Source organism: Eutrema salsugineum, unplaced genomic scaffold (genome assembly GCF_000478725.1).
Source record: "Eutrema salsugineum unplaced genomic scaffold, Eutsalg1_0 scaffold_14, whole genome shotgun sequence".
Lineage (NCBI taxonomy): Eukaryota > Viridiplantae > Streptophyta > Magnoliopsida > Brassicales > Brassicaceae > Eutrema > Eutrema salsugineum.
In genome coordinates, this window is record NW_006256877.1 from 8,682,327 (window position 1) to 8,754,415 (window position 72,089).

Genomic DNA, 72,089 nt, shown 5'->3' on the forward strand with positions numbered 1-72,089 from the left:
TGATACTGCGGCTTGCCTCTTGGTGAATCTCACACGCAAGAACACAAACAAAGTCTCTCAAGCACAAGCTAAGAGGAAAACGGCGTTATTTTATTAATATCGGGAAAAAGGTTAAAGTACAAGGGCTGCATGTGGGACTTTATAAACAGTCCGTCAGCTTTGAACCTTCTAGGGTTCGACTCAAAGAAATAAAACGACAATAAGGACTCAAAACAACAGGACTCAAAACAACAGGACTTGTAAAAAGAAATAAAGCAAAATGGCAAAGCGTCTCATTTGGACACAAAAATGTTAAGTTCACTTAAAAATTAAAAGGAAAAGAAACTAAACGTGTGCAACCTTTTCTGGACTTGTTCCGTGCACCTCTGATGATCTCTAGTATGATAGACAGCACTAGGATACTCCCATGTTACCTGCATGATAACACCGGATTTTGACCATTTTTATGGATCATTTTAATATCTTTTACAGGTGTTTTTACTCCATTTTCAAAGGTTTTCAAAGGATTTCTATGTTTCCGGATTTTAAAAGACTTTTCAGGTAATTTGGGATAAAGAGGCACAAAATGGAACAAAAAGACTCTTTTGGATAAATGCAGACCGTCAGAACTCTCATGGAGAGACGAAGACCTTCTCACCGTCTGATCACCCTCAAAATTGGACAACTTATAGAAGAATCAACCAGCTTTCAAATGCACTTGGTTTGGAGACATTCCAAAGGTTGGATCTCAAGATATTTCATTAGCCCCGGAGCCATTCGAAGTCGGTCAACAACTCACCCGACCGCGACCAACAAGCTATTTGCCGCGGTCAGAAGCTTCCCGACCGGGGCCAACAAGCCCATTGCCACGGTCACAACACTCCCGACCGCGGCAATCAATATCCGAGTTAAAGTCCACTTATCTGAAGCCCAAAGTCATTCTCAGCCTCAATTCCGGAACCCTAGAGACCATGGAGTATTGGAGACTATAAATACATGTCATTTAGGTCGTTTTTAAGGAGAACCCTTCATACTTTACAGAAACCCTTTTCCTTTAGCCGTTTTTATGAGATTTTTGTAGAAGATTGTTCAAGTCCGAGTTCTTCAATAGAGAAGCTTTCTTTATCTCTTTTCTTTACTGTTTTTCATTACTTTTATTAAAACCAATGATGATGTCGAACTCAGCCATGTCTGAGTAGATCCCGAGTTGGGCTTAGGGTTCCCGAAAGGGGCTCTCATAATCGATTAAGACATCTAGGTTTATAGATCTGGGATTTCGACCTGTTCTCTGTTTATTCTTGTTCTTATTGCATGTATGCTTGATTGATCACCTAGTATCTGATCTAGATAGTTAGTGTTGCGAAAGTTTTCATTAAGTATCAGCCCTAGAATGAAACAGGCGATTTTTCCGTAGGAGTGGAAACCTACCTGCGGCGAGATCGTGAGTATTGACGAGTCTTGTGCAGCTCTTGCGTTCTCTCCCTTCCAGGGCCAGAGTGGAAACCTACTGGTCAGGGTTGCGAGAAACAGTTGGTTATGATCACGACAGTGACGTAGTCATACCGCCGTACTCTAGCTCTAGAACCCATATATCGTTATCTGTCAATCCCAATCTATCTACCTTAGTGTTAAAACCGATTATGATCCCTTAGAGTTCCCAAAAGCTCAGCTTTTTTAGCCATAGTTTACAATTCCATCGATTTTTACTTGCTTTCTTAGACCTGCATTTCAATTTCCTTAGTTCATTATTTACTTGCTTTATTTACCTTTCATGCGATATCTTACTTGCCTTATTAGTCTTTCATTCGATATTTGCCTATTCTATTTGCATTCCTTTCGATTTTCTTACCTGCTTTTTAGGATAGATTTATTTGCTTTCTTTTGTTTTAGTTTAATTCGCAGGAAAAACAACCAACCTTTAAAACCGATTTAGTCTAGACACAAAGTTAAAAAGCGTAGAAGAATACCAGGCACACAAATCTCTGTGGATTCGATCCCTAAATACTACAACTGATTAGCTGTGCACTTGCGGCTTTCATTTGTTTTGTTAAGGGTAAAACTTGTTCCCTCATGTAGTTGACACGAACACATCACTGCACAGATCGTATAAATGGAAAATACCTGGATACAGCCGGTTGTGGGCTTGCTTGTTACGTCGTTGATTAGCTCGTTAGCCTTGAGGTTTTCTTTGTTAGTCTTGATGTTTTCTTCGTCTAGGGTCCTGCCAACGTCGTGTCCTGCGAGTTCTTTAAGTATCTTCACGCGTCCCACTTCATGTTCCTCTTCTTGTCTCATTTGCTCGCTATCGGCACCGAGTTTTGAAACGGTTGTATCTTGAGGGTCCAATGTGGTCTCGTAGAGATTCTTGGTGTTCCGTGCTCCATTTCCTGTCAAACAAACATGCATACCTGGTTCTAGTTGAGGCGGGTTCTCTTTGAGGCTCAAACGCGCGAAACCCTCCATTATGTCTAAATCGGGTCCTTTGGGGCTCTCTCGCGAGTGTTGCTCTTGAGTCACGGTTTTGAATGCATCTCCAAGTTCCATGGTACTTAGTAATGATTCCACTGCCAAGTGGAACTCTTCTCTAAGCCTCCTTGCTTTGGAACGGGTCATTGGTGCTTCTTTGAGCACGGGAACGATCTTTGGGTCTAATGATGGTTCGATGGCCTCATCACGCCTGGAGAAGGTTATCCAGAGCCTGAACGATGCTGACCGAGCTTGTAAGCCTTACCTTGTGGTGAATCAGCTCACCGGAGTTCTCGGATTTATCAAGAACCTGAAGAAGAAAGGGCTCAACGAGATACCGGCTGACATGGTGGCGGATTTTGAATCGAAGTATGCGGCAGCACTGCAGGAGTACAAGTTTATTGACGCATGCGTCCTTACCGAGGATGACAAGCGCTTGTCGCCCCTTACCGAGTCAGATGTCGGTGATCCTGTTGAGGCTCAAAACCAGGCGGGAATCAAGGAGTTCGGGTCGAACGAGGATATGATCAATGGTGATCAAGCAGCTGCTTCGAAGACCGCTTGATTCTTTTTATCTCTTGCTTTTACTTCATCGAACTTAATTTCCCTGGATGGGTTTAATGTATTTGGTTTATTACTTTTGCCCTCGGTGGGCTTTTGCTTAACTGTTTTCCCCTTGGTGGGTTTTATTTTATCGTGAGTTTTCATTCGCACAAAATATGCTAAGTGTTAGGACGGACTTAGATAATTTAACATGGATGCTTTAGCTCGGTCCAAACTTAATCGTATTTATCTTTATAGCGAGTTATATTAACTCGTCTTACGCTTGTGAGTGTTGAGAACTTTGGCTTACGGTGCGAATCTAAGGAGTTCCGCTTTTTGGTGCGAGCGTTAGGAGCTCGGCCTGGGGGACCCAATTGAGTTTTATCATACTGGAAGAGTGATTAATCGAACCCTTGTAAACGCATGATATGAACTTAAGATCTTCTAAGTCGAACCGAAGTGTGCAAGATGGACTCGGCTTATTGTTCTTGGTGACTTAGAAATTTTATTGGAGGACTGGCCCCGACTTAATGATGTGGAGTTTACCACAGTCCCTGTGTGGGTGTTAGCGAGATGGATCTCGGCTTTTTCAGTTTGTATTCATGTGGAATGCTATCGAACAACTGGCCAGGAAATCGATGTGATAAATTTTGAGTTCGGTATTTCGTAAGTACAAACTTAGACGTCTCAAGATTTAACTTAATAAGATTTTATTGATGTTATAGCTGGACTCGGTGACGAGCTGCCTACGTACCCTGAAAAGGGATCAAGCCATTCGTAGTTCTAAGTACAGAGACTGATCTCTCCGAACGTAGTAGTTCGGAGGCTTTTTATTTTATTTTTTTGTTTTTTTGGTCGGGATCATCGACCTAGTAATAGTAACGCTTTGGAATCAGTGTTCTGTCAATCATCATTAGTTGGTGAGGTCCTTCTGATAACACCGTATTTTGACCACTTTTATGGATCGTTTTGAAATACTTTTTCTATGTTTTTTATTGCTTTCAAGTACTTTTATTATGTTTTTTTAGTATTTGTAGTTCCAAGACTCTTTTCAGGAAACTTAGGGAAAAGCTTAACAAAATGGATAGAAAACCAGATTTTCAGCTCAGAGTCAAACCGTCAGAAGTTTACCCCCGATTGAAGGCCTTCTCACCGTGTTATCCAGCTAATTTGGAGATCTCAAATATGGAACTATCAGCTTTCCAGCACACTTTACAGCTTGGCAATCTAACGGTTCAATCAAAAGATACGCGAAGAGCAAGATGTCCCGTAAATCAGCCGGCAAGCATTTCCACCCGCAGCCAACAGCCATTTCACCACGGTCAGAGGCTTCCCGACCACGACCAAGCACCCATTCCCCGCGGTCACGCACTTCCCGACCGCGGCCAGCCAACTCCGAGTTAGAAGGCCCATTTCTGAAGCACAAATCATTTTCTCAGTCTCAATTCTGGAACCGTAGACACCAGAGAGCATTGGAGATTATAAATACTTATCATTTAGGTCGTTTTTAGGAGAGAAAAAATATTTTAGAAGAAATTTTACTTTAAGCTTTTGTTTTTAGGTTTAGAGAGAGAGAGAGATCTATCTCTTGAACCCTTGTTCTTTCTTTTTCAATTTCGATTATCGCTCTACTTTTTAATACAATATTTTTGATTTTGTTCATCATGTTTGAGTAGTTTTATTGTTGGGTCAAGGGGATTTTTGATGGGGATATATATGTTCGATGAGGATTCAATGAGCTATTGAAGCCGAATCTTAGAACTTTTTCTTCTGAATTTACTTTTACTGCATGAGACTAGCATCATGAACTACAATCTGATCCAGATGCTTGGTGACACGAAAGTGTTCATCCGGTGTAACATCTAGTTTGGGAGAGCAAAACAAACATAGGAGTGGAAACCTAACTATGGGCGATTTGTGAATGCTGACGAATCTTAAACATAATGCATCTCTTCTCTTCCAGGGCCAGAGTGGAAACCTATTGGTCAGGGTTGAGGGAGATAGTTATCTATGACCACGACAGTGGCGTATTCATACGTCCATGACTCTAGTTCAAAAAGTTTAAGGTAAGATCTTATCAAATTTACTCTCTAGCAATGTTTTGAATCGTTCATACCCCAGAGAAAACTTCCCTAAAACCCAGCGTCTCTTTTCTATAGATTTACATCGATTTTATTTCAAACTTTAGTTCATCAATTTCTTCTCTTAATCGATTTTTATTTAAGCAATTAGGTTTAGCCGTTTTCTCGTTTTTAGTCGATTTCATTAAGTTTAGTTATTATGTCATTTTAATTTCCATATTTTCTCGTTAAGATTAGTTTTTACGTTTTAAAAACACCACCAAAACTCTTACAAAAATCGTCTGGTTCTAGACTTCCTTACTTTATATTTCTTTCGAAGACTTTTGCAGGAAAGATCCTCCTTCCCTGTGGATTCGATCCATAAGTACTACAATCGATCAGCTGTGCACTTGCGCCTATTGATTTCAGTTAGGGTAAAACTTGACACCCTCACGCAGATACACATCAAGTTTTTGGCGCCGTTGCTGGGGAAGGCACGTGTTTTCTTTTCCGCAAAACCCTAAGAAAGGATGGTAAATCGACTCTAGAACCCTTTGTCTGCATATTTCCATTTTTCTTTTCTTTTGTTTTCAGTCCCGAAGCAATGGACCCTATAAATCGAAATCCCTACTATGAGGGAGGTTTTTACAACACTCCTCAAGCCACCAGACACAGAGAAGAGCAATACATACGCGATCTCTATGACGAAGTTCAAACCTCAAACTACCAAACGTTCCTGAACGAGCCCTACGTGCCTCCAATGGTAAACCCTAGACAACCTATGCATCGCCTATCTCATCAGATTCTCCAACAAGAGGAGAACGTCCAGCTCAGTATTCGATTGAGTCAGCTTGAAGCGGTAATCATGCAGTTTATCGCAGTTTAAGCCATGTCAAGAGCCGCCCTTCATTAGAGAATTGACAACATGTCGACTCACTTTAACAAAAAGCTCGAAGATCTTTCTGCTCAAGTTAAAACCATCGAGACTCAAGGAAACAAAGACGCCGAGACTATCAAGGAGAGGATAGAAGCGGTCGAAGGACGAGTCGGAGAGAACGAATTCAGCATTCGCAAAGTTAGTGGAAACATCCGCACCTTAGAGATCAAATTCGATGAAGCAGAAGAAACTATCAATGACCATAACAACCAAACGTACTCCTACGTGGGAGAGATTTGGGATGGAGTACACAAGGTTTGAGAAAAGGCAGAAGAGATTGACTCAACCGTGGACAAAGTGGTCTATGCCCTTGATAAAGTCGAAGAGAAGGTTGAAAAGCTTATGAAAGGACGTGAAACGCATGGTTCGACGCTTCCCATCAAAGATCTTGACCTAAAAGAAGAGGAAATAGAGTTGAAAGATACAAAAATCAGTTTAGATGGAAAAAGGAGAAAATGAAACGACTGAACCATCTCGGAGTCTCTCACCCACGGTCACAACTCCCGCGACCGCGACCAACAACCCTCCAGTCGCGGTCGTGAGTCTCCTACCCGCGGCAAATAGCCCTCCTCCCGCGGTCGTGAGTCTCCTACCCGCAGGAAATAGCCCTCCTCCCCCGGTCGTGCATCCTCCACCTGCGGCAAACCATCAGTCAGATTCGCATCAGCCTTTTTCGATTCTCACAGCTCAGTGTTCATTAGTTGCACCTGCTGGAATGGTCAGGACTCCTTTTCTTGAGCAAACAATGTACGCCATCAGCTCCAAAATATCTCAGGAAGGAAATGAGGTACTTCCCTGCAACATAGTTTTAGCTTATGAAGATGAATATGAAGGATAATATCTCGAGGACGAAGACTATTGTCTGTTCATAGAAGGGGGCAATCCAGAAAAATTGGTGGAATTAGGAGCACCAATCTCCAGGGAAAGACTCATTGAATTCAACAAGTTTGTGAAAACGATCCCTCTTTATACAGGTTTTGATGATATATGGCATATTGGTTGCTTGCAAGTTTTCTTTAGGTACAGCAACGAGACAAAGGAGGATATCCGAACCTACTTTGGGAGAGCCAGACGCCTGTCCTTTCCTAGGACATCACCTGATGCTGCAATTTATTCAATTCACCTTCAAAGACCTGAAGAATGCAGCTACTACACCAACAAAATCAGCAAAGAAAAGCTCGATGAGTTCAATGATGTAGTTCGAAATTTACCTGAAGGAATAACCTTTGCCAGAGCTTGCAAGGACTTCATGATAGGCCACTACTTATGTGAGAGCAAGGAATCAATTACTGAAATAGAAGACTTGTTCAATCATGCCAAAAGAGGTAAACCTATTCGAACACTTCACAAAATCGAAGGTGCAGGTCAGTTTCTCATCTCTTGTTCTATTAGAGGTGAAATGTTGAAAGATATACTTTGTGATTCTGGAGCTTGTCTTAACATGATGTCCAAGGCAATTGCTTTGAGACTTGGTATTAAAAACCTGCGCAGGACTAGAGCAAGGATTAGTCTAGCTGATGATTCCAATGCAACACCTCAAAGAATAGGTCATGACATTCCTTTGAGAATAGGAAATTGCATTGTGCCTGTCGACTTCTACATTGTCGAAACAAGAGACGCAGCACACCCAGTGATTCTTGGATGGTCTTTTCTAGCAACTTCCGGAGCTATAATGGACTGGCCAAACCGGAGGATTTCATCTAATATCGACAAAGACGTCTTCATAGAAGCTGTCCCATACAACAGCAAGGCAGGAAAACGTTCTGCAACAGAAGAGTTTGAAGAAAAAATTTGGAGTGACGAAGAACCTGCTAGGCAAAGCAAGGAGATGTCGAAAAAGACTTGTCTCAGAACAAGATCTTACTCATTGGACTAAGCAACGTCATACACCATAGTCGAGCTAAACGACTTAAAACAAAAACGTTTAATGGGAGACAACCCATTTAGGTATTGTTTTCTTTAGGACTTTTCTTTCTTTTTCTATTGATCTTTTTCTTTTTCTTAGTTTCAGGTGTTTCTTATGTAAAAAAAGTCAAAAAAATCAAAAAACCGAAAAAACCAAAAAGAAGGATGGTCCCTGACTGCTCGGCCCAGCAAGAACCAAGGAGAAGCAGGAAACAGGCCGCATTTAAGCCCCCATGGTCGCAGGCTTTCGGATTGCGGGAAACACCACTTTGACCGCGGTCGCGTCTTTCTGACAGCGGCCGGGCACCAGTTTACTGCAGTCGCGTGACCTCTGACCGCGGTAAATGGTCGTTCAGATGATACCCGACCCCAAACCACCCACATCACCTCATTCCACCTCACCAAGCCCCACTCCACCTCATTCATCACTTCCCACCACCTTCCATCACCACCTATCACCTTCCCAAACCTCTTCAAATGGATCCGGTCCATCTCCACCAGCATCCCGGATCCAGGTAAGTTCTCTTTGGCCTTACCAAATTCGATTATCTATGCATTTTTCTCATCCAATCTCGACTTGTTTCACAGTGAGGACAGTGTGATTTAAGTCTGGGGGAGGATTTCATCCCTTTCTAACCACTTTTCTTTCATGTGTCTTGCATTATCTACCTTTTTTTCATTTTCCTTAAAGTTTTTCAAAATGGTTTTTCAAAATCGGTTTTCAAAAACAAAATATTTTTTAAAAGGAATGGTGAACATGAATCAATGATAGTTGCCTGTATGTTTTTAGACTGTTCCTAGTGACATGCCCATTCATGATTTAAGACTAGATTAGGCGGTAGCTAAGCACATTTGAAACAAAGTACTCCAGAGGAGTTTGAATGATTTCGATTTAGATGAAGGAATACACTAGCTCTGTTTTATTTGGACTTAACTTGGACTTAATTCACTCATTAAAGCATTAGACCAGGGAAACGAATCATACATTCATGACTCCTTTACCTTTTTTACCACTCTTTATTGATCCTGAATGGCTAGTTCATCTTTAGCTAGTTCCCTACCTTAATAAAGCCTCTTTCAAACCACATGCACTCTTGTTTTCTATTGTCTTATATGCAGATATGTGTAAAAAAGTTGGAGATAAAGAGGAACGATGCAGTTTTCAGTCACCAAAGACAGAGACCTGCGATTTTGCTGGAAAACTTCCTAGAAAGATTCAACACATGAGGAAGCTCAGTTTACCTTAGAAAAATCTCAAATTTTGGTACAATCTCATCCTCTAGTCTCTAACTATTCAAAAGGCATTTCCCCTTTTCAAATAAAAAAAAAATCCGAAAATAGAAAAGAAAAGGAAATAAAAGCCTTACAGAGTCTAGAGAGGTCGAATTTTAAGTCCCAAGGCAAGCTAGAGTTCGATTTAATGGAGTTTTAGATATCATTTTTCTGATTCTCGGAAAGAATCTAAGTCTGGGGGGATAGCTGTTCACAACAAAGGAGGAAGGATTATGCAACAACATTGGACAAGAAGAAGTGACTGAAAATTGTGGTCATCAACAGGTCTGTATCTCTCTTGCGGTTTTGCATAATATCTTGCATCCTCCTGATTCATCAGGTAACCCGAAACACTTTAACTCCACCACTTAAACAGCCCTTTAATGCCAAACGCCGTCTACTCTGGATGATATCTTTGATAAGAATTCACTTTTGCACTTAATGAATGTAGAGAGCTAGTTGACTGGAATCAGATTGTTTAAGTTTTGCATGACGGAAAAAGTGGACTAGTATATTTTGTGTCTTGGTGAGAATTTTCTAGACTAATTTGTGGATTGATGCACGATCTTTGGTCCTAGTTTAGGAGTTTATGTCTCTGAGATTTGTGCATTTCCTATTTTTGTTTTCAGTAAACCAGCTTAGACTTTTGCTTTGTTTGGGGACAAACAAAGGTTTTTAAGTCTGGGGGAGTTGATAACACCGTATTTTGACCACTTTTAGGGATCGTTTTGAAATAATTTTTCTATGTTTTTTATTGCTTTCAAGTACTTTTATTATGTTTTTTTAGTATTTGTAGTTCCAAGACTCTTTTCAGGAAACTTAGGGAAAAGCTTAACAAAATAGATAGAAAACCAGATTTTCAGCACAGAGTCAAACCGTCAGAAGTATACCCCGATTGAAGGCCTTCTCACCATAATATCCATCTCAAATTTGGAGATCTCAAAGAAGGAACTATCAGCTTTCCAACACACTTTACAGCTTGGCAATACAACGGTTCAATCAAAAGATACGCGAAGAGCAAGATGTACCGTAAACCAGCCGGCAAGCATTTCCACCCGTAGCCAACAACCATTTCACCACGGTCAGAGGCTTCCCGACCACGGCCAAGCACCCATTCCCCGCGGTCACGCACTTCCCGACCGCGGCCAGCCAACTCCGAGTTAGAAAGCCCATTTCTGAAGCACAAATCATTTTCTCAGTCTCAATTCTGGAACCGTAGACACCAGAGAGCATTGGAGATTATAAATACTTATCATTTAGGTCGTTTTTAGGAGAGAGAAAATATTTTAGAAGAAATTTTACTTTAAGTTTTTGTTTTTAGGTTTAGAGAGAGAGAGAGATCTATCTCTTGAACCCTTGTTCTTTCTTTTTCAATTTCGATTATTGCTCTACTTTTTAATACAATATTTTTGATTTCGTTCATCATGATTGAGTAGTATTATTGTTGGGTCAAGGGGATTTTTGATGGGGATATATATGTTCGATGAGGATTCAATGAGCTATTGAAGCCGAATCTTAGAACTTTTTCTTCTGAATTTACTTTTACTGCATGAGACTAGCATCATGAACTACAATCTGATCCAGATGCTTGGTGACACGAAAGTGTTCATCCGGTGTAACATCTAGTTTGGGAGAGCAAAACAAACATAGGAGTGGAAACCTACCTATGGGCGATTTGTGAATGCTGACGAATCTTAAACATAATGCATCTCTTCTCTTCCAGGGCCAGAGTGGAAACCTATTGGTCAGGGTTGAGGGAGATAGTTATCTATGATCACGACAGTGGCGTATTCATACGTCCGTGACTCTAGTTCAAAAAGTTTAAGGTAAGATCTTATCAAATTTACTCTCTAGCAATGTTTTGAATCGTTCATACCCCAGAGAAAACTTCCCTAAAACCCAGCGCCTCTTTTCTATAGATTTACATCGATTTTATTTCAAGCTTTATTTCATCATTTTCATTCTCTTAATCGATTTTCATTTAAGCATTTAGGTTTAGCCGTTTTTCTCGTTTTTAGTCGATTTCATTAAGTTTAGTTATTAGGTCATTTTAATTCCCGTATTTTCTCATTAAGATTAGTTTTTACATTTTAAAAACACCGCCAAAACCCTTAAAAAAATTGCCTGGTTCCAAACTTCCTTACTTTATATTTCTTTCGAAGGCTTTTGCAGGAAAGATCCTCCTTCCCTGTGGATTTGATCCCTAAGTACTACAATCGATCAACTGTGCACTTGCGCCTATTGATTTCATTTAGGGTAAAACTTGACACCCTCACGCAGATACACATCACCTTCCCAGTTTGCACCAAGTTTTCCTGCATTCTTTTCTTCGGTGTTTTGGTAGACTTTGCGAAGGACGAGGTCGGCATCTTCGAAGTGATGACAAATAACCTTTTTATTGTAGTAGCGAGCTGCAAGTTTCTGGTAATTCTCTATCCGAAGTAAAACCTGTTCGCGTTGCTCTTCGACTAAGTCGATTGTGTGTAACATGATGTCTTTGTTGACGTCTGGTTGTTGAGTGAGCATAGTTCAGTGAATACTAGGAACGTTCAGTTCGGCGGGGCACATGGCTTCTGTTCCATACGCAAGAAAGAAAGGTGATTGCCTAATAGATCGTGGAGGTGTGGTTCGATGGGACCAGAGAACGCCGTCGAGTTTGTTTGCCCATGTTCCCTTTGCCGTGTCGAGCCGCTTTTTGAGGCCGTCAATGATTGTCTTGTTGGTTGCTTCACCTTGCCTGTTTCCTTGTGGGTACTTCGGAGAGGAAAAGCTCAGACGAATCTTCCACTTGGCGCAGAAATCAGTGAAAATGATGGAAGTGAATTGAGTTTTGTTGTCTGTGACGATCTCATACGGTACTCTGTGTCGGCAGATAATGAACTTCCAAACGAACTTCTTGACATCAATGCCATGGATTTCAGGGTATGCCTCAGCTTTGAACCATTTGGTGAAGTAATCGGTAACGACGAGCACATATTGCTTCTGGCTGGTTGATCGACGAAAATGTCCGGCAATATGCCAAGGAGAGAGATCCAGAGGGATTCCCCCCATTGCCTTCGTGTTCCTTTTGCATAACTTCCATGATGTTGTTTCCGTGGATGCAGGTTAAGAGCGCGCCGATGCATCTCCATCTAAGTAAAGTTTCTTTGATGACGACGTATTGAGCTGCTTGAGTTTTGAGTCTCCGAGCTGCTCATTTGTCAACAATAAACGTGCCATCGTCGATGTAACCTACAATTTCCAAGGTCTAGTCTTCGGGCTGGTGTTCACCTTTGGCCTTGATGTCGATTGGGACGTGTTTTCCTTCGAACTCATCATTGGGATTGGACTCGGTGTCGCTAGGTGTGTCGGGTTCAACATTGAGGTCGGCGACAGGCTCTGTCGTCTTTTTCTTCCTTGTTAGGGGTGGTGCTAAGTTTGTGTGTGCTTAGTAATCACGGCGTCGCATGATGATGTTACAGACGGCGCCGGGTCGATGCTAGGTCAGTCGATTGCCTCGACCGGGATCGTTCGTCAAAGATCAGGATCCGAATTATACGCCAGAGTAGCTAAGGCATCGGCTGAGGCGTTCTCATCGCGTGGTATCTTCGTGAGCTCGAAGGTTGGGAAATCTGAAGTAAGGTCTTTGAGGATCTTCAGATACGCATCCATGCGATCGTTCTTTGCTTCATATTCTCCGTGAAACTGGTTTGCCACAAGCTGAGAGTCGCAGTATGCATAAATATGTTGAGCGCTGATTCTTTTGGCGAGTCGTAATCCAGCGATAAGTGCTTCAGACTCGGCTTCCTTGTTTGACGCCAGGAATCCAAGGCAGAAAGATTGCTCGAGGATCTCGTCATCGGGAGATTTAAGGCGAATACTAACGCTAGATCCTTTGTTAGAAGAGGAGCCGTCGGCATGAAGGATCCATGGTTGCACAACTGGGTTGGTGTCAACGAGCTCTAGAGGCAGTTTGATCAGGAAATCTGCCAATACTTGGGATTTGGTCGCGGTCCGGTTCCTGTACTCAATGTCATATTCACTGAGCTCGATTGCCCACTTAGCAAGCCAACCTGACTGACTTGGGCTATGGAGGAAAGTGTGAAGTGGGTGATCGGTTAGAACGATGATGGCATGTGATTGGAAGTAAGGTCGTAGTTTCCGTGCTGAGATGACAACGGCGAATGCGAACTTCTCTAGATTTGGATATCGATATTCCGAACCATCGAGGGACTTGCTTATGTAGAAGATTGGTTTCTGCTCGCCTCTGTCCTCTCAAATGAATACGCTGCTGACTACATACTCTGAGATCGCGATGTAAAGATAAAGTGTTTCGCCGGTTTCTGGTCTGGAAAGAACTGGGGGAGTAGACAGCTACCTCTTGAGTTCGGTGAAAGCTTCTTCACATTTGTCGTTCCATTCTAAGTGCTGGTTTCCTCGGAAGAGTTCATGGAACGGTAAGCATTTGTCCATGGATCAGGATCTGAACTGGTTGAGTGCCGATATTCGTCGTGTTAACCGCTGGACCTCTCGTTTGGTCGTATGAGAAGGGAGTTTGAGGATTGCTGCTATCTGTTTTGGATTAGCTTCAATACCTTGTTGAGTGACGATGTACTCGAGGAATTCGCCCGACGTTACGACGAAGGTGCACTTGGTGGGGCTTAACTTCATGCCGTACTAATCAAGTATATCGAAGCAGGTGCGGAGATGGCCGACGTGGTCAGCTGCAACGAGTGATTTGACAAGCATATCGTCTATGTAGACTTCCATAGTTTGACCGAGTTGACTTGCGAGCATCCGGTTGACGAGGCGTTGGTATGTCACACCAGCATTCTTCAAGCCGAATGGCATGACTTTGTAGCAATAAATGCTGTGGTCGGTGATGAATGATGTCTTCTCCCGATCTTGAGGATGCATAAGGATCTGGTTGTATCCGAATAACTCATTCATGAAGGAAAGGAGTTTGTTCCCGGCAGTTGCTTCAACGAGTCAATCAATGTGTGGTAACGGAAAACTGTCTTTGGGACAGGCTTTCTTGAGGTCGGTGAAGTCAACACTGATTCTCTACTTGCCGTTTTCTTCTTAACGATCATCGGGTTTACCAGCCAATCGGGATAATTGACTTCGGTAATTGACCTTGCCTTGAGTAAATGCTCAACCTCATCGTTGACGGCCTGTGCCTTCTCTGGTCCGAGCTTTCGGCGTTTCTACTTAATAGGTTTGTAAGTTGGATCAATGTTGAGCTCGTGACAGGCGATCTGTGGATCGATTCCGGGCATATCTTCGACCGACCATGCGAAGGTGGAGGAGTGCTGCTTTAAGAAGTGAACGAGGCTTTCCTGGATCTTTGGGTCAAGCTTAGTGCCGATACCGACCTTGCGTGCTGGTTGTAGCTCGTCGATGCAGACTTGAGTGATGACTTCATGTTTAGGTTTTGACTTCTGAATGATGAGGTCGGTTGTTGTACCATGTGAGCTGATGATGCAAGCTTGATTGGCGGATCAATGTCCAGATCATGATAAGATGCATGAGATGGTTACTATTGAGGAACCCAATGTAGATGCATACTGATAATACTATTGAGGAACCCAATGTAGATGCTAAACGATTTTATGATTTGTTAGATGCTGCTAATCAGTCACTCTGTGAAAGATGTAGAGAAGGTCATTCTAAATTATCGTTAACAACTAGGATGATGTCAATTAAAACTGATCATAATAGTTGAGGTTTGTATGAATGATTGGGCTGATCTTATGAAAGAGTATCTCCCGTAAGATCATTTGGCCACCGAAACATACTATAAAATACAGAAGTTGGTTTTTAGTCTTGGTCTGCCTTCTGAGATGATAGATATATGTGTTGATAAATGTATGATTTTCTGGAAAGATGATGATAAGCTGTAAGTATATCGATTTTTCCAAAAACCAAGATACATGCTGCACACTTCTGGTTGTAAAAGGATACCGTACCAGCAGATGTGGTATCTTCCTATAACTGATAGGTTGAAACGACTCTACCAAATTGAAAGGACAGATGCGTCGATGAGATAGCATGCAGAACATATACAAGTAGATGGAGAAGTTACTCATCTGTCAAATGCAAAAGTGTAAAAACACTTTACTATGGTACACCCAGACTTTGCTAATTACAAACAAAATGTCTATCTTGGCCTTTGCACTGGCGGATTTAGTCTATTCAATATGTCTGGTAGGCAATGTTCTTTATGGCCAGTAATCCTGACGCTGTATAACCTTCCCTAAGATTTGTGCATGCAAAGATAATTTATTTTCCTAAATAATTTAGTTACAGGTCTCAACGATCCAAAGCGCTTCTCGATGTGTTTTTGCAGCCATTCATATATGAGTTGAAACAGTTGTGGTTTACAGGTGTTTGAACATATGATTGTTCGAAGGAAAAAAATTTTACAATGTAGGTGATGCTTATGTGGACAAGCGATTTTCCCGCATACGATATGCTATCAGGATGGACTACACATGGGAGGTTATCTTGTCCTTATTGTCTCAATCGAACTGATGCGTTTCAGCATAAAATGGTAGGAAAAACATGCTGCTTTGATTGTTACCGCAAGTTTTTACCGAAAACCCATCCATATCGGAGGAACAAGAGATTATGTAAAAAGAATAAAATTGTTCGTGTCCCTCCACCAATTTATCTAACAGGAGAAGATCTTGAAGTTTAAATCGATCATTGGGGGGCACAGGAAATAGTAACTCATGGGGGAAACTGACACATTCCAGCGAATATGCATGATAGATAATGAGTTAATCATAATTGGCACACTCCATCGCATATGTCCAATAAATATATTTAAATCACGACGTAAATTCATCATTAATTAACGACGTTCCTAAGTCGAAATATTTCCAACGATTCTACAATGACTGAAAATTAACAACGAATTTTTGACGATTATGTTTAATGACGACATGATGTCATCTGATTTACGACGATTTTACGACGAAATGGTTGGCCACTATAAACAATCTTTTATTGTCAGTCTGATGTAATTTTACATTAATTCACCATCGATTTTACGAGAAGATTATTATCGTCGTAAACTCGTTGTACAATTTATCACGCTTTTACATCAAATCGTTTACGTTGATTTTTTCATCGTCCCAAAGCGTACGATGATTATACGACAATCCTTCATATACAACAATTTATTTTTGATGATTTGGAATTCGTAGCCAATTCGTCCCTAATCGTTATTTACAATGAATTTACAATGATTTTTGGGCATCGTAAACTCATTTTTTTCTTGAAGTGATTGTTATCCTCATCTCCCCCTTTAACGACCTTTGACCTGGGCTGCACACCCCGTGATACGATTATGGACCCAGAGGATGATCCAGACAAAGGAATCGAGGTTCCGGACGAACACTTGGCTGTACCGGATGGACCCATGACACGATCTAGGGCTAAGAGGCTGACAGGGACGGTTCAGGCTGTGCTTAACGGGATTAAGATCGGACCAGGCGACCCAGCATCACCCTAAATTGTGACCATGCTCATGAACGCCGGCTGTAACTAATCTTATCTGGGTGATGGCTTAATACTCTTTTTCCTTACACTCGGGTTTGTCCCAATGGGTTTACCGGGTGGGGTTTTAACGAGGTTAAGTTCATTACCCATTTATCGATCCAGGTTCGTTTGCGGTCTGGTTCATGGGTCGGCAGCTCAAGAGTCATTTTCAGCTTGGCAGTCCAAGAGTCAGTCAAGGCCAGCCGAAGAGTCAGTCTTTAGTTTATTTATTTCAGTCAAAAAATTCCTTAAATTTTCTGTTATTTTCGAGTATGTCTCTTTGACTACTCCGCCTGCTATATAAAGGCTTGTACCCCCTTACATTTTCGGCATTCACTTATCAAATAAATCTGAGATTTTTTCCTTTGTTCTCTTTGAACTTTTTCGATTCTTTAGGTGGTTAGCCTCTTGAATCATTTTCGGTTTATCAAGTTCAATCCATAGAACTTGACACAGCCTTCGACTGCAAAGTTTAAGTTTTCGGTAGTAGTAATCATGGCTTAGGGATTTTCGAGAATTCATTTCTCACACCCTAAAATCCTTTTACCGGCGTTCTTTTTCTTTGTTTCACCCCCTTGTTTCAAGTTGTTCTCCTCGAGTTTGGGCCTAAGGATTTTTGGGAATTATTCTCACGACTTAGCATCTGTTCTGAGAACCAGTTGGAGTCAAGGATCTATCCATCCAATACTGACCAAGTGTGTGTCGTTCTTTGGGAGTTCGTATCACACCGGATGGGCCCACTGCCTCTATTTCCTGCTTCTTATCGACTTGGGCTTTGACTGCCACCGAGGCCCAACAGTCTTACTCAGCTCGTTCCTCCTCACGATTAAGGACAGAAAACGACTGTTAGAATCTGAACCAATTCTTCACAAATTCGACTTTGGTTCAATTCTCTTAACTTGCCTAATAACCTTGGCAAATTTTGTGAATTCTGATCCTGGGACGTGCATCCTTTTTTAACCTTGAGACACACCTGATCAGTCAATCAATTTCATACCAAAACTGACATGTTGAAGCTAACCTGACGCAACAGCCTTCAGTCCATCTTGTCCATCCCTGAATCACCTTGAGACGAGGAACCTGATGAAGCTCTCAGGGTTCAATTACCTTCAGAGATATCAAGCAACCGCCGAATTTCTCTCCAGGTAACACCTTTGTTAACATATCTGCCAGATTAACTGATATGTGAAATTTGAAAACCTTTACCTCTCCATCCGCAATTACCTCAAGAATGTAGTTATTCTTGACTTGTATATGCTTAGTCCTTTCATGGAACATGTTGTTCTTGTCTAAGTAGATCGCATTCTGCGAATCATAATACAGCTCCACCACATCTTGCTTAAATCCCATCACCTCACAAATACCTTTTAACCATACTGTTTCCCGAGCTGATTCTGACAATGAGATGTACTCCACCTCTGTTATAGATAGGGCCACCACCGTTTGTAGACAAGAACGCCAACGTATCGTGTTTCCATCCACCATGAATAGAAAACCTGTAATTGACCTTCTTCGGTCTAAGTCTGATGCAAAATCCTAGTCGCTGTGACCTTTGATTCTGAAGTATGTTGTCTTTGTGAATGTAGGTTTGTCCTCAATGCACCCTTCAAGTACCTCATGATCCACTGAACTGGTAACTATTGATCCTTTCCAGGTTTCCCCAGATATCTGTTTACCAAGCAAACTGCATAGGCGAGATCCAGTCTTGACCCCACCATTGCATACATTAGGCTTCTGACTGCACTGGCATACAATATGTTACTCATAACTCCAGCTTGAGTTTTCTTTTGTTCTTCACTTAGAGCTTGAAGCTTGAACTGAGAGCTCATTGGTTTCTGCACTTTCCTGCAATCCCACGTTCCAAATGTTCCTGTCAGAGGATTAGTATACTCTTCTCTCTGTTCCTGTAGATATTCATTCTGAGAATCTTGTGTGCCGAAACTAGGTCTTTCATCTTAAATTCTTTGTTGAGTAGCTTCTTTAGAGTATTTACTTCAGCCTTACTCTTTAGAGTAATCAACATGTCATCCACGTACAAAAGTAGGTAGACCATATCATCTAAGCTTGACTCCTTTAAGTACACACACGGATCATACTCACCTTTTGTAATCCGATGATTCCACTCTCTTGGAGACTGTTGAAACCCATATAGTGACTTTTTCAACAGAAATACTTTGTGCTCTTTTCTATTATTTAAAAAACCTTCTGGCTGTTCCATGTAGATGGGTCTCGTGCAATACTTCATGTAAGAATTTCATTTTGACATCTAGCTGTTCTAGCTCCATGTCATGATCACCACTAGCTACAATAGAATCTGAATGTACAAATGCTTGACAACCAATGCAAACACCTCATTATAGTCAATTCCCTCCACCTGATCAAACCCTTTAGTTACCATCCTAACTTTGTATCTTGGCTTCTCCACTTCTGGAATACCTGGTTTCAACTTAAAAACCAATTTGCAGGACATTACCTTTTGCTTCTCTGGTATGTCTGTTAGGTCTCATGTGTGATTCTTGTTTAAAGAAATCATCTCCTCGTTCATTGCAGAACTCCAGAAATCCAACTCTTTACTCCCTTGTGCTTCTGTGTATGTGTTAGGCTCATCTTGCTCAATAGCTTCTGCACTTTCTAGAGCGTATGCAACCACATCAGAATCTCCGTACCTAGATTGTTTTATGACTTCCCTTCTTTGTCGGTCTCTAGCTAGGAGATAATCACTTAGATTTCTCAGTTGATCAGTAGATTCCTCTTCATGTTCTGACGAACTCGTTTCATCGTCCTGTTCTGATGTTTCAGATTCCCAAGAAGCTTCACCTTGATCTGAAGTCTCCCCTAAAGAAGACTGTCCTACTACTAGGTCTTCACTGAAGGTAACTTTCTTAGTTGGCTTTCGTACCTCTATGTGTTGCCATTCACAGAGATTCTGTTCCCTGAATTCTTGACCTTGAACAGTAACTCCTCATGAAACACAACATCCTTATTGATAATTATCTTTCGCTGATCCAATAATCAAATATGTCTTTTGTAGCTTTTAGACTGATCTAGTCTGCGACTTTATGGACATAAGCCAAGCAACCGAACCTTCTCAGATGCTTGTATTCAGGTTTTCCACCTGTTCACAGGGCTTCTTATATCTCAAAATAAATTGATGACAATGGTGAACTGTTGATGATGTATATTGTTGTCGATGCTGCCTTTGCCCAGACTCACCACCCAAACCAGTCTCATATAGCATGCTTCTGACCTTATCCATTATTGTTTTGTTCATCCTTTTAGAAATGCAATTTTATTAATGTGTATATGGACATGTCTTGTGTCTCTTAATACCTGACTCTGTATAAAGACTATCAAATTGAATATTACAGAATTCTAACTCATTATCTTTCCTCAAACATTTCAGGTTCTTCTGTGTCTGGTTTTCAACAAGAGTCTTCTGCTCAACAAACTTTTGGAATGCCTTATCTTTGGTCTTCAGGAAATAGATCCACAGTTTCTTAGAATAGTCGTCAATAAATGTTAGAAAATATTTATTCCCTGAGAGAGTTGGTGTTATATTGGGTGAACCCCATAAGTCTAGTAAACATATTCCAATATCTCATTTTTTGTGTGCTTTGCCTTTTGAGAACTTTGCTTATGAGACTTATCCATAGTGCTATATTCACAGATCCCGAGATGCTTGATATCTTCCTTCTTGAGGTAATACCTTTCTTGGCCCATATCTATATAGACGATTGACTCATATGAGCCAACCTAGAAAGCCACCTTTTAGCTACATCTTCTGATGTCATAACCATATTTGCTTGCGGCTGTCTAATTAACACTGCAGATAATACAGACTGTGATCATACTTACCTGATAACACTTTCTTTCCTATTTGTAGAAATCTACCATGAAGTCCTTGCCACTGCACTTGCATCCCGACTGATCCAGCTGTCCATAGGAAAGGAGATTTCTTCCTATGTCAGGCATGTATCAGACACTACTCAAGGTAACAACCGACACATATGGATTATTAAATGTGATGCTGCCTTTTTCTTTAACATACAGTAGGTTTCATTCCCCATCAAAACTCTAGCCCCTTTGAATTCTTCGAAATCAGACAGTAACTACTTTCTCGGTGTTATGTGAACTGTACACCCCGATTCTAGCACCCATTCTTCCGCAGATGCACTTAAGCTTGCTGTTAATGTTTTTGGCTCTGGTAGTTTAACTGCCACATTAGCTGAGCTTGACGGTTTGCTTGTTGATCACATTTGTTTTTCCTTTGGGGACAATCCTTTTTCTAGTGTGATTCTCATCTCTGCAAATCCAACAAGCCTTGGCACCAAACTAAGGTATTGATTTGGACCTGTTTTTATTCTTCCTTTTGTTCTCTCCCTTTTTGTTTCTTTTGTTGTCATTTCTCTTCTCTGTTTTACCTCTCGATTCTTTTTTTTTTGAATGAATGTAAAATTGTATTCACCAAAAAACGTTTTTACAACTTGTGTTACATTATTGATTTAAAAACTTGAGCATAAAACCTCTAGCCTCTCATCGCAAACCATAGTTGTAAGCAGTCCTCATACTTGGCATCCATCAAAGCTCTAATGGCAGCAAGCATGTTTCGAACCTGCTTGTCGATCAGATGGATCAGGTTCGCTTCTGAAATTGGCTGCTCCCCATGCCTTTGATTGTTTCTCTCTCTCCAAATGCCGTAGATTGTGATTTGAAACACATATCTAGTCAGGAATGCTCGATGATGAGATCCACCAAAAGTGCTCATAAGATTGAGAAGAGTTCCCCAGTCTGTGGTGAAGTCAGTTCCGAGTAACCCTCTACCAAGCGCGGACCATACTGTCGTCCCATAGTGACACAAGAAGAACAGATGGGAGTGCGTTTCGAGAGTGCAGTGACAGAGCACACAATGAGGAGATAAACCTGCATTCCAGCCTTGCATACGATCCCCTGTGCTCAAATGATCGTGGATCGCTAACCAGGTGAAAAAAGAGAGTTTGGGAGTGGAGTGTTTAAACCAAACTCCATTGCACCAAGCCACAGTTGCCTGAGGCAATCGTATGTTCAGCTATGTCTGCTTTATACTAAACGTCGCCTTATAATTGTCCTCTCCATGCTTCCCCAAAAACGCATCTTCTCGAGATGAACTTCTTCTTCGAGCTTCATCTAGAGAGTCCTCGATAATATTAAGAAGCTCCGTCCTGTGACGTTGTCTCCTCCTTCTCTAACTCCAGGCATATTCGACTGTTGCAGACAAAGGAATTCCCAAATCAATAACTCCTCGGTAGCCCAGGATATCGTGTAGGAAACCCAAATTTGACCATCGGTCATACTAGAACAGAGTTGTTTTCCCATTTCCGATCTCTGATTTGAGAAACTCTTTTGCTTTATCCCTATATTTCAACAGCTTCTTCCACATCCAGGAACCCAAACTCAAAGAGCTCTTAACAGACCAGAAGTTATCTTTCTTTAAGACATTTTATCGAAGCCATTTTACCCACAAAGAGTTCTTCGAGGAAATAATTCTCCAGATTAGTTTCAGGCAACATACCACATTGTACTCCTTCAATGGGCGCAGACCCAGACCTCCCTCCTCCTTTCGCCTACAAACAATCTCCCAAGCCACCTTAGTTTTGCGCGGATTCAATACAGGGCCTGACCAGAGGAAAGCAGAGCAGAGCTTCTCAATTTCCGTGATGCAGGCGTTTGGAGACGATAAGCAGAGAGCCAGAAGTTAGCAATACTCATTAACACTGAACGAATAAGCTGTAAACGACCGGCAAAGGATAAAGCTCGAGCAGTCCAAGTTCCTATACGTGCTCTGATTTTCTCGATCAACGGAGCATAATCGTTTGAACTCAGCTGTTTCGGAAGAAGGGGAAGTCCAAAATACCGAACTGGGAGTTGACCTGTTTCATACGGAAAGCTCGCTATAATATTCTGACGCACACTATCAGTAACTCCTGCAAGATACATCGTAGACTTCTCCATACTGATTTTAAGCCCCGACATTTTCCCAAACTCATCAAAAACATCAGTAATTCCCTGCACTGATCAAACAGTACCATCGGTGAGCACCATAAGATCATCTGCGAAGCTTAAATGTGTAAGTCCCAGGTTTTTACAACGAGGAAGGTATCCAAATCGGTTTTTGCGAGGCTCTTGATCAAGGAGCTTCGAGAGAACATCCATACAAATCACAAACAGGTAAGGCGATAAGGCGCACCCTTGCCGTAGACCGCGAGAACTCCTGAAAAACCCAGCAAGCTCCCCATTTACTTGCACAGAAAATGTGGCAGTTTTGACACAAAGCGAAATCCACTGAATAAACTTTGAAGGGAAATTCAGATCTTGCAGAGTATTCAGCAAGAAAGTCCATTGAACTGAATCAAAAGCTTTGGATATAACTATCTTTATGGCACATCTACTAGAGATATCACTCTTGTGATAGTCCTTGACCAGTTCAGTGGCTAACAACACATTCTCAATCAGTAGACGATCTGCAACAAAAGCAGACTGATTTGCGGATATGAACTTAGGGAGCACCAATTTTAGTCGATTTGCAATGATCTTCGAGATAACCTTGTAGATCAAGTTGCAACATGATATTGGTCTATAATCTTTCATCACTGAAGCCCCAGTTTTCTTCGGGATCAGAGCAAGAATAGTCGTGTTGATACCTTTTGGAAAAAAGACTGAATCGCAACAGTGAAATCCGTACCAATTATATGCCAGACCGCTTTGTAGAATTCTGCCGTATATCCATCAGGTCCCGGAGAATTGTCGTTTGGCATTGCAAAGAGAACTTTACGAATTTCATCAGCCGATACAGTATGTGTGAGGATATCTGCATCAACCTCAGAAACTCGAAAAGGTAACAGCGTTTGAAGCCTCTCCACCGAGATGCCTTCATAATCTTACGGATTATGTTGCAAAAATTCTCGAAAAAACCTCTCTGCTTCAGCCTTTATGTCATCTCTGTGCACTGCAACACTTCCATCAGGACATTGGATCTCCTTTATTGTGTTAAGAGCTTTTCGACAGCCGCTCCCCTGTGAAACATTTTGTTGTTTCTGTCTCCGACCTTTAACCAGTGAATCTTCGATTGTTGCTTAAGAAATTTCTCTTCCAAATTCGAGACCAGATCCCACCGCTGATAAGCCTCATTCTCAGATTCCATGGCCTGAACCGATGGGTTTCTGAGATTGTAGTCCTGTTTTTCACAAAGGATTTTGTGTGCCTCCTTTGCCATTTTCGACAGGTTCCCCAGTTTATCCTTTGCCAGTTTACTAATTTCAGGTTTCAGAGCCTTCAACTTCTTTGTAAATCGGTACAGAGCAGACTTCGAAAGGAAAATCGGCTCTGTGTTCGTCCAGAATCTGTTCACCATCGGCTCAAATTCCTTCATCTCTGCAACCACATTAACAAACTTAAACGGTTTTTTAGGCCGAGCTTGTTCTACCCCCAAGTAATCTTACATTGAAGATGATCAGAGCAACCTCCAGCAGTGAATACACAGTAGGAATCTGGAAAATTTTGCTGCCACGAATCATTGATTAGTACCCGATCAAGTTTCTTCAGAATGAGACCCTCTTCTCGTTTGTTACACCAAGTAAATAGAGGACCGTGATAGGCCATATCCACTAACGAACAGTACTGAGTCATGTCCTGAAAATCTCTCATTCCTGCAGTAATTACAGCATTTGCGGAGGAGTGATCTGAAAGCTCTAAAGTTTCATTGAAATCACCGTATATGATCCACGGTTTAGTTCTTATAATTGGGGAGTTTTGATGATCTTTAAGATCCCTCCAAAATTCCTTCCTTTCCTCACTGAAGTTTGATGCATAGAAAAATGAACAGAAAAACTCATCATCCCTGTCTTCCAGCTTTACAGAGCAAGTAATCAATTGGCTACTCTTGAAAAACGGAGTAAGCCGCACAGTGTCTTTCCAAACCACCCAGATTTGACCCTTTCTGTTGAACTCGTAGTTTGTTAGGACCGACCAGTTCCGAAATATTGTATTGCAAATAGATTGAACCTTCACCTCCTTCACCATTGTTTCCAAAACACAACCAAAAACAAAATTCCCACCACTGACCCAGTTTCTTACGACGGAATGTTTTGAAGATTTGTTTAGACCACGGACATTCCAGAAGAAACTCGACATACTTATTGTTTTTTGGTTGTTCTCCTTTTACCTAACACAGGCAGGGATTGCTCCTTTGTGTGTAAGGGTAAAGAGTTTGCGGCTGGCTTATTGGTGTTTTTTGCTGATCTGAGAGACACACAAATACTCTGCTCCTGTGTCTCCTTAACCACTTCATTTTCTTCTCGGAGAAGTTCCCCTTCTTCAACTTCATTTCCATCTTCAGTGTCATTTACGACTCCAAGTATATCAAAACGTGATGGGGAAATCACGCCTTTCATAGGCACTGTTTTTTCTCCTGATCGACTAGCTTTCCCCGGTGAGACTTGGGTCCATATCCCATCATCCTCTGTCTTATCCGACTTATCAGACTCTACTCCTCGTTCAGTTTCGTTTGGAACCATGTCTTCTGCATTTTGATTATTTTCTGGCAGTTTAGGTACGGCAGGAGGATTTACGGGATTGTCCTTCTGCAGGGAAGTTTGAGAGACAGCTTTAACTACTTCCTGACTGATACTGTTTTCAGCTAAGTTGGTGATCTGGTTCTCCTGCAACTCTGTTACTACCCCCCTTCCAACATCTTTCGATGAAACAGCTCTGATACGATCATGGACCCGGAGGACGACCCAGACAAAGGAATCGAGGTTCCGGAAGCACATTTGGCCGTCCCGGATGGACCCATGATGCGATCCAGAGCTAAGAAGCTGGCAGGGACGGTTCAGGCTGTACTTAACGGGATCAAGATCGGACCAGGCGACCTAGTATCACCCAAGATTGTGACCGTGCTCATGAACGCCGGCTGTAACTAATCTGGTCCGGGTGATGGCTTAATACTCTTTTTCCTTACACCCGGGTTTGTCCCAATGGGTTTACCGGGTGGGGTTTTAATGAGGTTAAGTCCATTGCCCATCTCTCGACCCAGGTTTGTTTGCGGTCTGGTTCATGGGTCGGCAGCGCAAGAGTCATTTTCGGCTTGGCAATGCAAGAGTCAGTCAAAGGCCAGCCGAAGAGTCAGTCCATAGCTTATTTATTTCAGTCAAAGACTTTATTAATTTTTCTGTCATTTTCGAGTTTGTCTCTTGGACTACTCCGCCTGCTATATAAAGGCTTGTACCCCTTCTCATTTTGGCCATTCACTTATCAAATAAATCTGAGATTTTCTCCTTTGTTCTTTTTGAACTTTTCGATTCCTTAGGTGGTTAGCCTCTTGAAACATTTCGGTTTATCAAGTTCAATCCATAGAACTTGACGCAGCCTTTCCCTGCAAAGTTTAAGTTTCTGTTTGTAGTAATCGGGGCTTGGGGATTTTCGGGAACTCATTTCCCACGCCCTAACATCCTTTTACCGGTGATATATTCATAAATTGCATCATTTAATGTACATATTCTAGTCCAAATCATGTCTCATTTGCATGGATTTTAGGTCTTTAGGCACTGTTTTAGGACTTAGGAGATTGCATTAGGTCCAAGAGAGTTTTGCATGTTTTGGAGTGTTAAACAGGTGCTTTTGGAGTTTATTTGGAGTGGAGGATGTGATTCAGATGAAGAAATGGAGTTGAAATTATCAAAAATGGTGAAAAGGAGCAATTTTGGGTTTCTAGGCAAAATGATGTACTGATGGCCGAAGATTCTCGGCCAAAATCCTTTCCGCGGATAGCTCTCTCGGCAAAAAATAATTACCGCGGTCAAGTCTCTCGGCCAAAAATCCCGGGTGCAGATACATTTCCGAAATCGCGTCACCGGAAGATCTCTCCGGCCGATTCAGCTTACAGGGTCTTCAGCAAAGTTGGAGATACTTGAGTCACAAACCCAGGACAGGTTTAATCAGGGCATTTGGAGCACTGAGCTGAAAGATACGGTCACCGGAAGACAGACCTCTCACGCATCCATTCCGGAGCAATCCGATACTCCTGAATGTCTAGAAGCCTCTTTCTGACCGTGTTAATGTACAGCAAAGATGAGCCCTCCGGGGAACCTTCCACTTCCCAAGCGCTGAGGGTTTCTTCACCAAAGTTCGAGATATTTGAGTTGTCTTTCCAATGCAGTTGAAATTATGCCATTTGGTTGTGGTCCGAGAAGGCTTAGGTTGTGCGATACGGTACTGCGACTTGATTAACTTGCACCCATGAATATTCAACGCTCTGGAAACAAGTTGTGACTTTAGAGATGAGTGTAAGGAGACTCTGAGCAAGGCAGAGAATTCCAGAATCAAATTTGAGTAAGTCCACAATGCTGTGCAAGATAGACCTGCGAGTTGGACATGAAGTGGAACCATGTAGCACATGTGTTCGCAAATTACACCGACTTGGGCATGCGACATGGGCAAGGAAGTGACCATCTCACACACATATTATCTCCATAATGCTTCCTGGTTGTGCGAGTTGAAGAGAAGGAAGCCTGAGCAGCACAAACATTCGCTGTTTACACCTAGATAGGCATGCGGTTGAGGCTGAGGGATTTATGGCGCACAAGGCTGCTTCTATAGCTGTGCGACTTGGGCATGCGACTTGGGAAGCACCTGACCATGTCGCACACCAGCCACCAGACCCAGTCTGTCCTGGGCTGACCCGGTCCATTAGCACTTAGTATATATAGCTTTTTGGAGAAAACCCTAAACATCTTATCTTCTACTTAGTTTTCTCTCTAGTTTTCTTTCCTTTTTAGTGTAAAAAAAACGTTTTTGATTAAGAGATATCTGAGGGATTTGATCATTCCAAAGCTGTTTCTTATCATCTCATCATCTCATTTCTGCTTCTAATCATGATTAACATCATCTCTTGCAAAAGATTAGATGTGCTCTTCATGATTAGTGAGTAGTCATCTTTTAAGCTTCTAGGTGTGTAGATTAGGGTGCTTAGATGTTTGATTTATGATGTTTAGGGACTAGATTCTCATTTCATTTCCTTAGTTAGATGTTCCTAATGCTAGATCTTTGCACATCACTCTGGTCTAGAGCTTAGGCAAATCTCCACCCACAAGGTGTTTGATGAAATGCCTGAATGAAAGCTAACTAAGGGTTTATGCAGTAATGCCATGGGAATGTTTGTTAATTGCATAAATGACATATTAGAACTGTTTTTTAATTCTCATTAGTTCATATTTCACAAATGGGAATTTGGTTTGAAAGTGGATTAGTGTAGAGATTAATGCCTTCATGAGAGGATTAGTCTAGATTAGAGTTCTAAGTTGAAATGTTTGAGATCATGTGATTGCTTGCTATGTCTTTCTGTGTAAGATTCAGTCTTCTAGGTTGAGAGATTTTTTGGTCACTTATTAGGCTTTATGCATTATGCTTGTTGATTGCTTGATTATATCTAATGGTTGTTAGACTTGATTAAGTGATCAGCAAAGGGATTATTGTCATGGGAATGAATTAATCTGCTTTTTAAGTCTAGACTAAAGAGTAACTTGCATTGCATTATTGTTCTTAGCATCATGAATTGATATCTACAGCACCCTAATCAATGATCACATCTAGAGGTTTAGCTTTTATCATTTGCTTAATCATCATCAATTTGTTTTGTTTGGTTGCTTTGTTTAGTTCATTAATCATTGCTTGTTTGTTCCTTGTTTATATTTTCACTTGTTACTTGTCACCAAATCTTTCTTGTTTCACTTGACTTAAGAACTTGTCTTATAAACTAGTGCCTAACTACCACACATATGGATTGACACCCATTATACTACTTTGACAAGGGGATTGATAACCCTTATTAAGGCCTTGAAAACCTTAGTTATCAATTGGCGCCGTTGCCATATTGTGTGGGGATTGTTAGCATTAGTTTCTGATATAGTTTTTGAGATCAAGTTTCTTTTGTTTTACTGATCACCTTTCAAGTTCTGTCTTTGTTTTCAGGTTTATGATCACAAGAAGCCAAGCAAGAAGACAAAGAGAAAGAGTTGTTCACTTGGAAAGGTTTGGAATGGATCAGCAAGTTGGGAATGAGCATCAGGCTCAAGAAGCTGATCACGGTCAAAGAGCTGGTGATGGGATTGGAATTCAGGTTCAACAAGCTCCGGTCCATCAGGGACAAGCTCAAGGTAACCAGCACCAAGACCGACCTCAGGTTAATCCACCACAGCCCCTCCCAAATCCACCCATACGTCATCAGCCACCACCAGTCTTTGTTGGTGAGAATGACCGAGCTTATGCACACCAGTATGGAGCAGGAATCTGGCCACCTCCTGTCCAAAACAAAAACTTTAAGGTGAAGGCCTCTTTGATCAATATGGTTCAGAATCAGAAATTCCATGGCTTACCTATGGAGGATCCCTTGGAGCATCTGAATCAGTTTGACAGAGTTTGTGATCTTACTAAGATCAATGGGGTATCTGAAGACAGCTTCAAACTGAGATTGTTCCCATTCAGCTTTGGAGATAAGGCACGTCATTGGGAAAAGAACCTCCCAAGATGATCCATCCACACATGGGAGCAATGCAAGATTGCCTTTCTATCCAAGTTCTTCTCAAGATCAAGGACTGCGAAGCTAAGAAACCAGATTTCCAGCTTCACTCAACATTCTAATGAGACCTTTGGAGAAACTTTGGACAGGTTTAGAAGTTACACAAATAAGTGTCCACATCATGCCTATTCAGAAGCCTCTCTCCTTAGCACTTTGTATAGAGGAGCTGTTCCTAAGATCAGGATTCAGTTGGACACAGCATCAAATGGAAATTTCTTGGCAAAAGAAATCAATGCAGCTATGGAACTTGTTGAGAACTTAGCCATGAGCCAAGACACTTATGGGGAAGATTATGATAGAAGCTATAGAGGAGAAGATTCTGGTAGACACCAAGGACTGGAAGAGAAGATCAAAGTGCTGAATATCAAGCTTGACAAAGCCCTAGCTGCCACTCAAAAGCCTATAAACTATGTGAGTGAGGAAAAGAGATGCTTCACAAATACAAATGAAGAGGGTCTCACTCAAGAGGAGTTGCACTTCTTTGGGAATCAAAACAAGTTCAATGGTTACAACAACTTCAATAAACACCAGAACTTGTCTTATAGGAGCAACAATGTGGCCAACCCCCAAGACCAAATATACCCTCCTCAAAGCTTTGTTCAACAGAATCAGTACCAAGGTAACTCCCAAGGTCAACAGGGTTTTCAGCAACCAGAGGTTCAGAATCAAGGGAATAGCTTCACAAATCAAGTCAGCCTACAACAAAGGCCACCACCTCCTAGTTTTGCCCCACCACCTGTTCAACAAAGTCCTGATTTCAATGTTGTTCTCCAACAGCTCTTAATAGGATAACAAAAGATGGTATCCGACCTGGAGACACTAGGAGCTGAAATAAAGGCTATTAAAAAGAACCAGAGCATCTGCACTTCTGAACCACAAGTCTCTCTTTCTGGTAAAACTGTTCAAACCCCAAAAGATTATTGCAATGCCATCTACTCCAATGATGACCATTCAGCTGCTGTGCAAGAGATTGAAGAACTCCTTTATGGTCAAGTTTGTAATGAGAATGCACACACTCATGTGGATGAGGACGCCATTATAGATGATTTCATGGGCTTCCTACATGAACTCAATGAGAATATTGAGAAAGAAAGTGTGGGGGCAGCCGGTTCAGTTTTTTCTGTTCAGAAAGGGAATGATTCAGAGTCTCTTGAAACAAAGGAGCTGGCAACTGATCAAGCAATGCCAACAGATAGTGCCTCCACCTCTGAATCAACTCAGATGAAGCCCACCTCCCTCCCAAAACTAGGCAACCCAGGGAAGTTCACCATCTCTTGCACTCTTGGCAACTTTAAAGTGGAGAATGCTTTGTGAGACTCAGGGTCAAGTGTTAGCATAATGTCTAAGGACATGATGGAGAAGCTAAAGGTCAAGTCTATAACGTCCTACCCTTCTTCTATCACCTTTGGAGATTTTTACTCCAAGAAACCATATGGGTTTCTGGAAAACTATCTACTACAGGTTGGTGAATGCATAATTCCCACTGATTTTGTCATCATGAAGATGAAGAAGACCAAAGAGCTCCCCCTATTGCTTGGAACTTCATTTCTAAACACCACTGGTGCAATGATTGACTTTGATACTCAAACAGTGGTTCTTTCAAAAGTGGATAAGGATGTCTTTTACCCTGTTACACCTCCTTTAGCTGAGTTTTGTGGATCAGTTGTCCAAGAGATAGAACAGCCTAAGGTACTTGAGATGAAATATGTGGGCAGTGCTGGAATTCTGGGTGGATCCCAATCTCTCTCAGCTGTGGAAATGGAAAAAGAACCTCACACCAACTCTGTTTACAAGGATGGGACTGAACAACCATTGATCACAGAAAAAGACATCTTGCTCTCATGGTCTCCTAAACCCAGATGGTATTCAAGAGCTGGTGGACAAAGGTCTCAAGATGGGATCTCAAGGACAAGGGTCTAATGGTTCCCAAAGGCAGCAAACCAACTCAGCTTTCTTGCTCAGGACCATTGAAGTGCTGAAAAGCATCAGAGCTCAACCTCACCCCAACTAAAAACAGGTTTTCAAAGTCAAACTTAGTGACTTTAAACAAAGTGCTCTTGGGAGACACCCCAAGCTTATCCTTGTATATAATCTTTTTAATCTTTTCTCTCCTTTCTTTTTATGTTTTAGGATCTTTTGATGGGTTTTGTGAGCTGTTCTCAGGTCCCAGGAACTTTTGGAGGCTATGGCTCAAGGACAAAGTGGAATGAAGCATGTGAGAAGGCTGAGAAAAGGGTTTAAGGCATGGAAACTTGATGGACGCCTGTGTGCTACTTGGGTGTGCGGCTCAGTCAGGCCATATACCAACTCGCACAAGAACTCGCTGTTAACACCTATTTGGTCTTGCGAGTTATTCACCTAGCAGCAGAAAATTTGAGCAAGAAAAATGCTAAGTGTTGCTGTTCTGCGAGTTGGGTCTGCGAGTTGGATGCATGAGAGACCAAGTCGCACTAATGTTCGCTGTTTACACCTACTTGGTCCTATGAGTTGATTCAATAGGATGCCAGGCCGCACGCTGAGAAGAAGCAAACAGGTCGTCCAAGGTTTAAAAAGTGCGACCTGGGCGTGCGAGATGGTTCAGAGTCTGCCCAGGCCGCATAAACGTTCGCGGATTACACCGTGTTGGACATACGGGTCATCAGGAGATCAGGCCAGGTCGCAGCATAGAAGAAGAGGCCAGGACGTGCAAGAGAGAGTTTTGTGCGACTTGGGCATGCGAGACAGGAAGTAGATGGTCCCAAGTCGCACAGATCCTCGCCGAACACACCGGGTTAAGTCTGCGAGTTGGTCCAAGACAAGTCCATGTCGCACAAGGGAGTACAGGCCAAGCTAAACCCAACTCCAGTGATGTCTAGCCTCACCTGGTGCAGCTACTCACTCCACCTTTGCGTAAAAACCACACCAGGTATCACTCCAAACACTTGTAAATGAGCATTCAGCATTTTTCATTTGTCATTTGCATTTTTGAATTTGATTTTCCCTCTTTCTCATGCTTTTATAACACAGGGGACTGTGTTATTTAAGTGTGGGGGAGAGGCTTTGTGTTTACTAACCATGTTTTCTCTTGTTCTTATTTTGATTTGCATCTTGAATCTGCATCTAGTGTATATAAAACCAAAAAAACAAAAATTGAAAAATCAAAAATTTTCACAAAAAATGTTCATGTAGCTGCATTTCACATTTTTAAGATTGAGTCTAGTTGCATCATATAGGTTTCATTGTGCATGGGAGTAATGATAGGTTCTTTCCTTGAGAGTACATCACTTTGAGAATTTGGATTAAATATGCTTGTGAAATGACTTCTGTGCTTGCAAGGCTTGAAATGGTTTGAATCTGAGAAGCAAGTTTGAAATGAACTCAACTCTAATAAGTGAAAACTTTGAACTTGACTTGAAATTATCTTGTGATGCATTGTTTGAATAAGCTTGTGGATACCTATATACATATTTAAGCTAGAATCCTGTTTTTACCACCCTCTTCCTTAGCTCAAATAGCTGAGTCCACATCAGGATCAGTTTTCCTCACCCTGAACCCATCCTTCTTTCAAGCCAAATGTTTGTGTGTGATTGAAAGGCCACCTTGGATCAAACTTAGCAGAAAGTGTTAGGTTTAGAGCGACAAGGGCAAGACTCATTGAGTGTTAAGTTCCATCATCAAGGAGCTGAGAGATTTGGTGAGAACTAAGTGTGGGGGAATACTTGTTGGTGAGTGGAAAAAGGAGAGATGAGTGGAAATAAAAGGAGAATGGTGAGAACTAGGGGATAGAAAAAGAAAAGAAATCAGTCTTGGAGTTTTGAGTCAAAGAAAGTGAGCTCTAGTGTTTTGAAAAGAAAAAGTCTAGCCTCAAGGTGAAAAGAAAAGAAAAGAAGCCCAAGAGCTCAAATGTTTTAAAAAGAAAGAAAGAGAGGCTAGAGGTTACAAAAGAAAGTGAAAAATAGCTATGTAAAGTTTGAACTCCAAGACTTGAGTGTGAAAATGAAAAGTGAGTCCCCTAGTGAGAGGAAAATGAGTGTGGAAAGTGAGGTTCTTGAGAGGTTGAGTAAGTGAGAAAGCTTTGAGTAGAGTGTGGGGTGGGATGAGTCATTGCCCTTGTATGCATAGGTTGCTTTTTACCTTTAGCATTCTGCCAAAGTTTGATCATTCATAGAGAGATCCCCTTGCTGCATTGAACCCACTCAGGCGCTGATGAGATCATTTTAGTCTCATTACCTCACCCTAGCCAAACTTTGCTTGTTTGAACATTGCATCATTTGATCCACTTGGTAAAGAGCTTAATGAATGTCAAAGAGTTGAGGAATAAGAGAACTTGTGGAGATTACTGTTGAGTTGATACATCCGAGTATGGTCTTGCATTGCATATTGAGCATGAACTTGAATTCTCTTAGTGGTCACTTTTCTCTTCCAAAGGAAAAATGAGCTCCCAATGCATTCAACATTTTCCTCTCATTTGTTCCTTTTTGCTTGAGGACAAGCAAATGATAAGTGTGGGGGAGTTGATATATTCATAAATTGCATCATTTAATGTACATATTCTAGTCCAAATCATGTCTCATTTGCATGGATTTTAGGTCTTTAGGCATTGTTTTAGGACTTAGGAGATTGCATTGATATATTCATAAATTGCATCATTTAATGTACATATTCTAGTCCAAATTATGTCTCATTTGCATACATTTTAGGTCTTTAGGCATTGTTTTAGGACTTAGGAGATTGCATTAGGTCCAAAAGAGTTTTGCATGATTTGGAGTGTTAAACAGGTGCTTTTGGAGCTTATTTGGAGTGGAGGATGTGATTCAGATGAAGAAATGGAGTTGAAATAATCAAAAATGGTGAAAAGGAGCAATTTTGGGTTTCTAGGCAAAATGATGTACTGATGGCCGAAGATTCTCGGCCAAAATCCTTCCCGCGGGTAGCTTTCTCGGCCAAAAACACGTACCGCGGTCAAGTCTCTCGGCCAAAAATCCCGGGTGCAGATACATTTCCGAAATCGCGTCACCGGAAGCTCTTGCCGGCCGATTCAGCTTACAGGGTCTTCAGCAAAATTGGTGTTAATTGAGTCAAGAACCCAGGACAGGTTGAATCAGGGCATTTGGAGCACAGAGCTGAAAGATACGGTCACCGGAAGACAGACCTCTCTCGCATCCATTCCGGAGCAATCCGATACTCCTGAATGATCGCCTGTCCGGGGAACCTTCCGGTCCGATTCAGTTGTCGAGGGCTTCATCAAAGTTGGATTAGATTAGATCACGGTTCCAGAACAAGTCTAATCATGGAATTCGGACGCGTGAGTAGAAAGTTAAGCTCGTCGGAAGAAACTCCTGTCTCGCTGCCGTTTTGGACCAAGCCGATGAGCTCCGAATAATGCGAAGGACGGAGCACTTCCAGACCGATTCGGTTTCCGGGGCCTTCATCAGAATCAGAGACATTTGAGTCCTCTTTCCAGAAAGTCCGAGATCATTCAATTCGAATCTATGATCAGGAAGATACGGTCTCCGGAAATGGACACATGTCTACACGCCTCTCTCTGATCGTGTAAATGGACTGCAAAGATGAGCCCTCCAGGAAGCCTTCCACTTCCCAAGCACCGACTCTTCCTTCACCAAAGTTGTAGATATATGAGTCTTCTCGCTTCTGCAACCGGAATCACTCAATTCGGACAAGTATCTTATGATTTACACTCTCCGGAATACGAAGTGGTCCAGACAGCCCTGAATGATGCGAGCTAAGTGAAACATGACACGGTTTGAATGCCACGGTCTGGGACTTGACCGTGGCAACTTTTACACACCTTCGGCGATTGACACGATCTTCATGCCACGGTCTACACTTGACCGTGGCAAACAAACACTTGGCTGGGAGGAACTTTACAAGCATTCGGGTTTTGACACGGTTTGAATGCCACGGTCTAGGACTTGACCATGGCAACTTTTACACACCTTCGGCTTTTGACACGACCACTTGCCACGGGGCTTGACCAAGAGATACTAGACCGTGGCAATCCAAGAAGTTCATCACCCAAACCCAGAAAAGAAGAGACACGGCCACTAGACATGGTGTAAATCAAGCCATGGCAACCTTGATCATGAAGAATCTGTCCAAGAACTTTGACACTATCAGTTTGCCACGGTCTGTCCAAGCATCATCTGACCGTGGCAAACCACACCACTATCCATCAAAGCCGGGTCAGGACCCAGTTTGTCCTGGGCTGACCCGGTCCGCAAGAGACACTATATATGCTTTTTAGGGTTTTTTCCAAGACTTAAGCTTTGTTTTCTCTTGTTTCTCTTTCCTTTTTAGTGTAAAAACGAGTTTGATTAAGAGATATCTAAGGGATTTGATCATTCCAAAGCTGTTTCTCATCATCTCATCATCTTATCTTTGCTTCTAATCATGATTAACATCACCTCTTGCAAAAGATTAGGTGTGTTAAGCATGATTAGTGAGTAGTCTTCTTTTAAGCTTCTAGGTGTGTAGATTAGGGTGCTTTGATGTTTGATTAATGATGTTTAGGTTCTAAATTCTCATTTCCTTTCCTTAGTTAGCTGTTCTTAATGATAGATCTCATTATAAGCTTGATCTAGAGCTTAGGCATTTCTCCACCCACAAGGTGTTTGATGAAATGCCTGAATGAGCTAACTTAAGGGTTTATGTTTTAAATGCCATGGGAATATTTGTTTAAAGCATAAATGACATATTAGAACTGTTTATTAATGCATATTGATCATCATTACCACTAATGAGAGTTAGATTTGAATGCTGATTAGTATAGTGATCATTGTCTTGGGAAAGAAATGGTCTTGCTTTGAGTTCTAAGTTAATTGGAATTTGAGATCATGTGATGCTTGCTTTATCTTTCTGTATAAGATTCAGTCTTTCTTAGCTCTTATTTTGATGCACAAAGAGGCTGTTTGGTCATGTTAGACTTGGAACCTTATGCTTGTTAATTGCTTATTCAGTAATGGGAATTAGTCTTGATTAAGTAATTTGCAAAGAGATTTCTGTCATGAGAATGAATTAATCTGCTTTGTAAGTCTAGACTAAAGAATTGCAAGTGTTGCATTGTTTTCTTAGCATCATGAGTTAGGCATTGAAAGCACCCTGATCAATGATCACATCTAGAGGTTTAGCTTTCTCTTTATTTGAATTTGAGTGTTTGTTTAGTTTCTCTTGCTTGTTTAATTCTTAATTATTGCTTGTTCTTGTTTGCTTTATGTTTTTAGATCACCTTGTTACCAACTCATCTGCTTATTAGACTTGGATTAAGAATTGATCCTCATAGTTCTAGTGTCTAGAATCTCTCCATTTGGATTGATACCTCAAGTGCTACAATGACATGAGTAGTTGAGGAATTGATCAAGGATTGAAAAATTCCTACTATCAATTTGGCGCCGTTGCCAATTGGAGATTCATTCTAGCATTAGGACTTTGGATCTTCTTGAGATCAAGTCATTTTCTTTTGTTTTACTGATTACCTTTCAAGTGTTGTCTTTGTTTTCAGGTGTATGAACACCAGAAGTGAAGAGAGAAGACAACGAGAAAGAGCTGAGCACATTGAGAGGTTGGGTATGGATCAAGGGCAACAGGCTCATGGTGGTAATGGAAACCACCAGAATCAGCAAGACCCACCACCTCCACGTCCAAGACAAGTTGTGGGAGCTGGTGATGAGGCCAATGCTCAAGGTCAAAGACATGGGATTCAAGCTCCAACACCTGAAAACGATTTTGAGATCAAGTCTGGCTTGATCAACATGGTGCAATCAAACAGGTTCCATGGCTTGGCAGTAGAAGACCCACTAGATCACATTGACAACTTTGATAGAGTTTGTGATCTAACTAAGTTGAATGGAGTGAGTGAGGACAGTTTCAAGTTGAGGCTGTTCCCTTTTTCTCTAGGAGACAAAGCTCATCAGTGGGAAAAGTCTCTACATCAAGGATCAGTCACAACATGGGAGCAATACAAAAGAGCATTTCTAACCAAGTTCTTCTCTTCATCAAGAACAGCAAGGTTAAGAAATGAAATCTCAAGTTTCATTAAGAAGAACCATGAATCATTTTGTGAGGCTTGGGAAAGATTTAGAGGGTATACCATGCAATGCCCTCACCATGGATTCTCAGATTGTCAGCTGCTAAGTACCTTCTACAGAGGTGCTTTACCAAAGGTCAGACTCCTCTTGGACACAGCTTCAAATGGTAATTTCATGACCAAGGAAGTCAATGACGCCATGACCCTAGTGGAGAATGTTGCTCAAAGTGATGAGCTTTATGGATCAGACTTTGAAAGGAATTCAAGAGGAGCTGTGAGTGCTGAAGAGGAAAGGACCAGGAAAGACATCAAGTCTCTCAATGAGAAGCTAGACACACTTCTCTTAGCTTCTCATCAGTCAGCCAACTTTGTTAGAGATGTGAATCATGTGTTTCAAGACACATTTCAAAGGGAAGACATCACAGCTGTGGTGAACTTTGTAGGTGGCCAACAAGGTTACCAAAAGGGCTTTACCTACTACAAGAATCCCCCAAACCAGAACTTCTATCCTCAAAACACTCAACAACAAGGTTTTTTCTCTCCCCAACAACAAAGTCTCCAACAGAACTCAGAGAATAAGGATCAAGAAGTGCAGAACCTGCTCCAGCAAATCCTCCAAGGTCACGCAAATGGTGCCATGAACTTCAACAAGAAAATGGCAGAGATTAACAACAAGGTGGATTGCACTTATTCTGGTCTTCTAACTCAACTTTCCACCTTGGCTTCCAAAGTCAAGACTCTAGAGAACAACAAGGGCCACTGCAGTTCTCAAGCTCAAAGATCTTTACCAGGGACATCAGTTGCACATCAAACAGAATACTGCAATGTCATCCTCTCAAATGCTGAGAATCATGCTGCTGTCCAAGAAATTGAGGATCTTCTCCATGGCAATGTCTCAAGTGAAAAATGCATGACAAAAGATGATGAGGACGCCATCATAGATGAGTTTGAGTTCCTGTTCTGTGATCTCAATGAGGACATTGAGAAAGACGGTGGGGAGGCAGCTTCTTTTGATATGAGAAAGAATGATTCTGAGATTACTGAAAGAAAGGATCAGAGAATGGTTCAAGGAAGGACATCTGATGGAGTCTCTAGCACTGGTTCAACAAGGGTGAAACCCAAATCAATTCCCAAGCTAGGTAATCCAGGAAAGTTTTCCATCTCATGCTTTCTTGGAAGTTTGAAAGTGGACAATGCTTTATGTGATTCTGGATCAAGCATCAGTGTAATGGCTTTAGACATGGTGGAGAGACTTGGGATCAAGAGTCTTAAGCATCACCCCATGTCAATTACCTTTGGAGATTCATCCTCAAAGAAGCCATATGGAATCCTTGAAGACTACCCATTGAAAATTGGTGAATGCACAGTTCCAACAGATTTTGTAGTTATGAAGATGAAGAAGACAAAAGAGCTACCTCTTTTGCTTGGAACTCCATTTCTGAACACCACAGGAGCAAGGATGGGCTTTGATACTCAAAGAGTGGTGCTTACTAAGGTAGATGATGAATTATATTATCCCCTTAAACCTCCTCTTGCTGGATTTTGTGATGTTATATCTGATGATTCTGATGAGTTGAAACACTATGAGATGAAGTATGTGGGGAGTATTGGAACTATAGAAGAAGCTCAACCCCTTGCATCTGTTGAGAAGAAGAAAGAATCCTTAGTAAAACCTGATCTTGAGTTTGAAGGAGATTTCTTTAGTGATGATGAAGCTTGCTTGGAATCTTTTTCTCCTACACTAAGTGAGAAGGAGGTCAGCAGCAACAAAAGCAATGGTTCAGGGTCTCAAGACAAGAACCCAACAAGCACCAAATCATTCACTTTTGGGTCCTCTTCTCAGGTGATAAAGCTCACTCCATGGAAGTTTGATGGTGGAGCTGTGGAATACAAGGTTAAAGGCATTGGAGGATCAAAACCTTTTGCAAAAGTCAGGGCAATCCTCACACAAGAGCTCATAGACAAAGGATCTGATGGTGTCAAAGAGCTGATGAACAAGGACCTCATGCTTGAATTCATGGACAAGACAAGGAGCATCAAAGCTCCTCCTCTCACTCACTAAGAAAAGAGTATGAAAAGTCAAACTTAGTGACTTAAAACAAAGTGCTCTTGGGAGACACCCCAAGCTTATCCTTTGTAAATATTCTTTTTAATGCTTTCTCTTGGTGTTTTTAGGATGTTTTGATGTGTCTTGTGGAGTGTGTTCAGGTTACAGATGACCTGGTGTTCTTTAGCCTCCTAAGATTCACAATTCCACTACTCCTTTCCATCACAAACAAATCTGGTAACACTCCAAACTCCTTGTACATATGCATCTAGTTCTTTTTTCTCATTTTGCATCTTTCTTGCTTTTGCCTTTCACTCCTCTCTTATGCTTTTATAACACAAGGGACTGTGTTATTTAAGTGTGGGGGAGGGGTTTTGTGTTTACTAATCATGTTTTCTCTTGTTCTTATTTTGATTTACATCTTGAGTCTGCATATTAAAACCAAAAAAATTGAAAAATCAAAAAAAAAAAAAAAATTTCACAAAAAATGATCATGTAGTTGCATTCTCATTTTTTTTTAGGATTGAGTCTAGTTTGCATCATATAGGTTGCATCTTTCTGGGAGTAATGATAGTTTTTCCTTGAGAGTACATCACTTTGAAAATTTGGACCAAATATGCTTGTGAAATGATTTATGTGCTTGCAAGGCTTGAAATGATTTGAATCTGAGAAGCAAGTTTGAATTGAACTCAACTCTAATAAGTGAAAATCCTGAACTTGACTTGAAATTATCATTTGGTGCATTGTTTGAATAAGCTTGTGGATACCAATATACATATTTGAGCTAGAATCCTGTTTTTACCATCCTCTTCCTTAGCTCAAATAGCTGAATCTGCCTAATAGATCAGTTTTTACTCACCCTGAACCCATCCTTCTTTCAAGCCAATTGTTTGTGTGTGATTGAGAGGCCACCTTGGACCAAACTTAGCAGAAAGTGTTAGGTTTAGGGCGACAAGGGCAAGTCTCATTGAGTGCTAAGTTCCATCATCAAGGAGCTGAGAGATTTGGCAAGAACTAAGTGTGGGGGAATACTTGTTGGTGAGTGGAAAAAGGAGAGATGAGTGGAAATAAAAGGAGAATGGTGAGAACTAGGGGATAGAAAAAGAAAAGAAATCAGTCTTGGAGTTTTGAGTCAAAGAAAGTGAGCTCTAGTGTTTTGAAAAGAAAGAGTCTAGCCTCTAAGTGAAAGGAAAAGAAAAGAAGCCAAAGAGCTCAAATGTTTTAAAAAGAAAGAAAAAGAGGCTAGGAGTTACAAAAGAAAGTGAAAAAGAGCTATGTAAAGTTTGAACTCCAAGACTTGTGTATGAAAAGGAAAAGAGAATCCCCTAGTGAGAGAAGAATGAGTGTGAAAAGTAAGCAAGTGAGGAAACTTTGAGTAGAGTTTGGGGTGGGATGAGTCCTTGCCCTTGTATGCATAGGTTGCCTTTTACCTTTAGCATTCTGCCTAAGTTTGGTCATTCATAGAGAGATCCTTTTGCTGCATTGAACCCACTCAGGCATTGATCAGATCATTTTAGTCTCATAACCTCACCCTAGCCAAACTATTTTTGTTTAAACAATGCATCATTTGATCCACTTGGTAAAAAGCTTAATGAATGTGAAAGAGTTGAGAGAGAGAAGAACTTGTGGAGATTCCTTGTTGAGTTGATATATATCTGAGTATGGCTTTGCATTGCATAATTGAGCATGAACTTGAATTCTCATTGTGATCACTTCTCTCATAAAGGAAATATGAACTCCCAATGCATTCAACCTCTCTCTCTCATTTGTTCTTTTTGCTTGAGGACAAGCAAAGGATAAGTGTGGGGGAGTTGATATATTCATAAATTGCATCATTTAATGTACATATTCTAGTCCAAATTATGTCTCATTAGCATACATTTTAGGTCTTTAGGCATTGTTTTAGGACTTAGGAGATTACATTAGGTCCAAGAGAGTTTTGCATGGTTTGGAGTGTTAAACAGGTGCTTTTGGAGCTTATTTGGAGTGGAGGATGTGATTCAGATGAAGAAATGGAGTTGAAATGATCAAAAATGGTGAAAAGGAGCAATTTTGGGTTTCTAGGCAAAATGATGTACTGATGGCCGAAGATTCTCGGCCAAAATCCTTCCCGCGGGTAGCTTTCTCGGCCAAAAACACGTACCGCGGTCAAGTCTCTCGGCCAAAAATCCCGGGTGCAGATACATTTCCGAAATCGCGTCACCGGAAGCTCTTGCCGGCCGATTCAGCTTACAGGGTCTTCGGCAAAGTTGGAGTTAATTGAGTCAAGAACCGAGGACAGGTTGAATCAGGGCATTTGGAGCACAGAGCTGAAAGATACGGTCACCGAAAGACAGACCTCTCTCGCATCCATTCCGGAGCAATCCGATACTCCTGAATGATCGCCTGTCCGGGGAACCTTCCGGTCCGATTCAGCTGTCGAGGGGCTTATCAAAGTTGGAGTAGATTAGATCACGGTTCCAGAACAAGTGTAATCATGGAATTTGGACGCGTGAGTAGAAAGTTAAGCTCGTCGGAAGAAACTCCTGTCTCGCTGCCGTTTTGGACCAAGCCGATGAGCTCCGAATAATGCGAAGGACGGAGCACTTCCAGACCGATTCGGTTTCCGGGGCCATCATGAGAATCAGAGATATTTTAGTCCTATTTCCAGAACGTCCGAGATCATTCAATTCGGATCTATGATCAGGAAGATACGGTCTCCGGAATGGACATATGTCTACACGCCTCTCTCTGATCGTGTAAATGGACTGCAAACATGAGCCCTTCAGGAAGCCTTCCACTTCCCAAGCACCAAAATTTTCTTCACCAAAGTTGTAGATATATGAGTCTTCTCGCTTCTGCAACCGGAATCACTCAATTCGGACAGGTATCTTATGAGTTACACTCTCCGGAATGCGAAGTGGTCCAGGCAGCCCTGAATGATGCGAGCTAAGTGAAACATGACACGGTTTGAATGCCACGGTCTGGGACTTGACCGTGGCAAATTTTACACACCTTCGGCGATTGACACGATCTTCATGCCACGGTCTACACTTGACCGTGGCAAACAAACACTTGGCTGGGAGGAACTTTACAAGCATTCGGGTTTTGACACGGTTTGAATGCCACGGTCTAGGACTTGACCATGGCAACTTTTACACACCTTCGGCTTTTGACACGACCACTTGCCACGGGGCTTGACCAAGAGATACTAGACTGTTGGAGGTGAAAACCGCACCCCGGTTTTCTCCGGTACAAACTGAGATCGGCGAACCGTAAGCTCGGTTTACGAAGGGATGTACCGAGAGAAGATGGGCCGAGCGAAGATGGGCCGAAGATAGTCCATTAGGCCGAGGTCGGTGGGAAACCTCTCAAAGGAATAGAAGGTTTCCTTGAGCTCGGCCGAAACAGGAAAGTTTCCTGAAGGAAAAAGGAAACTTCGGAGAGAAAAGGAAAGGAACCGAGAGAAAAGGAAACTCCTCTCGGTCCCATATCGTGTAAGGCGTGCTTGAAGACCGACTTATGAGATATATATAAAGGGAGACGAATCGACATCAGAGAACACAAGTTATTCCCAAGAAGACTTAAAGACTGAGAACTCGTTACGACAGCTTCTTAGTCGCATTAAGTCTTAGTTCGTTATTGCCTATTGAAATAACCGAACTCAGTTGTATTTCACCTGATTCAATCTAATAAAGCCGAGCTTCCGATCTAAATTACTGTTTTGTCCCTTGTCGATATTCACATATCAACAATTGGCGCGCCAGGAAGGGGGCTTTAAACAGATATCTCAGATTTTTGATCGGACTTCGGAAAGATTGACTCAGCGATGGCAGACCAATCCGACGTTCACGAAGAAGAAAACCCTCTCAGGGAAAATAACATCAACGCCCAAACAGGACAAACGGGAGGAACTCCTGGAGAAAACACCGGAACTGCTGCCGAGCAAACTCCCGCAGCCGTAACCGACCTGTTACTCCAACGTGGCAATCCAAGAAGTTCATCACCCAAACCCAGAAAAGAAGAGACACGACCACTAGACATGGTGTAAATCAAGCCATGGCAACCTTGATCATGAAGAATCTGTCCAAGAACTTTGACACTATCAGTTTGCCACGGTCTGTCCAAGCATCATCTGACCGTGGCAAACCACACCACTATCCATCAAAGCCGGGTCAGGACCCAGTTTGTCCTGGGCTGACCCGGTCCGCAAGAGACATTATATATGCTTTTTAGGGTTTTTTCCAAGACTTAAGCTTTGTTTTCTCTTGTTTCTCTTTCCTTTTTAGTGTAAAAACGAGTTTGATTAAGAGATATCTAAGGGATTTGATCATTCCAAAGCTGTTTCTCATCATCTCATCATCTTATCTTTGCTTCTAATTATGATTAACATCACCTCTTGCAAAAGATTAGGTGTGTTAAGCATGATTAGTGAGTAGTCTTCTTTTAAGCTTCTAGGTGTGTAGATTAGGGTGCTTTGATGTTTGATTAATGATGTTTAGGTTCTAAATTCTCATTTCCTTTCCTTAGTTAGCTGTTCTTAATTATAAGCTTGATCTAGAGCTTAGGCATTTCTCCACCCACAAGGTGTTTGATGAAATGCCTGAATGAGCTAACTTAAGGGTTTATGTTTTAAATGCCATGGGAATATTTGTTTAAAGCATAAATGACACATTAGAACTGTTTATTAATGCATATTGATCATCATTACCACTAATGAGAGTTAGATTTGAATGCTGATTAGTATAGTGATCATTGTCTTGGGAAAGAAATGGTCTTGCTTTGAGTTCTAAGTTAATTGGAATTTGAGATCATGTGATGCTTGCTTTATCTTTCTGTATAAGATTCAGTCTTTCTTAGCTCTTATTTTGATGCACAAAGAGGCTGTTTGGTCATGTTAGACTTGGAACCTTATGCTTGTTAATTGCTTATTCAGTAATGGGAATTAGTCTTGATTAAGTAATTTGCAAAGAGATTTCTGTCATGAGCATGAATTAATCTGCTTTGTAAGTCTAGACTAAAGAATTGCAAGTGTTGCATTGTTTTCTTAGCATCATGAGTTAGGCATTGAAAGCACCCTGATCAATGATCACATCTAGAGGTTTAGCTTTCTCTTTATTTGAATTTGAGTGTTTGTTTAGTTTCTCTTGCTTGTTTAATTCTTAATTATTGCTTGTTCTTGTTTGCTTTATGTTTTTAGATCACCTTGTTACCAACTCATCTGCTTATTAGACTTGGATTAAGAATTGATCCTCATAGTTCTAGTGTCTAGAATCTCGCCATTTGGATTGATACCTCAAGTGCTACAATGACATGAGTAGTTGAGGAATTGATCAAGGATTGAAAAATTCCTACTATCATGCATTAGGTCCAAGAGAGTTTTGCATGTTTTGGAGTGTTAAACAGGTGCTTTTGGAGTTTATTTGGAGTGGAGGATGTGTTTCAGATGAAGAAATAGAGTTGAAATTATCAAAAATGGTGAAAAGGAGCAATTTTGGGTTTCTCGGCAAAATGATGTACTGATGGCCGAAGATTCTCGGCCAAAATCCTTCCCGCGGGTAGCTCTCTCGGCCAAAAACACGTACCGCGGTCAAGTCTCTCGGCCAAAAATCCCGGGTGCAGATACATTTCCGAAATCGCATCACCGGAAGATCTTGCCGGCCGATTCAGCTTACAGGGTATTCAGAAAGGTTGGAGATCATTGAGTCACGAACCCAGGACAGGTTGAATCAGGTCATTTGGAGCACTGAGCTGAAAGATACGGTCACCGGAAGACAGACCTCTCACGCATCCATTCCGGAGCAATCCGATACTCCTGAATGATCGCCTGTCCGGGGAACCTTCCGGTCCGATTCAGCTGTCGGGTACTTCATAAAATATGGAGAAGATTGGATCATGTTTCCAGACCAGGTGTAATCATAGGATTTAGAGCCGTGAGTAGAGAGTTAAGCTCACCGGAAGGCACGCCTGTCTCGCTACCGTTTTGGACCGACCCGATGAGCTTCGAAGATTGCGAAGGACGATGCACTTTTAGATATTTGAGTCCTCTTTCCAGAACGTTTGAGATCATTCAATTTGAAGCCATGAGCAAGAAAATAACGTTTCCACACATGTCTAGAAGCCTCTTTCTAACCGTGTCAATGTACTGCAAAGATGAGCCCTCCGGGGAACCTTCCACTTCCCAAGCGCTGAGGGTTTCTTCACCAAATTTCGAGATATTTGAGTTGTCTTTCCAATGCAGTTGAAATCATGCCATTTGGTTGTGGTCCGAGAAGGCTTAGGTTGTGCGATACGGTACTGCGACTTGATTAACTCGCACCCATGAATATTCAACGCTCTGGAAACAAGTTGAGACTTTAGAGATGAGTGTAAGGAGACTCTGAGCAAGGCAGAGACTTCCAGAATCAAATTTGAGTAAGTCCACAATGCTGTGCAAGATAGACCTGCGAGTTGGACATGAAGTGGAACCATGTAGCACATGTGTTCGCAAATTACACCGACTTGGGCATGCGACATGGGCAATGAAGTGACCATCTCGCACACATATTATCTCCATAATGCGTCCTGGTTGTGCGAGTTGAAGAGAAGGAAGCCTGAACAGCACAAACATTCGCTGTTTACACCTAGATAGGCATGCGGCTGAGGCTGAGGGATTTATGGCGCACAAGGCTGCTTCTATAGCTGTGCGACTTGGGCATGCGACTTGGGAAGCACCTGACCATGTCGCACACCAGCCACCAGACCCAGTCTGTCCTGGGCTGACCCGGTCCATTAGCACTTAGTATATATAGCTTTTTGGAGAGAACCCTAAACATCTTATCTTCTACTTAGTTTTCTCTCTAGTTTTCTTTCCTTTTTAGTGTAAAAAAAACGTTTTTGATTAAGAGATATCTGAGGGATTTGATCATTCCAAAGCTGTTTCTTATCATCTCATCATCTCATTTCTGCTTCTAATCATGATTAACATCATCTCTTGCAAAAGATTAGATGTGCTCTTCATGATTAGTGAGTAGTCATCTTTTAAGCTTCTAGGTGTGTAGATTAGGGTGCTTAGATGTTTGATTTATGATGTTTAGGGACTAGATTCTCATTTCATTTCCTTAGTTAGATGTTCCTAATGCTAGATCTTTGCACATCACTCTGGTCTAGAGCTTAGGCAAATCTCCACCCACAAGGTGTTTGATGAAATGCCTGAATGAAAGCTAACTAAGGGTTTATGCAGTAATGCCATGGGAATGTTTGTTAATTGCATAAATGACATATTAGAACTGTTTCTTAATGCTCATTAGTTCATATTTCACAAATGGGAATTTGGTTTGAAAGTGGATTAGTGTAGAGATTAATGCCTTCATGAGAGGATTAGTCTAGATTAGAGTTCTAAGTTGAAATGTTTGAGATCATGTGATTGCTTGCTATGCCTTTCTGTGTAAGATTCAGTCTTCTTGGTTGAGAGATTTTTTGGTTACTTATTAGGCTTGATGCATTATGCTTGTTGATTGCTTGATTATATCTAATGGTTGTTAGACTTGATTAAGTGATCAGCAAAGGGATTATTGTCATGGGAATGAATTATTCTGCTTTTGAAGTCTAGACTAAAGAGTAACTTGCATTGCATTATTGTTCTTAGCATCATGAATTGATAGCTACAGCACCCTAATCAATGATCACATCTAGAGGTTTAGCTTTTATCATTTGCTTAATCATCATCATTTTGTTTTGTTTGCTTGCTTTCTTTAGTTCATTAAACCGACCTCAGGTTAATCCACCACAGCCCCACCCAAACCCACCCATACGTCATCAGCCACCACCAGTCTTTGTTGGTGAGAATGACCGAGCTTATGCACACCAGTATGGAGCAGGAATCTGGCCACCTCCTGTCCAAAACAAAAACTTTGAGGTGAAGGCCTCTTTGATCAATATGGTTCAGAATCAGAGGTTCCATGGCTTACCTATGGAGGATCCCTTGGAGCATCTGAATCAGTTTGACAGAGTTTGTGATCTCACTAAGATCAATGGGGTATCTGAAGACAGCTTCAAACTGAGATTGTTCCCATTCAGCCTTGGAGATAAGGCACGTCATTGGGAAAAGAACCTCCCAAGATGATCCATCCACACATGGGAGCAATGCAAGATTGCCTTTCTATCCAAGTTCTTCTCAAGCTCAAGGACTGCAAAGCTAAGAAACCAGATTTCCAGCTTCACTCATCATTCTAATGAGACCTTTGGAGAAGCTTTGGACAGGTTTAGAAGCTACACAAATAAGTGTCCACATCATGGCTATTCAGAAGCCTCTCTCCTTAGCACTTTGTATAGAAGAGCTGTTCCTAAGATCAGGATTCAGTTGGACACAGCATCAAATGGAAATTTCTTGGCAAAAGAAATCAATGCAGCTATGGAACTTGTTGAGAACTTAGCCATGAGCCAAGACACTTATGGGGAAGATTATGATAGAAGCTATAGAGGAGAAGATTCTGGTAGACACCAAGGACTGGAAGAGAAGATCAAAGTGCTGAATATCAAGCTTGACAAAGCCCTAGCTGCCACTCAAAAGCCTATAAACTATGTGAGTGAGGAAAAGAGATGCTTCACAAATACAAATGAAGAGGGTCTCACTCAAGAGGAGTTGCACTTCATTGGGAATCAAAACAAGTTCAATGGTTACAACAACTTCAATAAACACCAGAACTTGTCCTATAGGAGCAACAATGTGGCCAACCCCCAAGACCAAATATACCCTCCTCAAAGCTTTGTTCAACAGAATCAGTACCAAGGTAATTCCCAAGGTCAACAGGGTTTTCAGCAACCAGAGGTTCAGAATCAAGGGAATAGCTTCACAAATCAAGTCAGCCTACAACAAAGGCCACCACCTCCTAGTTTTGCCCCACCACCTGTTCAACAAAGTCCTGATTTCAATGTTGTTCTCCAACAGCTCTTCATAGGACAACAAAAGATGGTATCCGACCTGGAGACACTAGGAGCTGAAATAAAGTCTATTAAAAAGAACAAGAGCATCTGCACTTCTGAACCACAAGTCTCTCTTTCTGGGAAAACTGTTCAAACCCCAAAAGATTATTGCAATGCCATCTACTCCAATGATGACCATTCAGCTGCTGTGCAAGAGATTGAAGAACTCCTTTATGGTCAAGTTTGTAATGAGAATGCACACACTCATGTGGATGAGGACGCCATTATAGATGATTTCATGGGCTTCCTACATGAACTCAATGAGAATATTGAGAAAGAAAGTGTGGGGGCAGCCGGTTCAGTTTTTTCTGTTCAGAAAGGGAATGATTCAGAGTCTCTTGAAACAAAGGAGCTGGCAACTGATCAAGCAATGCCAACAGATAGTCCCTCCACCTCTGAATCAACTCAGATGAAGCCCACCTCCCTCCCAAAACTAGGCAACCCAGGGAAGTTCACCATCTCTTGCACTCTTGGCAACTTTAAAGTGGAGAATGCTTTGTGTGACTCAGGGTCAAGTGTTAGCATAATGTCTAAGGACATGATGGAGAAGCTAAAGGTCAAGTCTATAACGTCCTACCCTTCTTCTATCACCTTTGGAGATTCCTACTCCAAGAAACCATATGGGTTTCTGGAAAATTATCCACTACAGGTTGGTGAATGCATAATTCCCACTGATTTTGTCATCATGAAGATGAAGAAGACCAAAGCGCTCCCCCTATTGCTTGGAACTTCATTTCTAAACACCACTGGTGCAATGATTGACTTTGATACTCAAACAGTGGTTCTTTCAAAAGTGGATAAGGATGTCTTTTACCCTGTTACACCTCCTTTAGCTGAGTTCTGTGGATCAGTTGTCCAAGAGATAGAACAGCCTAAGGTACTTGAGATGAAATATGTGGGCAGTGCTGGAATTCTAGGTGGATCCCAATCTCTTTCAGCTGTGGAAATGGAAAAAGAACCTCACACCAACTCTGTCTACAAGGATGGGACTGAACAACCATTGATCAGAGAAAAAGACATCTTGCTCTCATGGTCTCCTACATTTAGTGATCTAAGGATGATTAACACCAAAAGTGATGGCTCAGCATCAGAAGACAAGAGTATTAAACCTGATCTTTCTTCTCAAGACTTTGATCTCACTCCTTGGGTTGATTATGATGGATCTCTGAAGTATAAGCTGGATTGCAATGGGAAACCAGGTATGTTTGCTGAAGTGAGGGCTTGTCTCACAAAGGCCATCTTTGATAAAGACCCAGATGGTATTCAAGAGCTGGCGGACAAAGGTCTCAAGATGGGATCTCAAGGACAAGGGTCTAATGGTTCCCAAAGGCAGCAAACCAACTCAGCTTTCTTGCTCAGGACCATTGAAGTGCTGATAAGCATCAGTGCTCGACCTCACCCCAGCTAAAAACAGGTTTTTCAAAGTCAAACTTAGTGACTTTAAACAAAGTGCTCTTGGGAGACACCCAAGCTTATCCTTGTATATAATCTTTTTAATCTTTTCTCTCCTTTCTTTTTATGTTTTAGGATCTTTTGATGGGTTTTGTGAGCTGTTCTCAGGTCCCAGGAAACTTTTGGAGGCTATGACTCAAGGACAAAGTGGAATGAAGCATGTGAGAAGGCTGAGAAAAGGGTTTAAGGCATGGAAACCTTATGGACGCCTGTGTGCTACTTGGGTGTGCGGCTCAGTCAGGCCATATACCAACTCGCACAAGAACTCGCTGTTAACACCTATTTGGTCTTGCGAGTTATTCACCTAGCACCAGAACATTTGAGCAAGAAAAATACTAAGTGTTGCTGTTCTGCGAGTTGGGTCTGCGAGTTGGATGCATGAGTGACCAAGCCGCACTAATGTTCGCTGTTTACACCAACTTGGTCCTGCGAATTGATTCAATAGGATGCCAGGCCGCACGCTGAGAAGAAGCAAACAGGTCGTCCAAGGTTTAAAAAGTGCGACCTGGGCGTGCGAGATGGTTCAGAGTCTGCCCAGGCCGCATAAACGTTCGCGGATTACACCGTGTTGGACATGCGGGTCATCAGAAGATCAGGCCAGGTCGCAGCATAGAAGAAGAGGCCAGGACGTGCAAGAGAGAGTTTTGTGCGACTTGGGCATGCGAGACAGGAAGTAGATGGTCCCAAGTCGCACAGATACTCGCCGAACACACTGGGTTAAGTCTGCGATTTGGTCCAAGACAAGTCCATGTCGCACAAGGGAGTACAGGCCAAGCTAAACCCAACTCCAGTGATGTCTAGCCTCACCTGGTGCAGCTACTCACTCCACCTTTGCATAAACCACACCAGGTATCACTCCAAACACTTGTAAATGAGCATTCAGCATTTTTCATTTTTCATTTGCATTTTTGAATTTGTTTTCCCTCTTTCTCATGCTTTTATAACAACCCCTGTGTTATTTAAGTGTGTTTGTGTTTACTAACCATGTTTTCTCTTGTTCTTATTTTGATTTGCATCTTGAGTCTGCATCTACTGTATATAAAACCAAAAAAACAAAAATTGAAAAATCAAAAATTTTCACAAAAAATGTTCATCTAGCTGCATTTCACATTTTTAAGATTGAGTCTAGTTGCATCATATAGGTTTCATTGTGCATGGGAGTAATGATAGGTTCTTTCCTTGAGAGTACATCACTTTGAGAATTTGGATTAAATATGCTTGTGAAATGACTTATGTGCTTGCAAGGCTTGAAATGGTTTGAATCTGAGAAGCAAGTTTGAATTGAACTCAACTCTAATAAGTGAAAACCTTGAACTTGACTTGAAATTATCTTGTGATGCATTGTTTGAATAAGCTTGTGGATACCTATATACATATTTGAGCTAGAATCCTGTTTTTACCACCCTCTTCCTTAGCTCAAATAGCTGAGTCCACATCAGGATCAGTTTTCCTCACCCTGAACCCATCCTTCTTTCAAGCCAAATGTTTGTGTGTGATTGAAAGGCCACCTTGGATCAAACTTAGCAGAAAGTGTTAGGTTTAGAGCGACAAGGGCAAGACTCATTGAGTGTTAAGTTCCATCATCATGGAGCTGAGAGATTTGGTGAGAACTAAGTGTGGGGGAATACTTGTTGGTGAGTAGAAAAAGGAGAGATGAGTGGAAATAAAAGGAGAATGGTGAGAACTAGGGGATAGAAAAAGAAAAGAAATCAGTCTTGGAGTTTTGAGTCAAAAAAAGTGAGCTCTAGTGTTTTGAAAAGAAAAAGTCTAGCCTCAAGGTGAAAAGAAAAAAGAAAAGAAGCCCAAGAGCTCAAATGTTTTAAAAAGAAAGAAAAAGAGGCTAGAGGTTACAAAAGAAAGTGAAAAATAGCTATGTAAAGTTTGAACTCCATGACTTGAGTGTGAAAATGAAAAGTGAGTCCCCTAGTGAGAAGAAAATGAGTGTGGAAAGTGAGGTTCTTGAGAGGTTGAGCAAGTGAGAAAGCTTTGAGTAGAGTGTGGGGTGGGATGAGTCATTGCCCTTGTATGCATAGGTTGCTTTTTACCTTTAGCATTCTGCCAAAGTTTGATCATTCATAGAGAGATCCCCTTGCTGCATTGAACCCACTCAGGCGCTGATGAGATCATTTTAGTCTCATTACCTCACCCTAGCCAAACTTTGCTTGTTTGAACATTGCATCATTTGATCCACTTGGTAAAGAGCTTAATGAATGTCAAAGAGTTGAGGAATAAGAGAACTTGTGGAGATTACTGTTGAGTTGATACATCCGAGTATGGTCTTGCATTGCATATTGAGCATGAACTTGAATTCTATTAGTGGTAACTTTTCTCTTTCAAAGGAAAAATGAGCTCCCAATGCATTCAACCTTTTCCTCTCATTTGTTCCTTTTCGCTTGAGGACAAGCAAAGGATAAGTGTGGGGGAGTTGATATATTCATAAATTGCATCATTTAATGTACATATTCTAGTCCAAATCATGTCTCATTTGCATGGATTTTAGGTCTTTAGACATTGTTTTAGGACTTAGGAGATTGCATTAGGTCCAAGAGAGTTTTGCATGTTTTGGAGTGTTAAACAGGTGCTTTTGGAGTTTATTTGGAGTGGAGGATGTGATTCTGATGAAGAAATGGAGTTGAAATTATCAAAAATGGTGAAAAGGAGCAATTTTGGGTTTCTCGGCAAAATGATGTACTGATGGCCGAAGATTCTCGGCCAAAATCCTTCCCGCGGGTAGCTCTCTCGGCCAAAAACACGTACCGCGGTCAAGTCTCTCGGCCAAAAATCCCGGGTGCAGATACATTTCCGAAATCGTATCACCGGAAGATCTTGCCGGCCGATTCAGCTTACAGGGTATTCAGAAAGGTTGGAGATCATTGAGTCAAGAACCCAGTACAGGTTGAATCAGGGCATTTGGAGCACTGAGCTGAAAGATACGGTCACAAGAAGACAGACCTCTCACGCATTCATTCCGGAGCAATCCGATACTCCTGAATGATCGCCTGTCTGGGAAACCTTCCGGTCCGATTCAGCTGTCGGGGCTTCATAAAATTTGGAGAAGATTGGATCATGTTTCCAGACCAGGTGTAATCATATGATTTAGAGACGTGAGTAGAGAGTTAAGCTCACCAGAAGGCACGCCTGTCTCGCTACCGTTTTGGACCGACCCGATGAGCTCCGAAGATTGCAAAGGACGATGCACTTCCAGACCGATTCAGTCTACAATTCCGTCATCAAGATTTTAGATATTTGAGTCCTCTTTCCAGAACGTTTGAGATCATTCAATTTGAAGCCATGAGCAAGAAAATAACGTTTCCACACATGTCTAGAAGCCTCTTTCTGACCGTGTCAATGTACTGCAAAGATGAGCCCTCCGGGGAACCTTCCACTTCCCAAGCGCTGAGGGTTTCTTCACCAAAGTTCGAGATATTTGAGTTGTCTTTCCAATGCAGTTGAAAGCATGCCATTTGGAGCCATATCCTGGATGTTACTCTCCCCTAAATGCAAAGTGGTCTAGAAGGCTTAGGTTGTGCGATACGGTACTGCGACTTGATTAACTCGCACCCATGAATATTCAACGCTTTGGAAACAAGTTGAGACTTTAAAGATGAGTGTAAGGAGACTCTGAGCAAGGCAGAGACTTCCAGAATCAAATTTGAGTAAGTCCACAATGCTATGCAAGATAGACCTGCGAGTTGGACATGAAGTGGAACCATGTAGCACATGTGTTCGCAAATTACACCGACTTGGGCATGCGACTTGGGCAAGGAAGTGACCATCTCGCACACATATTATCTCCATAATGCGTCTTGGTTGTGCGAGTTGAAGAGAAGGAAGCCTGAGCAGCACAAACATTCGCTGTTTACACCTAGATAGGCATGCGGCTGAGGCTGAGGGATTTATGGCGCACAAGGCTGCTTCTATAGCTGTGCGACTTGGGCATGCGACTTGGGAAGCACCTGACCATGTCGCACACCAGCCACCAGACCCAACTGAGCCGGGTCAGTACCCAGTCTGTTATGGGCTGACCCGGTCCATTAGCACTTAGTATATATAGCTTTTTGGAGAAAACCCTAAACATCTTATCTTCTACTTAGTTTTCTCTCTAGTTTTCTTTCTTTTTTAGTGTAAAAAAAAAACGTTTTGATTAAGAGATATCTGAGGGATTTGATCATTCCAAAGCTGTTTCTTATCATCTCATCATCTCATTTCTGCTTCTAATCATGATTAACATCATCTCTTGCAAAAGATTAGATGTGTTCGTCATGATTACTGAGTAGTCATATTTTAAGCTTCTAGGTGTGATGATATGATCATGAAAAGGGCTAAACGCTAAGAAGTTCAAAGAAGCACTTAATGGGCAAATTTATGAAGATTTTGACAAGAGAAGCATGAAGAAATCCATTCAAGATTTTACTTATAGAGTCCAGCCCATTTTAAGAATGATAGAAGTCCAAGAAGAGCCCAAAATAAGCACTTTATTTTTCTGGTCAAAGGAGGTGACGAAAATGGAGTGAAGAGTCATGAATAAAGAGTCAAGAAGGCCAAGAGTTTTTCAACTCTATTTATTTCCTTTCATTTAGTTTTAGTCTTCTTATATTTTCGAGATCATTTAATAATTAGCTTTCTTTACAAGTTTTCTATTCCTATAAATAAGCGTAATCTCTTTTTGGAGAAATAAGATTTGATTCATTATTTTTGGAACCTTTTGAGAGTGATTCTCATTTTTTTGATCTTATGGAGGTTATCCATTGATCAACCCGGTTTATCAAGTTCAGTCCATAGAACTTGACGCAGCCTTCGTTTGCAGAGTTTGGGAATTTTGTTAGTAGTAAGTAGGGCTTAGGGATTTTTGGGAATTCATTTCTCACGCCTTAACATCCTTTTACCGGCGTTTTTCTCTTTCTTTGTTCCACCCCCTTGTTTCATTCTTTTTCACTGCGAGTTTGGGCCTAAGGATTTTCGGGAATCACTTCTCACGCCTTAGCATCTTCTCCGTGAAAGTGTTTGAAGTCAAGGATTATCCACTAAACCACCTTAGAGTGCCGATTCCTCGGGAGGATCGCATCATGTGTAGATTAGGGTGCTTAGATGTTTGATTTATGATGTTTAGGGACTAGATTCTCATTTCATTTCCTTAGTTAGCTGTTCCTAATGCTAGATCTTTGCACATCACTCTGGTCTAGAGCTTAGGCAAATCTCCACCCACAACGTGTTTGATGAAATGCCTGAATGAAAGCTAACTAAGGGTTTATGAATTAATGCCATGGGAATGTTTGTTAATTGCATAAATGACATATTAGAACTGTTTCTTAATGCTCATTAGTTCATATTTCACAAATGGGAATTTGGTTTGAAAGTGGATTAGTGTAGAGATTAATGCCTTCATGAGAGGATTAGTCTAGATTAGAGTTCTAAGTTGAAATGTTTGAGATCATGTGATTGCTTGCTATGTCTTTCTGTGTAAGATTCAGTCTTCTTGGTTAAGAGATTGTTTGGTCACTTATTAGGCTTGATGCATTATGCTTGTTGATTGCTTGATTATATCTAATGGTTGTTAGACTTGATTAAGTGATTAGCAAAGGGATTATTGTCATGGGAATGAATTAATCTGCTTTTGAAGTCTAGACTAAAGAGTAACGTGCATTGCATTATTATTTTTAGCAGCATGAATTGATATCCTTTCTTTCTTTTGTAATTCCAGATCTATTTAAAAAAAAAAGTAAAAAAAAAAAGAGATCTGTGGAAACCAAAATTCTTTTCTATCTATCTTCTCTTTTCTTCATAATCGCTTGATATTCTGAATTGGTTTAGAGATCTACATCGAGTTTTTGATTTAGTTCCCTTAGAACCGAGGAGAGTCTCTTGAGTGTTTGTGAGATCCTTAAGAGAGTTGAGTGAAACACCGAGTGAAACACTTTGCGAGAATTTTTGCTAACTTGTTTGTTCGTTTTGTGAGGTATTATATGTCTTCTAGCGACGATCCATCCACTATTCGGTCAAGAGAAGTGAGAAAAGCCACTATGAACCATAGGCTGGACCAGATTATTCTGCTGCTGGGTCACATGAACCAGCGTATAGAACAGTTGGAAGTGGATCAGCGCAGACGGGACAGAGGAACTGATCGCAGTGACCAGGAGTTTGTCGCCGACAATCCATAACCGGAATGAGTTTGTCGCCGACAATCCATAACCGGAATGAGTTTGTCGCCGACAATCCATTTTACGCTGACGGTCATACCTCGGATGGTAGTCAGGTACGACCCAGACTCGGCCGAGAAGATAGACGTGGTCAAAACCATTTGCCGAACCACGGTCGTGAGCGATACAACCCAGATCCAACCCGCGGCCGTAACTGGGACGAGGCTCGACGAGACCGTAATGATCAAGGCCGGGGACAATACGAACCTGAACCAGTCCAAGCCCGAAACGACAATGACCTTGGAGGCATGAAGCTGAGGGTCCCATCTTTCTATGGTACAACCGATCCAGACGGGTTCCTTGAGTGGGAAGAAAAGATCGACATTTTGTTTGGTTGTCAGAACTTCTCAGAAAGAAAAAAGATCAACCTGGCCGCCACCGAGTTCCATGGGTACGCGGTAGACTGGTGGGACCAAGTTGTTACCAACCGTCGAAGGAACGGTGACCGACTGGTCGAAACGTGGGACGAGATGGCACGAATGATGAGACGCAGATTCGTACCGAGCCACTATCAGCAGGAGTACACACTCGACTCAGACGTTTGACCCAGGGATCCAAGAATGTTGAGGAGTATTACCAAGAGATGGATCGGCTAATGCTGAAAGCCGATACGGTAGAACGGAGGATGCGACGATGGCCCGGTTCCTGAGTGGTCTAAACTGTGATATACAAGACCGTATGGAGCTGCAGGACTATCAGGACATTGGTGAGATGTACCACAAGGCGGTAATAGTGGAACAACAGCTGAAACGGAAAGGCACCAACCGACCCGCATATGGTTCCAGTTCACGACCTCTAGATAAGCCGAGCTATCCAGCTCGATCCGACGCTAAGCCAAGGTCGGATTCCAAACCCAGCTCCTTTGCACACTACTTCAAAGGAAAAGCCGAGGCTACACCGGCTAGACACCGCGACATTGAATGTTTTAAGTGTCGAGGTAAAGGTCATTATGCTAATAAATGTCCGAACCAACGAACCATGTTGCTTCTTGACTCAGGTAAAATCGTGTCCGATGGAGAGGATACTGGACCAATTTATGACGATGAGGAGGATGAGGAACGAGCTGCAGAAGGTGAATTGCTCGTGCCCGGAGAGTCCTACTAGCTCAGGAACCTGTAAAAGAAGAAGATCAGCGCGAGAACCTATTTCATACACGGTGCTGTCTGATCAGCGCGAGAACCTATTTCAAAGGGTAAGGTCTGCAGCCTGATCATCAATGGAGGCAGCTGTACGAACGTGGCAAGTACTACTGATACGATCCACCCAAGGAAATTGCACTTGCTCGTTTGGTAGGGGTTGATAAACTCGGCCAGATCGGTTTGATCGGAGAGATGCTAAGGGGTGAAGGGTTGCCTCGAAAATCCTTAGGCCCAACTCGCGAGAAACAGAAACTGATCAAGGAATGACAACACCAAGTGTTGATCTCGCGGGTCAAGGATGAACAGGCGTGAGACTTGATCTCGAAAATCCTGTTGCCCCTAAACTACTTGAACGAAATCGAAAACAAGATGTAAGGAAGGCTGCGTCGAATCCTATGGACTAAATCCGATAAACCAAAATAAACTTTCAAGGCTAACCACCTAAGAAAGGAAACTCAAAGAGAACAAGAGAATATCTCGAAATTTTATTGAAAGAAGTGAATGAGAAAAATACAACGGATTATGGCTCTTTATGTAGAGTCTTATAAGAAGTGCAAAAGACAGAAATAATAAATAGATACATTGAATACGATAAAGGACCACTCGGCTTCCTCGGATGTCCGTTTGACTTCTTTTGCGCGAATGATCTTTCAACTCCTTGTAACGACTATTAACCAATTCGGATAAGGAAAAGATGTGGGCCTTAACCTCATTAAAACCCCATCCGGTAAACCCAATGGGACAAACCCGGATGCAAGGAAAAAGAGTATCAAGGGGCCACACCGTCTGAATAGGCTAAGAGTGTTACAGCTCGGTCGCTTAGTGTGGCATCCGTGAACTTGGCCATCAGCTCGGTGTATAACCTCCAAATGACCATGGACAGCTTCTTAGCTCGGGACCGTGTAATTGGACCAGTGAGCTCGGTCAAATCCGGAATTGGGTCGTTCACCTCGGCCAGCTTCCCTTCTTGAACCTCCATCTCACTTAGCTCGGCCATTTGGTCGAGATTTCCAGTCTCGCCTAGTCCTCCGGCCTGACCCTCAGCTCGCACCTCGTCCATGCTCGTATCATTCCCCCCCTCTTGAAAAGGACTTGTCCTCAAGTCTGGTCCATCTGGAAGAAAGGGAACTAAGTCAGAAACATTAAAGCTTGAACTGACCGTATACCTACCTAGGAGGTCGATCTGGTAGGGTTTAAGACCGTGAATGGTCCATCGACTCGGGGTAACAGCTTGGATTTCCGTTCCTCAGGAAATCTTTCCTTCCTTAGATAAATCCAAACTTGGTCGCCGGGCTCGAACGTTCTTTTGCTTCTGCCTTTGTTGGCTTTCCTTTGAAACTGCTCGGTTTTCCTTTGAATGTTCTCCTTGGCTTTCTCGTGCATCTGTTTGACCAGTTCGGCCTTTTTCTTTCCATCTAGATTAAGTCTTTCACTCATAGGCAAAGGGGTTAGATCAAGTGGGGTAAGCGGATTAAACCCATACACAAGTTGAAAAGGAGAAAACATTGTAGTTGAATGAACCGAATGATTATCAGCAAATTCAACGTGTGGCAAGCAATCTTCCCAAGTTCTAAGATTCTTTTTAATCACAGATCGTAACAAAGCTGATAAGGTTCGGTTAACTACTTCAGTTTGTCCATCAGTTTGAGGGTGACAAGTAGTTGAAAAACAAAGTTTAGTTCCTAGTTTTGACCATAGGGTTTTCCAAAAATAACTAAGGAATTTGGTGTCTCGATCTGAAACAATGGTTCTAGGAACCCCATGCAATCGGACTATTTCCCTAAAGAACAGGTCAGCCACATTTGATGCATCATCGGTCTTATGGCATGGAATGAAATGAGCCATCTTAGAAAATCTATCTACAACCACAAAGACCGAATCTCTACCTCTTCTAGTGCGTGGCAATCCTAACACAAAGTCCATGGATATGTCGGTCCAAGGCTCACTAGGGATCCGAAGGGGAGTGTACATACCTGGGCCTTGGCTTCGGGTCCGCCCGGCAACGGCGCCAATTGATAGACAAGACTTTTTAGGGTCTCAGGGCTATCAATCCCCTTGTCAATGTAGCACAAAGAGGTTTATCAATCCAGATGTGGTGTTAGACACTAAGCTATATGATCAAGTTCTTAATTCAAGCAAACAAGAGTGGGTTTTGATTAATCTAGAGACAAATATAAACATAAACAGGATTAAAGACTAATGACAATGACAAATGGTGTGAATAAGATATGATGGAGGCATGAGATTCTAGACATGATAGATGGTTAGGGTGCTTTGGTGTTAAACTAGGAATGCAAATGACAATGATGAGACATGATTCAAGTGATTAAGAACTCTAATCTATGTTAATCCTCTCATGAAGGTATTAACCCCTATACTAATTCATTTTCAAACCAAATTCCCATTTGTGAAATATGAATCAATATGCATTAATAAACAGTTCTCAATGATCATTCAAGCATTTAACAAATCATTCCCATGATGAAAAATTACTTAAACCTCTAACACAACTCTTTCAGGAATTTCATCAAACACTTTTGGTGCATGAAATTCCCAGAATCTAGATTTCAAGTGATTATCAAGGATCTAGCATAGAGAATAGTTGTTTAGAGAAATGAACCAATGAATCTAGCCCTAAGCACTCCTAATCTAACACTTTAGCACCCTAACCTACACATCTAGAACCTCATTAAGGTAACTACTCACTAATCATGATCAACACACTAGATCCTTTGCAAGATGTGTTGTTAATCATGATTAGAAGTTGATTTTGATGAATAGAAATGATGAACAAGATGGAAAGAAACTGCAAATCGATTTAAACTCTCTAAAACAAAGTGTATTAAGTGGTTTTTCACAAAAGGGGAAAAAAAGACTAAAAGTAGATTAAGTCCCTCCACAAATTAGGTCTAAAAACCTTATAAAAGAAGCTTGGGCGAACCGGGTCAACCCGGAACAAACCGGGTACTGACCCGGCCTTGATGGGCAAAGAAGGGTTTGCCACGGTCTGGTGCATCCTTGGTGTGACCGTGGCATTCCTGACCGTGTCAAAGTTTTTACTTGTGTTCTTGGTCCCTTTTGTTGCCGCGGTCTGATCAAGCTTCATCTGGGACTCGTGGCAAGTGAGCCGTGTCAAACGCCGAAGATGTGTAGAGGTTGCCACGGTCAAGCCTCCAGACCGTGGCATTCACACCGTGCCAAAACTCGCATGCATGTGAGTACCTTCCCAGCCAAGTATATGCTTGCCACGGCCAAGTCTCAGGCTGTGGCATTGAGATCGTGTCAAAAGCCGAAACTGTGTAGAAGTTATCTCCAGCCTCTTGTTCATTTGCCACGGTCAAGTCCTAGACCGTGGCATTCAGCTCGTGCCAATCGCCGAAGGTTGCAAGATGTTGCCACGGCCAAGCTCCATACCGTGGCATGTTTAACTTAGTCATCCTGGGCTGTCTGGACCATCTCGCATTCCGGAGAGTGTAACTTCCTGGAGACCTGTCCGAATTGAGTGATTCCGGTTTCAGAAGACAGAGGACTCATTTATCTCCAACTTTGATGAAGGAAGTTTCAGTGCTTGGGAAGTGTAAGGTTTCCTGGAGGGAACATCTTTGAAGTGCATTTACACGACCAGAGAGAAGCGTCTAGACATGTGTCCATTCCGGAGACCGTATCTTTCTGCTCAAAGCTCCGAATTGACTGATCTCGGTTGTTCTGGAAAGAAGACTCAAATGTCTCTGATTCTCATGAAGGCCGCGGAAACTGAATCGGTCTGGAAGTGCGCCGTCCTTCGCATCCTTCAGAACTGATCTGCTCGGTCCGGAATACCTGCGAGACAGGGGTTTCTTCCGACGAGCTTATCTCTCTGCTCACGCGTCCGAATTACACGATTCCAATTGCTATGAGACCGTCCTCCAATTCTCTCCAACTTCTATGAAGGACCCGCCGTCTGAATCGGACCGGAAGGCTCCCCGGACGGGCGATTTCTGAGACTCGTTCACACCCGGAGATTTTGGCCGATACACTTCATTCGCGGTACGTGAAAATGGCCGGTAAAGCTTCCCGCGGTACATGAAAATGGCCGGTAAAACCTTCCTGGCCAGCGAGAATGGCCGATAATCTCCCAAGACCTGATTTTTCCACTTTTTCAAGCTTTGCTCACCATTCCACCTCCTGGATTCATCTTTTCAGTTCCATATTCACCTGACAGACACTCAAAATATGCAAAGACTCATTGGGACCTAATGCATCTCCTAAGTTCTAAAATAAACCCTAAGGACCTAAAATGCATGAAATAAAACATGATTTGGGATGATTTATGCAACCTAAATGATGCAAATTATGAACATATCAATCATCGGTCTTATGGCATGGAATGAAATGAGCCATCTTAGAAAATCTATCTACAACCACAAAGACCGAATCTCTACCTCTTCTAGTGCGTGGCAATCCTAACACAAAGTCCATGGATATGTCGGTCCAAGGCTTCACTAGGGATCCGAAGGGGAGTGTACATACCTGGGCCTTGGCTTCGGGTTTTGGCCATCTTGCAGATCGTACAACGGCTACAAATTCGCTCCACATCGCGTCTTAGGTGCGGCCAAAAGAAGTGGTCTTGCACCACACTTAGAGTCTTAGCTACTCCGAAGTGCCCCATCAGTCCTCCTCCATGTGCTTCCCTAACAAGTAAATCACGAAGAGAAGTGTTAGGTATGCATAACCGATTTTCATAGAAAAGATATCCATCACTTTGGTAGTATTTGCCATGGGCAAATTTGGAACTGGATCGGTAGACATCCTGGAAGTCTGGATCAGTGAGGTAGGCATCCTTCATTAGTTCAAACCCCAGCACCTTTGCATCCAAAGTGGAAATCAAGGCATGTCGTCGAGACAAAGCATCGGCCACCACGTTCTCTTTACCCTGCTTGTACTGAATGACGTATGGAAAGGTCTCAATGAATTCCATCCATCTGGCATGCCTCTTGTTAAGCTTCTGTTGGCCCTTTAAGTGTTTGAGCGACTGGTGGTCCGTATGAATGACGAACTCCTTTGGCCACAAGTAGTGCTGCCAGGTTTGTAGGGCTCGGACCAACGCGTACAGTTCTTTATCGTAGGTTGGGTAGTTCAAGGTTGCTCCTCCTAGCTTCTCATTGAAGAAAGCCACGGGTTTCTTCTCTTGCATCAGCACGGCTCCAACTCCAACTCCTGAGGCGTCGCACTCGATCTCAAAGGTCTTGAGAAAGTCAGGTAACACCAGTAAGGGCGCATGGGTTAGCTTATGTTTCAAGAGCTGAAAGGCTTCCTCCTGCTGTTGCTCCCACTTAAACCCGACCTCCTTTTTAATGATCTCGGTCAAAGGTGCGGCTATCGTGCTGAAGTTTTGGACAAAACGGCGATAGAAGCCAGCTAGGCCATGGAAGCTCCGGACTTCACCAACAGTCTTTGGGCTCGGCCAATCCTGGATTGCTTTGATCTTTTCTTCATCGACCTGGATTCCCTGCGAACTCACAACAAAACCTAAAAAGACAACGTGATCCGCACAAAAAGTACATTTCTTAAGGTTTCCAAAGAGTCGTTCATGTCTAAGCACATCTAACACCTTTTTCAAATGCAGCACATGTTCATCAAAGTAAACTACCACGAAAACACCTATGAACGACCTAAGAACATGATTCATCAAACGCATGAATGTGCTAGGTGCATTAGTGAGTCCAAAAGGCATAACAAGCCACTCGTAAAGACCATGCTTAATTTTAAAAGCCGTTTTCCATTCATCTCCTTCTTTCATCCTAATCTGGTGATAGCCACTTTTTAAATCAATTTTAGAAAAAATGCATGCACCATGAAGCTCATCTAACATATCGTTATGCCTAGGTATAGGATGGCGATACTTAACCGTTATGTTGTTGATGGCTCGGCAGTCAACACACATCCTCCAAGTTCCATCCTTTTTGGGCACGAGTAAGACCGGTACGGCACATGGACTCATGCTCTCGCGAATGTAACCCTTGGCCAGAAGTTCATCCACCTGTTTTTGAAGCTCCTTGGTTTCCACGGGATTAGTACGGTAGGCAGGTCGGTTAGGAAGGGTGGCTCCGGGCACGAAGTCGATCTGGTGCTCAATTCCTCGAAGGGGTGGTAAGCCACCTGGGTCGTCTTCCGGAAAGACATCAGCAAAGTCCTGCAAAACATGAGAGATTCTGCTCGGTAAAACCGGCTCAGGGTTAGTATGGCTAGCCAAAGCTTCTTTAAAAATGAGAAGGACAAAGGGTTGCTTTGTAGCTAAGGCATATTTCACCTCGCTAGGCCTCACAAGAAAAGACTCTTTGCTCACGGGATTTCCCTCATAGGCCATTTCTAGGTTTTTCTCAGACTCTCTCTTTTGAAGTGAAGTGTTTTGGGATTCGCTCATAATACCTTTACCCTTAGAGTTCTGCTCCAGCTTAACTTGATCGAGATAGACTTCATGTGGTGACAAGGGTGCTAAGACGATCTTGCGACCTTGGTGCTCAAAGGAATGCTTGTTTGAGAACCCATCATGGATCGCCTTCTTGTCGAACTGCCACGGTCGTCCTAGGAGTAGATGACCGGCCTCCATGGGTAGAACGTCACAAATGACCTCGTCCTCATATCGTCCAATGGTAATTGGAACAGTGACCTGTTTAGTGACCTTGAGTTGCCTCTGGTTGTTAAGCCACCGCAGGTTATAAGGATGAGGGTGTTTACGGGTCTCCAAACCCAGCTTGTCAACCATACTAGTGCTAGCCACGTTGGTGCAGCTCCCTCCATCAATAATCAGGCTACACACCTTTCCTTGGACCAGGCACCGGGTGTGGAACAAATTTTCCCTCTGGTCTTCCTCCTTGGTCCGTTCTTGTGCTATGAGAACACGCCGAGCTACAAGTAACTTTCCGGACACAGCTCGCTCCTCGGTCTCTTCTTCATCGTAGACCGGCTCAGTTTCCTCCTCGTGATCGGATATGATCTCTCCGGTGTCGAGCATGAGCATAGCCCTCTGATTCGGACATTTATTGGCATAGTGTCCCTTTCCCCGACACTTGAAGCACTCGATGTCTCGCGTCCTGGATGAGCTGGCCTCGGTCTTGCCTGTGTTCTGGTTCGGTTTTGAGTCCGTCCTCGGTTGAGTGTTAGATCGTGAGGGATAGGTTGCCTTGTCGTCTCGGTAGCTTGCTCGTGAACTGGCTCCAGGGGTAAATCGATTAGTTCCCTTCCGTTTGAGTTGTTGCTCCACTAAAATCGCCTTGTGTAACATCTCGGCCATATCGTTATACTCCTGTAGCTCCATTCGGTCCTGCAAGTCACGATTCAGGCCACTTAGAAATCTGGCCATGGTCGTGTCCTCTGGTTCGAATACGTCGGCCTTGAGCATTAAACGCTCCATCTCCTGATGATAGACCTCCACGGACTTAGTTCCTTGCGTAAGCCTCCCAAGCTTGGTATGTAACTCTTGGTGGTAGTGGGATGGTACAAACCGTTGCCGCATAAGAGTGGCCATCTCGTCCCAAGTTTCCACGGGCCGTTCACCGTTCCTATGTCGGCTGATCATGATCTGGTCCCACCAGTCTATGGCATAGCCATTGAACTCGGAGGCCGCCAAGTTGATCTTCTTCCTCTCCGACAGATCCTGGCAGTTGAACACGATGTCCACCTTCTTTTCCCATTCTAGGAAAGCATCTGGGTCATTCTTTCCGTAGAAGGGTGGAATCCGCAGCTTCATTCCTCCTAGGTCATTATCGTTACGTCCTCGAGCCTGCTCGGCTTCTCTTCGTTCATGGATGGGTCGCTGAGGTCGTCCTCCTTCACATCGGAAGTCTCGGCCTGGAAAATTATTGCCTCGGTCGCGGTCTACTCCAGCTCGGCCTCGGTGTGCACCACGGTTACCTCGCGGCCTAACTCGGCTGCTACCAGATGAGTGGTTATCCGCGTAGAATGGGTTGTCGATCTCCTGCTCGAAGTTCCGGTCTCGGCGGATATGTATTGGCTCCTCGCGGTTTTGATCGTTGGCCTCTTCTTGTCTTGGCTAGACTTCAAGCCGATCCATCTTTTGGCTCATACGCTCCATCATTTCGGTAATCTGGTTAAGTTTGGCCTCCATTTCTCTGGGAGTATACCAGCGAACGTGGTTTCCTTCTTTGAACGTGTAGAACTCGCAATCGTCCAACGAGTAGTCAGATGACATGCACGTACCTCGCAAAAAGAACAAACACGTTAGTAAAAATCCTTTCTAGTGTTTCTCTCTTTGATTCACTCACTCTCTTATTAATCTCACAAACCCACACAAGATTTTCTTCCGGTTCTAAAGGAGTTAATCGATTCACGACGATTGCCTTTAGGTTCCCTTGGTTTATCAAATGTTTGAAGGAGAAGAATAAGGGTAGATAGATAGAAAAGAATATGATTTCTTTCTTTTTTTTTTTTAACTTTTGAAATTCCTTTTTTTTTTTTTTTGGACTTTTGAAATTCCTTTTTTTTTTTTTTGGACTTTTTGATTTCTTTTTTTTTTATAACGGAAATATAAGAAGAAATGGGATGAGAAAAGGCGGAAGTTTAAGAGATAGATTGACACTACCGAGTAAGCAAGTGGGCTCTGATACCACTTGATACGATCCTCCCAAGGAAATTGCACTTGGTTGATAAACTCGGCCAGATCGGTTTGATCGGAGAGATGCTAAGGGGTGAGGGGTTGCCTCGAAAATCCTTAGGCCCAACTCGCGAGAAACAGAAACTGATCAAGGAATGACAACACCAAGTGTTGATCTCGCGGGTCAAGGATGAACAGGCGTGAGACTTGATCTCGAAAATCCTGTTGCCCCTAAACTACTTGAACGAAATCGAAAACAAGATGTAAGGAAGGCTGCGTCGAATCCTATGGACTGAATCCGATAAACCAAAATAAACTTTCAAGGCTAACCACCTAAGAAAGGAAACTCAAAGAGAACAAGAGAAAATCTCGAAATTTTATTGAAAGAAGTGAATGAGAAAAATACAAGGGATTATGGCTCTTTATATAGAGTCTCATAAGAAGTGCAAAAGACAGAAATAATAAATAGATACATTGAATACGATAAAGGACCACTCGGCTTCCTCGGATGTCCGTTTGACTTCTTTTGCGCGAATGATCTTTCAACTCCTTGTAACGACTATTAACCAATTTGGATAAGGAAAAGATGTGGGCCTTAACCTCATTAAAACCCCATCCGGTAAACCCAATGGGACAAACCCGGATGCAAGGAAAAAAGAGTATCAAGGGGCCACACCGTCCGAATATGCTAAGAGTGTTACAGCTCGGTCGCTTAGTGTGGCATCCGTGAACTTGGCCATCAGCTCGGTGTATAACCTCCAAATGACCATGGACAGCTTCTTAGCTCGGGACCGTGTAATTGGACCAGTGAGCTCGGTCAAATCCGGAATTGGGTCGTTCACCTCGGCCAGCTTCCCTTCTTGAACCTCCATCTCACTTAGCTCGGCCATTTGGTCGAGATTTCCAGTCTCGCCTAGTCCTCCGGCCTGACCCTCAGCTCGCACCTCGTCCATGCTCGTATCAACTACAATGGTGGAGAAACTTGGCCTGGAGACGCACAAGCATCCACAGCCTTATAGTCTCAGGTGGCTAAACAAAAAAAGGCAGCTAAAGGTCACCAAGTAAGTCTCGGTTCCATTATCTATCGGACGGTTCGAGGATGAGATCATGTGCGATGTGTTGCCGATGGAAGCTGGTCATATCCTTTTGGGCCGACCTTGGAAGTATGACCGCAAGGCCATTCACGATGGCTTTTCCAACAAACACATGTTCGAACACCAAGGCCGCAAGATCACCCTAGCACCTTTGTCTCCGCAAGAGGTCTACCTAGACCAGATCAAACTCGAGCAAAGCCACAAAGGAAAAAGCGTTGTGAGTGACCACCTAAACACTTCCACTAAATCTGAGAGTCTGAGAAAAACCCCAGAAACGACCTTAGATAGTTTACCCGTGAGAAAAGAAACTCTTTTCGTGAGGCCAAGTGAACTTAAGCATGCCGTGCTTACGAGACAATCCTTTGTCTTATTAATGTTTAAAAATGCTTTGGCTAGCCTTACTGACCCTGAGCCGGATCTTTCGAGCAGCATTTTGCCTCTTTTGCAGGAATACAAGGACGTCTTTCCAGAAGAAAGCCCAAGTGGTTTACCTCCCATCCGCGGAATAGAACATCAGATCGATTTTGTTCCTGGTGCGTCCTTGCCAAACCGACCCGCGTATCGAACCAACCCTGTTGAAACAATGGAACTACAGCGGCAGGTCGGAGAGCTGATGGAGAAAGGACATATACGAGAGAGTATGAGTCCTTGCGCGGTCCCGGTCTTACTTGTGCCAAAGAAGGACGGCACTTGGCGTATGTGCGTTGATTGTCGTGCAATCAACAATATCACGGTAAAATACAGACTTCTCATTCCTCGTTTGGATGATATGCTTGATGAACTTTGATAGCAGGAATTTATCACTCCTTGATCAATTCCTCAACTACTCATGTCATTGTAGCACTTGAGGTATCAATCGAAATGGAGAGATTCTAGACACTAGAACTATGAGGAGCTATCTTAATTCAAGTCTAACAAGCAAATGAGTTGGTAACAAGGTGATCTAAAACATAAAACAAACAAAATCAAACAGTAATTCAAGAACAAGCAACAAGACAACAAATCAAGACTCAAATTCAAAATAAAGAGAGAGCTAAACCTCTAGATGTGATCATTGATTAGGGTGCTTTAGAGATTTATTCATGATGCTAAGAACAATAATGCAATGCAAGTTACTCTTTAGTCTAGACTTCAAAAGCAGATTAATTCATTCCCATGACAATAATCTCTTTGTAAATCACTTAATCAAGATTAATTCACCTTAAGCAAGATCAAGCAATCAACAAGCATAAAGTATCAAGTCTAATAATGACCAAACGGTTTCTATTTCAAAGAGACCGAATCTTACACAGAAAGCAGCAACAAGCAATCATATGATCTCAAAACCAATTAACTTAGAACTCAAATCTAGACTAATCCTCTCATGAAGGCACTAATCTCTACACTAATCCACTTTCAAACCAAATCATCATTTGTGAAATATGAATCAGTGAGAATTAAGAAACAGTTCTAATATGTCATTCATGCATTTAACAAATCATTCCCATGATGAAAAAGGCATAAACCCTTAGCTTAGCTCATTCAGACATTTCATCAAACACCTTGTGGGTGGAGAAATGACTAAAGTCTAGATCAGAGTGATGTGCAAAGATCTAGCATTAAGAGCAGCTAACTAAGGAAAGGAAATGAAGATCTAGAACCTAAACATCATAAACCGATCATCTAAGCACCCTAATCTACACACCTAGAAGCTTAAAAGATAACTACTCACTAATCATGATTAACACACCATTTCCTTTGCAAGAGGTGATGTTAATCATGATTAGAAGTTGAGATCAGATGATGAGATGATAAGAAACAGCTTTAAGATAATGAAATCTCTTAGATATCTCTTAATCACGTCGGTTTTACACAGATAAGGAAAGAGAAACCAAAGAGAAACTAAGATAAAGGATAAGATAATGGATAACTAGGGTTTTAGTCTCTAAAAACTATTTATATAAAAGGGTGTGGGCCGGGTCAGCCCAGGACAAACTGGGTACTGACCCGCCCTTTCTGGGTTGCTGGAGCCACCCCTCGCCATCTGAAGAAGTCTCACACCGAGGGCCATACACCAGGGGGTCATGTGCTGGGTTGAAACTTTGATGAACACTTGAAGAACATGCATGAGACTTGGCCTTTGATCCGGTTAAAGCTTTGAAACGTGAAGAGGATTTGTTTGTGATCTGGGTTGGAGAGATGAGGACCTCGGCATACATGCCGAGGGGCCTGGTACCCGAGGTTTGTGTAACATAGGAGCTCGGCATAGCATGCTGAAGGGTTCACACCAAGGTCTGCTTCAACACTTAGTCGTTTTGGGATCATTTTGGTGATCAAGGGAGCCTTGGTGTTGAAAGACCGAAGTCCTACCTCGAGGTATAGTCCCAAGGCTTCGTAAACATGTCTCCTCGGCATACATGCCGAGGTATTCACGCCGAGGTAGGACACAACACTTAGCTTACAGTCGCATCTCTTAAAACCCGAATTGACCAGCTTCTCTTCTGTTCAGTGTAACTTTCAGCTCATAACTCCAAATGTCCTAAAACCAGTTCCATGAGAAAGATAACTCATTCAGCTCAATCTTTTGTGAAGAAACTATCGGCACTTGGGAAGTGGAAGGCTTCCTGGAGGGCTCATCTTCGCAGTGCATTTACACGATCAGAGAGAGGCCTCTAGACATGTGTCCATTCCGGAAACGTTAACTTCTTGCTCATAGATCCGAATTGAATGATCTTGGACGTTCTGGAACGAGGACTCAAATATCTCTGCTTCTCATGAAGGCCTCGTAAATCGAATCGGCCTGGAAGTGCGCCGTCCTTCGCATTCTTCGGAGCTCATCAGGTCGGTCCAAGACGGCAGCGAGACAGGGGTTTCGTCCGACGAGCTCAACTTTCTGCTCACGCATCCGAATTCCATTATTCCAGTTTCTATAGAACCATGATCCAATTTTCTACATATTTTATGAAGCCTTCGACAACTGAATCGGACCGGAAGGTTCCCCGGACAGGCGATCATTCAGGAGTATCGGATTGCTCCGTAATGGATGCGAGAGAGGTCTGTCTTCCGATTATAATATCTTTCAGCTCCGTGGTCCAAACGCTTTGATTCCAACTGTTCTGAACTCTTGACTCAATTATCTCCAACTTTTATGACGACTCCGACAGCTGAATCGGCAGGCAAAACCTTTCGGTAACGTGATTTCCGAGATGTATCTGCACTCGAGATTTTTGGCCGAGAAACTTAACCGCGGCACGTGTTTTTGGCCGAGAAAGCTACCCGCGGGAAGGATTTTGGCCGAGGATCTTCGACCTTCAGTACAGCATTTTGCCGAGAAACCCAAAATTGCTCCTTTTCACCATTTTTGATCATTCCAACTCCATTTCTTCATCTGAATCACATCCTCCACTCCAAATTGGCTCCAAAAGCACCTGTTTAACACTCCAAAACATGCAAAACTCTCTTGGACCTAATGTAATCTCATAAGTCCTAAAACAATGCCTAAAGACCTAAAATGCATGCAAATGAGACATGATTTTGACTAGAATATGTACATTAAATGATGCAATTTATGAATATATCAAACTTCACGGATCTTGTCTTTTTCTAAGATAGATTTGAAAAGTGGCTATCACCAAATAAGGATAAAAGAGGGGGACGAATGGAAAACAGCCTTTAAGACAAAGCATGGGCTTTATGAATGGTTGGTAATGCCGTTTGGCTTAACCAACGCCCCTAGCACTTTCATGAGACTTATGAACCATGTCTTGCGGTCGTTCATAGGCATTTTTGTCGTTGTGTACTTTGATGATATTTTAGTCTATAGCAAGAACTTGGCCGAGCTCTTAGAGCATTTGCGGTTAGTCTTAGAAGTGCTTAGGAAGAAGAAATTGTTTGGGAACTTGAAAAAGTGTACTTTTTGCGTGGATAGTGTTGTGTTCCTACGCTTTGTTGTAGGTGCCAATGGGATCCAGGTCGACGAAGAGAAGATCAAGGCGATCAAAGACTGGCCCAGTCCCAAGACGGTTGGAGAGGTCCGAAGCTTTCACGGCCTGGCCGGTTTCTACTGACGGTATGTAAAGGACTTCAGTACCATAGCAGCGCCTCTCACCGAAGTAATCAAAAAGGACGTTGGTTTTGAATGGGGCACGGCACAAGAAGAGGCGTTCCAACTCCTTAAAAACAGGCTAACTCATGCACCTCTTCTTTCTTTGCCTGATTTTATAAAAACCTTTGAAATTGAGTGCGATGCCTCTGGTGTAGGTATTGGTGCGGTCCTAATGCAGGAGAAAAGGCTTATTGCCTACTTCAGTGAGAAGCTTGGTGGCGCGACCCTGAACTATCCCACCTACGACAAGGAGCTTTATGCCTTGGTCCGTGCGCTCCAAACCTGGCAACACTACCTCTGGCCAAAGGATTTTGTGATTCATACGGATCATCAATCTCTTAAACACCTCAAGGGCCAGCAGAAATTTAATAAGCGGCATGCCAGATGGGTGGAGTTTATAGAAACGTTTCCGTACGTGATCCAGTACAAACAGGGAAAGGAAAACGTTGTAGCCGATGCCTTGTCCCGCAGATACACCCTGATCTCGACCTTAGACGCCAAGGTCCTCGGTTTTGAAATGATCAAAGAAGCCTACACCTCCGATCCAGATTTCCAGGAAGTTTATCAATCATGTTCTAAATTTGCCACTGGAAAATATTTTCGGAGTGATGACTTCTTGTTTTATGAAAACCGCCTTTGTATACCTAATGTCTCCCTTTGTGATCTGCTTGTTAGGGAAGCTCATGGCGGCGGTTTGATGGGACACTTTGGAGTGGCCAAGACTCTTAGTGTGGTCCAGGATAATTTCTTCTGGCCGCATATGAAAAGAGATGTGGAAAGAATTTGCGGCCGATGCATCACATGTAAGTATGTGAAATCCAAAAGCCAACCCCCAGGTATATACACTCCCTTACCCATTCCTAGCTCTCCTTGGACGGACATTTCTATGGATTTTGTGTTAGGATTGCCAAGAACTAGGACGGGTCGGGATTCTGTATTTGTTGTGGTCGATAGGTTCTCAAAAATGGCGCACTTTATACCTTTTCATAAGACTGATGATGCGTCTAATGTGGCTGATTTGTTCTTTAGAGAAGTGGTTAGGTTGCACGGAATGCCTAGGACTATAGTTTCTGACCGCGATGTTAAGTTCCTTAGTTATTTTTGGAAAACGCTTTGGTCAAAACTAGGTACTAAGTTATGCTTTTCCACCACTTGCCACCCACAGACCGACGGCCAAACCGAGGTCGTTAATAGAACCTTGTCCGCACTATTTCGTTCTGTTAT

At 42.3% G+C, this 72,089-nt stretch overlaps 1 protein-coding gene and 3 non-coding genes across 4 annotated transcripts; all 4 read right to left on the bottom strand.

Annotated features, from left to right (window-relative positions):
- Window positions 1-29,314: 29,314 nt before the first annotated feature.
- On the bottom strand, window positions 29,315-29,420 carry LOC112088717. The gene has a single exon (XR_002900662.1). It is a non-coding gene; the product is annotated as a small nucleolar RNA R71 (small nucleolar RNA).
- Window positions 29,421-37,296: 7,876 nt separating this feature from the next.
- Window positions 37,297-37,403, bottom strand: LOC112088640. The gene has a single exon (XR_002900586.1). It is a non-coding gene; the product is annotated as a small nucleolar RNA R71 (small nucleolar RNA).
- A 10,112-nt stretch (window positions 37,404-47,515) lies between these two features.
- LOC112088708 lies at window positions 47,516-47,622 on the bottom strand. Its single transcript, XR_002900653.1, has one exon. It is a non-coding gene; the product is annotated as a small nucleolar RNA R71 (small nucleolar RNA).
- A 10,241-nt stretch (window positions 47,623-57,863) lies between these two features.
- On the bottom strand, window positions 57,864-66,640 carry LOC112088477. Its single transcript, XM_024158760.1, has 4 exons — window positions 66,364-66,640; window positions 65,226-65,293; window positions 61,604-65,126; window positions 57,864-58,207 (listed from the first exon to the last, which is right to left on the bottom strand). Exons 1-4 carry the CDS (start codon window positions 66,638-66,640, stop codon window positions 57,864-57,866), a joined length of 4,212 nt encoding a protein of 1,403 aa, XP_024014528.1.
- Between the last annotated feature and the right edge of the window lie 5,449 nt (window positions 66,641-72,089).

What these genes read in the sequence shown, in the direction of transcription:
- LOC112088477 (XM_024158760.1), bottom strand. Translation starts at nt 66,640, where the DNA reads ATGGACGAGGTGCGAGCTGAGGGTCAGGCCGGAGGACTAGGCGAGACT. An exon ending in CGTTCAAAGAAGGAAACCAC is followed by an intron (nt 65,127 to 65,225) that starts GTTCGCTGGTAT and finishes CTTGAAGTCTAG; the next exon opens with CCAAGACAAGAAGAGGCCAA. An exon ending in AACCCGAAGCCAAGGCCCAG is followed by an intron (nt 58,208 to 61,603) that starts GTATGTACACTC and finishes CCTTTCTTCCAG; the next exon opens with ATGGACCAGACTTGAGGACA.